General features: G+C 41.6%; 1 protein-coding gene across 1 annotated transcript; it reads right to left on the reverse strand.

The window, feature by feature from the left end:
- Positions 1–7,604: 7,604 nt before the first annotated feature.
- ZNF365 (zinc finger protein 365) lies at positions 7,605–32,209 on the reverse strand. The gene is made up of 5 exons (XM_040624765.1): positions 32,122–32,209; positions 29,650–30,405; positions 17,667–17,847; positions 11,277–11,314; positions 7,605–10,527 (listed from the first exon to the last, which is right to left on the reverse strand). The coding sequence occupies exons 2-5, from the start codon at positions 30,390–30,392 to the stop codon at positions 10,266–10,268; spliced, it is 1,224 nt and encodes a 407-aa protein (XP_040480699.1). The 5' UTR covers positions 30,393–30,405; positions 32,122–32,209; the 3' UTR covers positions 7,605–10,265.
- Between the last annotated feature and the right edge of the window lie 39,880 nt (positions 32,210–72,089).

Below are 72,089 nucleotides of genomic sequence, written 5' to 3' on the forward strand. Positions count from 1 at the left end.
TTCTGGTAATATTCCATTTGATCAGGTGGAAGCCTAAGCCACTTGACCTGTGTTGGGAACCTGTGCTAGAGGGATGAAATATTTGCACTGCTCGGACCTCAGAGTAATCCAAGAAAGAATCTGGAGTGAAACCAAAACAAAAAACCAGAGAAATCATGTGATCAAAATGTCAATTCAAAAGGCAACAAAAGAACATCCTGTCCTGAGGAGAATGGAGTAGTATGAGGCTGACCAATGTTTCCTTCAAGAACAACTACAAATACCGTATAACATATAGATTCACTCATTTAAAGAGATCAGACAGTTGCTGAATTGAAGAAGACAAGAATGACTAAATTTCTCAAGAGGAGAGAACTTCAGATCTCTGGCAACCTGCAGCCACTTTTTCCTTTGGGACATATGCAGATTCCAAGAGATTGGCAATCTGGGGTTTTTCCCGGACAGCTGCGGGAAAGAAAAGCCAGCAGAGATTTTAAAGGTCTTGTGGGGCTGTAGAGATGCAATGAAAGGCTTGAGGGACCTCAAACACACAGTCTCTCAAGACATGTGCTATTTTCTGAGGCTATGAGGGCAGGTTATTAAAAAGCTCATCATAAAACCTCTGAAACACAAAGTAACATTTTTTCCCATGGGCTTTTGGTGCTGGGGAAACAGAGTAGACTCTAGGACTTGGAAGCTAAGCCCAAACCTCTGAAAATCAGAGGGAAGTTCTCCACTGTTCCATAATGCTGAAGAGACAAAGATCAGATCCTGCTAGGAGTAGGGAGGCCAGTGAACACACCACCGTGCATTCAACTGAAAACCCTGAAGGACAGCACCTCAGTAACAAATCAGAGCCATACTGAATCTTACCAAAACTAAAAGTCAGTCTCGACTCAGTTCAATGTCTGATTGGCTTAAGATAATCAGTCCCAATTTCATCCGCCTAGCAGAGGAAAAGATGAACCCACTGTGAGGGAAGAAAAAGTCATTTGGAAGTGCATAATTTTTTACACACAATGATCAGCATTCAGTAAAAAATTTCTAGACACGCTGTGAGTCAGGACCATATTATGAAAACCACAGGGAAAAGCATTCAATAGAAATAGAACCACAGGTGACATAGATATTAAAGTTAGTAGAAAAAGACTTCAAAATAACTAGGATTTATACATTGAAGAATATAGAGAAAATAAACTTTAAAATGGAGAATTTTTCAGAGAATTATAATCTGTAAAAAAGGATCAAAGGAAAATTTTAGAATTTTAAAATACATGTGATATTATGTGTTTAGTAGAGATTAGACACAGAAGACAGGATTAGTGAACTGGAAGAATAAACAATAGAAAATATCCAAACTGAAGCACAGAGAAAATAGGAATGGAAAGTAAGAGAAAAAGCACAAGAGATATGTGGGATACAGTGAAAAGGTATTAATATATATAATATGGAACCCAAGAAGGACAGGAGAAAATAAGGCAGAAATGATATTTGAAGATATAATGACCAAGAAGTTTCCCAATTTGAAAAATGATATCAACACACGAATTCAAGAAATTCTGGCACAGATTCAAGAATAAACCATAAGCAACATAAATGTAAAGAAAGCCATATTGAGGCACAGCATGACGAAACTGCTTTAAATCAGAAGTCAAGGCAAGGGAAGAATCTAGCTACACAGGGAAGGCCAGAGACTAGGGAAAGCTGTCTGAACAAAAAAATAAATAAAAAAGAGGATGATTACCTGGATGATCCACTGGGTGGTACACTTGGCAGACTATTTCAGAGATGGAGGTGAAAGCTCTTGAGAATAGGACAGGATAACCTTGAGCTTCACTCTTAGTTTGCTTAAACAACGATAAAGTCCCGAGCAATTTTTGCACTAACTAATTTGAATCACAACCAATTTTCTCTCTCTCCCTCTCATATCCAATAAATTAATTTACATAATTTATTGCTTGAGAAACACTTTAAGTTTCAGTAAGTGTTTGCTTTTTGCTGGGTATTCTTAAAGATAGAGGACTACTATCCCTGACTCTCTCAGCTAGCAGTCCCGCCTGGGAAAATCTGAGCCGAAAAAGGGAACATCTACAGTATATGAGTATTGCCTAGGGGCACTTTCTCCCCTTCTCTCTCTTTACAAGAGTCAACCAGAAATTCGAATAAGGGATGGTGAGAAGTGGGCCAGTAATTGCATATTAAATTGCTCTCCACATATTTCTGTACCCCTGATTAAGAACAATTTCTCTATATGGGTGCAAATGAATCGTCCTGAAATCCTATTAAATGCAGATTCCAGTTCAATAGCTCTGGGGAAGGACCTGGGATTCTGCATTTCTAACAAACGCCTAAGTGATGCTGGAAACTGCTGGTCCACAGATGATTTTAAGAAACAAGGTTTTAGGTAAATTCAAAAATAACCAAAAAATCGGCCTCTCCAGCTGTTAATTGTGAGTTACTTTAAGATAGAGTGTGTGAAGTTCTCCTGAGGAGAGGGGTGCCCAGTGGTTGTACTTTTGAAGTGTTTACTGAAGTATATTCTGAACGCTAACTACTCTTATAGTCACAAAAGGCGTTAATGCATGCTCCCTAGACCCAAACAGTTCCATGGTCAGATAAGTTTGGGAAGCATTTGTATACCTTTTTCCCCTCTAGGAGAGTCACAATGTCCATTTGCATTGTAATGATTCTAAACCATCTGCTGTAGGGAAACATGTTTAACCTGATCATTCGTTTATTTAACTATTAACATTCTGAGAAACTGGCGTTCCATGGAACTAACTTTGAGAAATACAGCCATACACAGCAGTTTTCCAACTCTGGTGTGTATCAGAATTAGCCGGAGAGCTGATAGAGAACACAGATGCAAGGGCTTGCTGAAGTAGGATAGATCCTAGGCCTTTGTATTTTTACCAAATTCCCCAGGCAATCATGATTCCCACCAACGTTTGCGAATCACTACTTTAGGGTAATCTCAGAAGAGTTTGTTACCATCTGGGGACGCAGGGCTACCTATGAACCCAGTTGCCATCTTGCAGCACCTATGCTATCTGGGGGAGGACGAGCATCGGCTATGAAGAACCATCATCGAAAAAAGAACATTCAGACCACATGGTGCACCCTAAAGATTCTTTTCTCTGTTCTACATACTGGAGGGATTCCTCCAAGTCTTATTTTCGTCAGTCAACAGAGAGGGAGCTATTCCTTAGCCCTGCTCTAAATCAGATCTCCTGAGAAGGGTTCCCACCAGAACCAATTCATTTGTTCATTGAACAAATCTTCACCAATCAGCGTTTTGGCAGTATTCAGTGAAAAAGACAGGCAAGGCACTCCCATGAGGCAGGGGTAGGGGACAGACAATAAACAAGTAAACAACAAATAATTTCAGATAGTAATCCATGTCATGAAGAAGATAAACAGTGTCACAGGACAGAGAATGACTGTGTCAGGATTCTGTTTACATACCGTGGTCCCAGAAGACTACAAAAGCCATAAGGCCAGTCAGGGTACTGTGGACACCATTCCAGAAGCCAACAGTGACTGAGACTGGCCTTGATGGTTCAGAAAACTTCACCAGCCCCCTCAAATATGTGTACTCAGGAGGCAGCCTATATCCCTTGTACCTACTACAGTGACTGGCTTATACAGAGTCCCCAGTGAACACTGGTGAATGGCTGGTTGGATAGATGGATTGTCGGATATGTCTTTAATTCTAGTGATTTCGACAGACAGACAAACATGGCTTATATTTCACATAGGTGAAATAACCTTATTCCCCAGGTCTCACTGGCCCTGTGCCTTCTCCCTCTCTGGCTCTGCTCAGACTTCCTAAAATGCTCTCCTTCCTTCTGCCACCTCCAATCCTACTCAGCCTGCAAATGCCACTTCCTCTTTGATCCTCCCCAGCTGGAAGAAAATGTACTTTCTCACTGTTCTTTCCTTTTTTTTTTTTTTTTTTAAATATATCTAAGGGTACCGATGCTCACAGACTCTGCAAACACTCCCTTACTGAAGATCCAACCCTGTATACCAGGTTCTACACTTGGCACTGGGCACATACTGGGGATAAAAGATGTAGGCATGGCCTCTAGTTCATGGAATTACGGGCTAGTGGGGGAGGCAGGTGTGAGTCAAGGAATCACACCATTAGGTCTATAGGGGCACCTGCAATTCGTCTTATGGGGGAAAGGTACATGGTGTTCCAGGTGTTACAAGGCGGCCTTGGGGAAGGGACAATTGACCTGGAATCTGAAGGCTGAGTAGGAATTAACCAGGTGGAGAAGAAAAACAAGGACATTCCGGGCAGAGGGCATAACCTGCCAAGTGCTGTGTAGGGGGAGAGCAGGGTATTGGAAAGGCTCTGGGGGGAAGCCAGTGGCTGGTGAGGGGCAAGTCAACACGGAGACACTAGAGGAAATAGGAAAGGCAGGCCAGAGCCAGAGCACAAAGGCAAGTTCTGGGCTTTGTTCTGCGTCCCACTAACTGCATCCCCACTGATTTCCCTGACCCATCGCCCCACCTCAAACCTCTTTATGTTTCCGCTTGGGTGTCCCTCACCTCATAAGAATCTGGTTCCCTTCACCAGCCCCATGTTTTGGATTATATAAGAAATTTCAGCTATGCTGTCAAGTTAGAGGTAGACTTAAATAGGGATAAAATCAAAAGGGTGCATTCTTGAGAGTGAGGGAAACGGACACCGTGCCTTGAACAAAGACAAGAGATTGAGACCAAGAAATCAGCTGTTTCTCTATGACACACCCAGTGAGGCGAATGCGGACTACCAATCTGAAGTGTCCAAAAATGTGTGCCCTAAACTCTGACAGATCTGAAACTCTGGAATTCCTTGCCAAGCTGGGGTGGCTCTATTATAAGGAAGGTATCTAGAGGTTACAAAGTGGTGATATTTATATCCCCCCACAGCAGCTTGCATTAAAGGGGTGCAATCATTGATAATAAATATAAAACTGAATTTTAGGACATTAGGAACCGTTGTGTGATCAGCAAATGTGCAGCCTTAGGGCCATTTTCTGGGATTCTTGTCATGGCACAATGTGGTGAAAAAGAGCACAGGCTGAGATTCGGGAAGATGGGATTCTGGATCTCACTCTGGCTCTGAAGGAGCTCTTGGGCCCTGGACAACATTTCCCAACAATTATAAACCCCACCTTCAGTAAAATATGGTGAAGTCAGGTTCTTAAGTATCGTCAGGAAGCAAAAATCAAGTATCATCAAAACCACCTGAAAAATGCTTGAGGAGGGCACAATATTGGAGCCTGACGCACCACACTTCTTCTCTTACTAAGTCCAGTGTTGCCAATCCTACCCCTCCCCCCCACTATGCCCCAGCGTTGGACAGCATTGCTGTTGACTCAACTGAACACCGGATGAAGTGGTTGGCTTGCATTCAGGAGCCACGTTGTAACCAAAACAGCGTACTTTCTCTTTAAACACCGAAACCACGTTCAGTGAGGTGAGGTGCTTCCCAAGAAGCACGTGGTCCCGACTGAGGCAACAGTGCCAGGGGTCTAGCTCCCATTTCCCCTGATACTGTTTCTGCACATGCTACCAGAAGAAAATACCTCCTCATCCCTACCCACCTCAAAAGCGTTTTGAGGTTAGCTGTGGAAACACATCACAGGAAACTTCGCGAAGTCCAAGTCAGTGAAGTAAAATTTCCAAAACCAATTTGTCGCATCCACATTGTTTGACGCAGCCAACATTTACAATAATGTAGCAACAGTACTTATGATAGAATCCCAGGACTCGACGCTCTTTGAAGAATCCAGTCCAATTCCCTACCCAAAGCAGAGTCCCATCAACCACAAAGGAGGGAACGGCACAGAGACAGGGAGCTCACTTTTCAACGAGGTGACCTCCTCTGTGTTGCTCTTAGACAGGTTTCATTCAATGACTTAATGTCTGCTTTTGTAGAACTTTCATTGACTTGTTTTTTTTTTAACATTTTATTTATTTATTTGTGTGTGAGAGAGAGAGCACACAAGCAGGGGGAACGCCAGAGGGAGAGAGAGAAGCAGACTCCCCGCTGAGCAAGGAGTCCGATGTGAGACTCGATCCCAGGACCCTGGGATCATGACCTGAGCCGAAGGCAGACCTTAACCGACTGAGCCACCCAGGCAGTCCAACTGACTGATTTTCGTAGTGCCTTGCGTAGCTACACCAAATAAGTATTCCTGCATGCGACAGCACGTCAGATATTCGGGGACAGCAATCATATCTCCTCTTCCCACAGGACATGGGTACCAAAGCTCTCATTTACCATCCCCGACACCTGCCTCCACATATGCAAAATTTACCAGTGTCCCCACTACAGCGTGGGCAGGAGAGCCAGGCCTGCCTTTATGTGAGGTTCCTCTAAGAGAAAAACTCATTTCCTGGAACAGCTTAGAATGTCTTATAATAACGGCTACAAATGCAGAGTAAACACATCATAGTGCTACAGATTAAAGATCCTTTTCTCTCTTTCTTTTTTTGTTTTTTAAGATTTATTTATTTGAGAGAGAGAGAGAGAGAGTGTCCAGGGGAGGGGCAGCAAGAGAGGGAGAGAGAGAATCTCAGGCAGACCCCACTACTGACGGCAGAGCCTGACGCAGGGCTCGATCTCACAACCTTGAGATCACGACCTGAGCCAAAATCAAGAGTTGGACCCTCGACCAACTGCGCCACCCAGGCATCCTGATCTTTTTCTTAAATGAAAATTTCAGATGTGTCTATTTTATTAATACAGAACATGGACAGAAAAGAATGAAAAAAAAAAAAGAAAAATTTACCACCTTAATTTCACGCGCACACACAAAATCCAGTTTCTAAAGCTCCCTGTTATTTAAATTTTCAAACGGTTCCAGGGTTTGTGTTTGGGCCTGCATGTATGCCATCTCCGGAATTCAGTTTTTAAGGATCCAGCCTAAACAGAATCAAGATTCTGGGATTTATTTATGTTCTCTAATGCCCAGAGATAATTGAGACTGTCACAGTTATTTTTCAAGAACATTATGACCTGGTGAATCCATCAACTTCAACACAGTGTAAGTACTGTGTTCAACACAAGTAAGTATAAGAACAGACTAAGGTTATCTCTCTAAAGGCTCTAACAGCTCCTAAACAAATGGCATCCCCTAAATTTTCCTAATTCCATGGTTCTTAAAGGACCAATGGCTGAGTAATCTACCAGTGATATACAGAGTTCTGTTATCTATTGTAATCACTCTCTGTGTCTTGCAATGACTGAGATGTATGGCCTATATAAGCTGGGATATACACTGTGAAATCTGTCCATGGTTTTTGCTAAGAGTTGCCAAGTTTAAAAATAGAGCGTAGGAAAATTACTCATCGTGTGGAGGAAGATGGGAGAAAAGCACCAAATGGGCTTTTAATGAGGACTTCTCAGTGTGAACATATGTAAAAAGAACTTTTAGATATAGGCATTGTGAGAAATAAAAACGATCCAGCTAAGTTCTCAAGAAAGCTTACAGGTACAAGATCATGGTGATTATATGTACAGTGAACAGCTTATTCACGAAAAACCATTTTGTTCACTGTTCAGTGGACGAGCACACTTGGCTCCCCAGAAACATTTCAACTAGACAAAACATACCAACACATTAGTCATAAATATAGCTTTATTATTATAATATTTATTTCATAATCTAAAAACTTCTTCAATTCTGGGAAAAGAACATTCCAACTTCCATACAACTGATCTACCCTGCAGAATGCTGGAAAACAGTGTCTAAGCAACCTGAACTGTGCAGCTGAAAATCTATAACTTGGTTTGGGAATAAAAGAATGAAAGACCAGTTCAAAGAAAAATTTCTTCCTTATAAAACAAATTATAAAATTAGATCCATTCTTCAGTTCAGCCTTGAACATGTTTTCCCAGAAACTTTGGTAATTTCTCCAAAAATCAACTCGCAGGTTGACTGCCCATGTGGACAAAAAATATATATATATATTTAAAAATAAGACCCAAGTGGGACATGGTACATGGCCCAGGCCATGGCATGTAAGTGAAATATCCCTTAGAGTGAGCCAGCTCCCATGTTTCAACAGCAAATTTATGTCTCTAAGGAAGTACAACATATATAATGCATTTCCTTGTATGAAGGTCAGAATTTAGTTGGAATTAAAAAGAATTTTTAATACACTAAATCTTAAAATCGTTTGTCTTGTGTAATGTACATAGAGTAGATATGATATTATGGTGCTTTCTGAAGATCACGGGGTACCACTGTCAAAGAGGGCTGTCATGCCCTCTAGGCATACTAAATAAAAACTGAAAATGTAGGTTATGTTAAATAAAATGAAAAAATCTGGCTCTACCACCTTTAAAACAAGTTGTTGTCAGTGCACACATGTGTTACGGGACAAAGGGCATGCAATAGAACTAACAAGCCAATTTTTTAGTATGTAAAAGGCTGGAGTGCAATCATGGTATAAACATCAATAATAAATAAGTTTGGAGGAGATTAACTCTCCAAATAAACCAATAATGATAACGCTACAATTTTTATAATGTTAGCCTAAACAGTGATATTCACTTCACAGCAATGTTTTTTCCCACTTGATAGATGCCTATATACCAGATGAATGGCCCACCCCTGTGAACCAGATGTCGAAGTGAAGGTTCAAAAATCAACATTTTCACTATGATAGGTTTCAAAATGTTCGTATAATGATAAGTTACACTTTTCAACTTACTGGCATTTTAAGTAACTGCATTATACCTATTTTTAATGCATTGCTAATCTGGTGCTTATTGCAACAATCATTCTACTAATGTTAACTAGGTTACAGTTTTAATTTTCAAAATAAGAGAATTCAACTTACATGAACTAACATACATAGTTTAAAAACCACCCACCACAAACACACACCTTTTGCATGAGTATTTAAAAATAAATTATTAATATACCTGACATATACATTTTGTTATATATATATGTACACATTTGTGGACATAACTACTCTTTTTTCCAGAAGGATGTCAGCACTTGTAAACTCTGAAGACCTGATGATATTGTTAACATTAAAAAAAAAAAAAAGTAACATGGAAATTCATTCTCGAAGAGAACCATAAAGCAGGAGGCTCTTAACAGATGGTTCTTTGTGGAAACAAAGGCTATTTTAGGGAGGGAGAGGAGGACAGTCTCAGACTGTGGATCCCCCATGCACTGTTTCAGAAACTACTTTGGAAAGCAGTGTCCAGTGAACGCTTCAAACACCTGGTTGAAAGGTAAGGACGTATATTTAGTCATCAAAGGGCACAGAAGCAGCGGGAGGTGGAAAAGTGAGGCCAGCAAGGGGACAGTCATGGCCACAGCCCACAGCAGCTGCTGCTAGTACCAGGGAAGCAGGGAAGGGCTAAGTAACGTCTACAGTGTTGCCAGGCCCCGGCTCACGATGCACTAGATGTGCCATCCGCTGCTGTTCCGGCCCTTCGGACCCCAAACCGGTGATGGGCCCCGATCAAAGGGTTTTATGGTTGTAAGGTTCTGATGGGGTTTTCCGCCCCAACCACAGGCAACACTAACGGCTTTGAAGACAGAGGCTACAGCTCGGTCTTTGGGTGCAGAACACTCAGCCCAAGGGGAGAGCAGAGGCGCCCCCAAATCAGAATAAACATGCATCCAGACAAACAAACCTGAATCGAACAAACTAGAAATGAGAACTGAAGCCTAACGAGATGAGTCCCAGAAGCAACCCAAACACTGAAATCTCGATTAACCAGAATAGTTGGGGAAACAGGAATCCTTATTCTGGAAGCTTTCAAATTAATTGAGGGCAAAGTTAAAAACAAACAAAAATATTACTATTTCACTGCTATTAAGAGAACTTTGCATTCCCATTCTTTGCCCCACAATTTGGAGAGCAGGAGACCCAGAGACTTTTTTCCTAGTGCCTGACATTTTGTGTGGCCTCAGCTGAATCACCCCGGCACAGAGCCCCAGATACAGAAACTACTGGAGAGTAGTTTTACAAGGTGGAACTTTAAAATTTTGGAATAAGACAGTTTTCATTTTTTTTTCCAGTTCTTTCTGTAATCTGCCTCTTGCTTCTAAAAGGGACCTGTCATAAATTTCTGGTTCCCCAAGATCCCCATTTGTTAAATTCTGGTTAATCCAGGCGCCTGTATGGGCATGAAATAAACGGGTTATGCCCTTCTTTTTTCCAATGTGTCGTAACTGTGGGATGTATCCCAAAGGGAATTATTGTTGGCCCCAGAACAACATTCTACAAAGCCGGCAATGGTAGTCCAGGGCCACCACCCTTTAGATGATGTTCACAATCGCTGTTGGCTTTTTTTTGGCCATTTTGGGCCTGATGTTGCCTTTCCGGCTAAACCCCAGAGGCTCCCCTTTCTTCGATGGTCTGCAGAGTTCTCTCGGGGACTCAGCCTGTTCGTGAATGGATTTCGCGGGCTGCATGCTGGCTCTGTCCTCCTTGGCTTTTCTCAGGTAGCTCCTTCCTTTTGGATGAAAATGGTTCTTGAGATCCGCGTGGTTACACACAGGATGTGGGTGCCCTCTACTTCTACAGATGGTCGAGCAGAGGGACATGAGCAGAAAGAAAGATTTTGTTTAGAACCTTAAAAGAAAAAAAAAAAAAAAAAAACCACCACCATCCATGGCACAATTACCCCTACACACCGGAGTGGCAGAAATTCTGCCAGTAAGTCAAATATAAATTGGTATCTTTCTCTCAAAAAGTCCTGTGGCCTTCATGAAATGATCTCATGATGCCAAATTCCCAGGGAGATGTTACTCGTTCTATTACCAGTGACAAAACTGAGGCACAGAAAATGTAAGGGACGATCCAGGGTAATACATACAGTTGGTCTATGGAAAATAGGAGACGAGAATCCAAACCCCTGACTCTTTAAGTGACTATATATAGTGGTATTAGTAATGTAGCAATTGTAAAGTATGTGATTCCTAGCATAAAATTATACATATATTATATATCTAACATAGTACACATACTATGTTAATACTACCATATACTACTCCAGAGCTATCATGCTTACACTATACCTCAATAAGGGACAGTTGCACTATAGAATACTGTAAAAATACTACTGGACTACGAACATATGGCCATACACTAATGGGCTAGTAGCATAGTTTAAAGTTGTAGCCACAATTTAGGTACCCAGGCAGGTACATTTTCATGGCAGACTCTCAAATCCATTTAGAATACAGATATTATATATAGAAAATGTAACAGGAAAATACATTATGCACACATTATCAAATGGCCCAAGTATAAAAAGATATACATACAGGCATTTGGGTTTCCTATTTGAGGAGATATCTGTAAGCTGAAGGAAAACAAATAAGAAAAAACATTACTTCGCTTGAAGGTTGGAATTGGCTTTAAAGATCTTTCTTGCTTTTATCTTTAAGAAATTGTTCCCATTAAGAGGGTCAGGAACTGTCATCAGTAGCACGGCCCATGGCACCTTCCACCACGGCAGGGAACAAGAACGTCTCGTGCTCGGCCTCTGCTTCCTCAGGGAGCCTCCTGTGGCTCCCTGCTCTGAGATTTCCAAGAAGCCATTATCAGTAGATCTAAAAAATTTCAAAATGTCAAAGAGCCCTCTAATGGAGCAACATTTGAAGAAACATGTTTTTTAAAACTAGAATGATGCGCCATTATTTCTTGATTAATTCAGGCTGCATGTGCAGCTAATTTACTACAGCTGTGCTTGGTCACAGTGTATCAACTAAAAGGAAAATTGGCATAAAATGTTTATTGCCTAAAATACATCATTTCTAAAGTGAGAGCATATGAAGACCAACTCCACAACGGTCCGTGAGGCCATCTATCATTGAGATTATTTTCCACTCCCAATGAAGTATCTGCATGCCCTTTGTGGCTGGGCTCAAATATCATTTGCAGAACAAATTGAGAACTATCATTTTGTGAGCCAGATGTCACCATTCACTTTAGAGGCAAACCCAGTGCATTCCCAACCTTCATTCCTGACCTCCCTCATGTAGCCTTCGCTAAAAGAAGGGCTGTCATAGCAGCAGGCAGGCCCACAGAAGAGGATGATAAAGAAAATGTGCAGAAAGGGCCACCTTGGTATTGGGGCCCAATGTGGCCAAGACGCGAGTCCTACCATATTCAAATAACCAGAGAAACCAAGTTCAGCATAACAGGGTCACTCCCCCGGGTCTCCAGTCTGCAGCTTGAGCTGTAGTCAGAAGCAATCAGAAAGAAGCATTCCTAAACAAACTTTGGAGGGTCATGCCCCCACCAAGGCAAGACGAGATTCCTGGCTTCTGCCTTCTGACTCAATCAAAAGGAAGCTTTACTGCTGACCCTGTTCACACTAGGCTGGATTCAACAGGAGATTAATAAAGGTGGACAGGAAGAGGCACCGTCCTTGCAGGAGGGTCTTGAGATTATGCAATATACAAGGAAGGTCAGACAGATGGCTCAGGCAAGCATCAGGCTGGCAGCTTCTGGGAAACCCAAAGGTTTCAGCATTCCCATCTCTCTGCCAAGGCCCCACTACCATGGAAGGGTTTTTCGGCTGGGCTCCTGGAATGGACTTTAGTATATGTATAAACTGTTTAAAAAAAAAAAAAAAGGAAAATAAAAGCTTACAGAGTTTTTCTTCCTTTCAATTGCTTCTTTCTCTTTATTCTTAAAGCGTAACAATTTTTTTCACTTTATATATGTATGTAAGCAAATAGTTTGATGATTTGTTGCATATGTATATATAATACTCTTTGAAATTTTATGTAAAGTTAAATGTGTGTGTGTGTGTTTACATGCATGTGTATACTTTCCTTCCTGAGGAAAACGTCAACAATATTATCTCCTATTCAAAGAGGTCCCTGACTTCCAGAATGTTTTAAGAACCAAAACCTTTAGTGCCTATGAATGTCACTGATGGACCTGCCAGGGTAACACTGTAATACTAGTGTATTACATAAAGGGAAATGCACAAATAAATACGGGTAGAGATGAGTCCTAACCTCACCTCTACACAGATATCTAAGTACCATAACTTGTGCAGGTCTATATGTCACACACCGATTAAAGTGCTCACTCTAGAACCACCACAATTAACCCTCAGAACACTCTGTGAGGTAAGCATTGTCATCCCCATTCTACAGATGGGGAAAGTAAGGCCGAAAAGTTCAGTAGCTGGTTTGAAGCCTGAACGCTTTACCAGTTTTGGAGCTGGGCTTCAAACACAAGTTAGCACGTTCCATGTCCGAGCAAGTCTTCACGCCGCCCTGCCCCCTTACGGAGCACGTGTTTGTGGAAGAGCCAGCAAGTACACAAAAAGCTCAATGGAATCCGTGGCTGGATCCGAATCTCTCCAGTGACCCTACAGATCATGAGGCTTGGGTGGAGGCGGGGCCTGCTACCGCCGTCCCCACCTAACCTCACATGCTCTCCTCCCTGTGAACACAAGAGGGCGCTGTTCCTTCTGGCCCCACAGCCTCAGGCAGATGGAAACCCTCTTCCCCCTTGGCTCCCCTCATTGTCTCTACTTTCTCCTAGTCCAACTACTTTGTGGGAGGATGGGGATCAACAGAGTTTTTAAGGAAGGTTCCAGGTCGGAAAAATATAAATAACTGCACGGAGAGACGGAGAACAAACATGGTGTCTCAGGGTGTTCTGCGTTGGAGAAACTGGGCACCCGGCCCTCCTCCCACCTCCCCTCTGTGTAAATAGCAGCGCTGTATACTCAACTATTCAGGCCAAAACCTTAGATTCAGTCTTGATTCCTCCCTTTCCTTCACCTGCTAAAACCTAATCCTTCAACAAGTCCAACTGGTTCAGTCAACACTGTCCCCAGGATATATCCTATCCCCGCCATTTCTCTCCGCCTCTGCTCTCCCCAAGCTGCCATCCCCTTCCCTGCCACACCATAATAGCCTTCTACCCTTCTTTCAGTCCTGCACCCCTCTAGTCTATTCCGCACCAAGCAGCCAGGGGGATTTTGCTAGAACATAAATCATCTCCTGCTTACAACCTTCCAACGGCTTCCCTCAGTGCTCTGGAACCGATCCAAACTCCTTATGTGACCCAGAAGCCCCGGAATGATCTGGGTCCTTCTTGCATCTCTGACTTCAGCTCATCACTCGAATGTGCCAAGCTTGTTCCCTCCTAAGCCACTTCCCAATTCTCACAGAGCTGCCCTGGTCCTGCTATTCAGGTCACCGTCCAAATGCAGCCTGCTCTTCAGGGCCTCTCCCGACCACGGAGGGATGGTGGGCCACTCACGCATGTGCTCTTACTTTTTCCTTTACAAGGGTACTCACCCATCATCCTAGTTATGTGTGGACTTGTTTCTGGGGTCATCGCCCTCCTCACTGAGGGCAGGGGCCTCACCCACCTCATTCACCCTGTTCCTGCAGCGCCCAGTAAGGGCTGTGTTCCCAACAAATACATATTAAGTGTATGGCTGCTAGCCCTGATTTAGCAACCTGCAGGAAATAAATGCAACACTTAAAATGAGATTATCCGAGCTGCTTCATGACCTTCCCTTCGAGCAGGTCTGTGCGTGATGTTGGCAGATGGGATATTAGGTCACTTTATGTCTAATTCGACAGCATTTTTCAGAGCACAAAGACAAAATGCCTGAGTACGCATGTTACGTTTTTAGAAATCAGCCAGGTGAAAAAGAACACAAATGCTCAAGGGAATTAAGGGGAAAATACAGATGCCGAAACATCATTTCAGAAAAGGCACTAAGTGTGGGGGGGAATTTTCTAGGGCATAAAAGAATCTTAGAGCAGAACACACCTTGGAAAGAAGCACCTCATACATCAATCTAGAAATTTCACTGCTGTCTGGAGGTGGGAATGAGAAAATGAGGGAAGAGGGCAGACAGTGCTTCTGCAATGCAGCCTTTGTGGTGATGAAGAGCCGTGTCGGCTGGGGACAGCATTGCAGGCTGTCCCGAGCTACAGCGTGGCGGGCCTGGGTCAGAATGTTCTGCTCCATCTCAGAGCGCACAGGGGCAAGGAGCTCTCCTGGGAGGGGCAGAGGCTCCAGAAGCCAGGGCTCCTCACTGCTCTGTGTCTTCACTAAGCTGGGCCAAGTCAGTCAAGAAAGCGATGATTCGAAGCTTTTCCTGCTCAAAGCATCCAAGTTCTTGTGTGTGTGGACAGCCACAGGAACCCGGGGGGGGCCAGACTGAGCGCTTGGATTACATCAAAGACACTGTGCCTCATTTCATCGGTGCGTGCATACTGTTAAGATTAAACAGATGAAGCAAAAGGGAGAAATGGTCCGAGGGTCTGCAGACTGCATCGTAATGTGCGACGCTATGGTCCAAAGCGGAGTCTGGAGGACTTCCATGAACACAGGGAAAGTGTGTCTCTGCTCAATCCTTTCAGAAACAAAGCGTCTCATTCTTGGTCTTCTCGGGGCGATGCGTCCTCCCTACGACAGTCACAGTCTGCCTCACTGTAGCCCGACTGTGTCCTGCTCACAGACAGCCCTCACTTCTACCTTCCCCACTACCATCTTAACTGCGTCTTACTCTATTTCGATCTGTCAATTCCTCCTCAGGTGGATCCAGTCTGACGAAGGCACATCATGTCATGTTTGAGACACAGGAGGCATAAATATGGGTTAATCTCCTGCTATATGTGTATGTACAGATGTATGTATACACGTGTGCCTGTAAATCAACGTGTTTAAGTGTATACACATGCGTGGGCTGTGTGGGCGCAGACACACACACACACTTAACTAGTATATACACAGCTGACTAGAAGAGGTGAGGCCCGCCCGACTTCTGATGGCATGTACCATCGTGGTGAAAATAATCACTGGCAATGTCTCTTAAAGGATGTTTGATTTTCAAGCTGGAAAAATAGACTAAGCAGAGGAAAGTGAGCACAGAAATATAAATAAGAGAGAGAACGAATAGGCTTCCTCTCTTCCTCCTTGCCTCCCAATGCTTTCTCTCTTTAAGATCCTCTTGGCTTAGTACAGTAGAATTTTACCCATTTCTTCGTTCTGGGTTACTTGTAAGCCTAAATACTAAAACTATTCATGCTACATTTTTATTTTAGAATTCTTAACCACTGAAGTCAGGTGATGAACAGAGAATTTAAGAGGCCAGAGACCTAGTCCAACTGCTTCATTTTACAGAATAATTATAGGTCCAGGAAGACAAGGAGCAGGGTGGGAATGATCTGGAAGCCAGGCCTTTTCACCTCACATCTGGGCCCTGTGACCCCAGGCCATACTCTTTCCTCATAGAGAGCAGAATGGGAAGAAGGCAGGGAAGGGTTCAGAGTGTGTCTCCAGCCACATCGAGTTATGACTGCACTGTTTCCCAAGGAGATGAGAGAAGAACTGAGGAGGGAAGTGTAAGCTCCCTCTCAGGAGACCACAGACACCAACAGGAAAATAATAAACATGTCAGGTGGCTGAAACTGCTTTGATTACAGTTACTGGAACCTCACAGAAGTAACAAACTCACTTCTTTCCAGTCCACTTTTGCTCCTGACTGGAAAGTTCTAGAGCTCCGGTTGCTGCCCTGCTCTAAGCTGAGTGTAAATTACAGTTAAGATTGCATAACATTTCTTCACTTCTTCCTTCCTCCCTCCCGCTCTCCTTTTTTTCCTGACTGTCCCTCCCAGTGTTCCTTCTTTTATCCACCTGCTTGTCATCTCATTCCTTCTTGTGTTATTTAATCATGTTTCCCTTTAATCTTCGCTTCCAGAATGCTCAAACTAAACTTTTTAATCAACCAGTAGCAACTTTACCAACATTTTGGTTAGCATAAATGTTCCCTATTTTTCCTTCCCTTATACGTACAGTCCACTCGGGGGTGGGGGAGGGGAGTAAAATAATCATTTTAAAATATTTTGGGAAGGGGCTAAGCATAAATAAAGTTCAATACATCATGAAAATGTTATAAATAAACCACTCTGGGGTTTCAAAAATTCTTTCTTTGGCTTTGTTGTTGATATCAAAAAACCTGTTCGGAGGGCAAATAGGACCATCTCCCTCATCTAGAGTGTGGTTATTTGTATCTCCCCCCACCCCAAAGAGACCAGGGAATCTCGATAAAGCCACTTAGCAGAATCTGGACCTTCAGCCATATCCACGGTTCTTGTCTGAGCTCTGGGGGTTTCTTAAGTCCCTGAAACAATATATAAACTTGTATGCAAATATTTATTATCGAACTGCCACCTGTGAAATTTCCTAAGACTTTCTGAAAATCTACTTAAAGAATATTTCACCTATAGAGATTATCGGATGGTGTTGTCCTTCCTCTTAAGGAAAAAAAAAAAAGATGTGGTTACAAAGAAAGGCCAAAGCTTACTTAAGATTCTCTTGAAGACCTCCAAAACAGGATAATACTTTCCAATCTCCGTGAGCACCAAGGCTGAGACCGATGATTTCTTTGGCCTCTTCCAACTCCGTTATTCTCTAATATAAAAATATCTCTACCTATTTATCTTGGTGCGGAGTGGCAGGGTGAAGACAACCGTGCATCTGGAGTTTCGCTCACTTCCAGGTGTCCTGGATTCACCTGTATCACTTCATAACACAGGCATAGCTGGTGTTGATGTCTAGACGATTCCTGCAAGTCATTCCCCAGCTCCCCTTTCCTCTGTCCTTGACCCAATCTCACCATACCCAAGGACTGCACGCATGGTGGCTGGACCTGTGTGACTTACCACGTGCTCGTTGATGTCTCGGCAGAGGCCAGCGGCCTGCTGGCTTTGATAGTACTCTAACTGCTTTTCCGCCAGTTCTACCCGTTGCAACAGATTCTCAATAAAGTCCTGGAGCCGCGCTTTGCCTTGGACCTCCTTCTCAGCAGCTGCTTCCAGGAAATGGTTGAATGTAACAACTTCTCTGCAGGCAAAAATGTCAGAACACAAAGCGGAGAAATGAGACAGGAATGCATTCATTCAACACGTATTTATTGAGTGCTTACTATGTGTCGGGCACTGCCCTGGGCAGTGTGCTTGCAGCAATGACAAGAGATAAAATGACATTTTAGTGATTACACTTAGAGATTACATTGCAGTAGAAAGAGAGTGTCATTATCCAATATCCAAATAAGTACCTAGGTCAGGGGTGGTAAGGGCGAAGGAGAAAACTGAAATTGGGTGCAAGGGCACAGAAAGTAACAGAAGAAGGGGAGTGTGAGTGGTATTTTAGAAAGGCACCAGGGACAACTTTCAGGATGGGGAAACAGGGGAGCAGATACCTGAACGAAGCAAGGCATAAGCCAGGCAGGTTCGCGGGGAGGGTGAGCCCGGCCTTAGGCGGGAACACGCAGGTGGGTCTGATATACAGCAAGGAGGGCGGCCTGGCTGCACCGCGGTGGGGACTGGGGAGCACAGAAGGAGTGGGGGCCACTGTGACGACTCCAGATTTTCTCATAAATGAGACAGAAAACCAATGGATGCTTGTGAGAAAAGTTCTGACTTACATTTTAAAAGTCTAGCTGCTGGGGGAGAAGAGAGCGCAGCGAGGGAAGGTATGGAAATGAAAGGTCATGCTGAGCACTGAAGGGTGTGCAATGAGTCACCTTGTCCAATGGTGCATTTTTGAGCTAAAAGTGAAACAGTCCAAGAAATGCCATCCTGAGGTAGACCCAAGGTCTGCTGGGAAAGCTGCGTTAGCTGACAGAGGAGAATCCACGTTCCCCTAAAACGTTGAGCAAAATACTTCAAATAATATTCCTTTATCCATATAATTCCTTGTCATTTACAGATCCAGAAAAATTTTAATAACTTTATTACTATTTGATATCTTTTTATTTCGAATGCATGGATGAAAACACTTTCCTGATTTATAATGAAATTAGTTCTTTATAAAGATTCAAATACACGAGGAATATAAAGATGAAAATACCATCTGAACCCCATTATCCTGAGACCACCTGTAACAATTTGGTAGCCATTCTCATGAGCAACTCTACAAATACACACATACACACACACACAAGTGCTTGGGCTTTTTCTCAGGCCAAGCACCAGGTAATCATTATGACCAACACGACTCTTTTCATCCAGTTCTCAATAAGAAATTATGAAGATCCTTTCAACCTTCCAACCAGGAGCAATGAATTCCATCATTTGACTACCTGTGGATATAGTACTTCTTGCATGTGTCTTCAGAATCTCTCTGGACTCTCAAGGAGTACCTCCTCCTTTTTCTGGCCACGTTCAACTTCTGCAGAACCAAGATTCTAAAGACTGCTCATTCTCCTCCCAGCCTCTTTCATTTCGGATCAAGAAATCCCATTTAAAAAAACCTAACCTCGTGCAGTTGTTCTAGATGGTGGATGAAATCCACTGCCTCCTCTGCACCTTCCACTTAAGTCCATAATTTCTTGAGAGCAGAACTTCAGGTAAGTCTGACACAGGAACTTTTGCAGAAGGTTTTTGCAAAATCGCTGGTAGTGCTTTCTTGCTCCTTTATTCTGTATAACTAGTAAGTGACTCATTTTTTCAATTAGTTGTGATTTTTTTTTCTCTCACAAATATGTCACGCTTGGCTATATTGAAACTTTTCTGACACTTCCTTCAGAGTCAAACATCTCTGCAAAACCTTGGAAATGATATATTTATAAAAATAGAAAAGAGTCTGGTTCTGACATGATTCATCACAGAACTGCTTATTAGACTAGCCCCCCCCTTTTTAGTTTCCTATCCAGGATCAAACATAAACCCCAATTCCATAATAATTCTATTATCTTTCAGTAGCTAAGAAATATTCACATAAAAGAAATGAATCCCTTTGGAAAGGAGTTTTCTCCCATCATCAAGTCTCAAGTTTATTTCCAGATGTTTCCGCATGAGCCCTGAATGGAAGACGTGCACTTTCCAAGCTGTGCGGGCCACAGACGCCAGACAATTTTCAAGCTCTGCCATCATTCAGCTTTGATCTGCCTACTAAGTGACCTTAACTAGCAGCAAAATAATGGAGGGTCCTTCTGGATGCTAACATCCAGCATGCCACATCCGTTCATGGCTCCAAGGAATAGTTGAGATCCTTTAGACGGAGCTCCAAAGTACCAGTAGAACACAGAGCCCAGGAAATGGCTATTCCTTCCTCTTTCCGATATTAAGGCTTCCATTAGTTCAGAGTCAAATCCATTGTAGAGACTTTGTAGGTAATATTTAGGATACCCGAATCATGACACGAGTCTCCAAACTGGACTTACAGGGAAAACAACCCAAACCCACAACCCTCTCCCCTACTCAAAAGAAAAACATAGAAAAAGAGCCAGTGTATTTTTTTTTAATTCATTTTGGTTTGTAATAGTTACCTCATTATGGAAATATTTTACATTTATTTTGGGAAACATAAAATTTGACCTATTAAAAGATCTAAAACTGAGCAAGGGACAAGCCAGCTTTTTTGTTCTCTGCTCTAAGCCCATCATTTGATCTAATACATGGTACATAATATTCAATATATATTCGTTGTAATGAATATTTTAAAAGGACAAGGAAGAAACAAAAAATGACCCATAATCCCAACACCCAGAGGTAACTACTATCAACATCCTAGTATATTTTTCCAGTCTTTCTTTTTCTATGCATATTTACTATTTGGGGGCTCTCAGGCTGTAAAGCTTAGAATATAAAACAGCAATATTTGACAGCTTAATCCCACAGGATGAACATCTCAAAAGCAAGAAAACAAATCTGTGTGCAGTACAGTTTATGACTGTGGCTGTATTTTTAAATCATGGAATGTTTTGCTACTGGTTCTACATAAAACTTTTGCAAATTAACATGAATGCCCCTAGCTGATCCTGGAGTGTTATGTCATGTTGTAGAAGACAAGCGTCTTTTTCTAACCGCTCCCTCATCCAATTACCTTGTGCCTTGAAGCTGAGAAGTTAACACCCTTTGCATTTTTCAACCAACCTGGCGTCAATACTAACTTAATTTCCGTTTATGAGTGGTTCACATCAACGACGAAAGAAAGAAAGAAAGAAAGAAAGAAAGAAAGAAAGAAAGAAAGAAAGAAAGAGAAAAGAGTTAAAACAAGCCTGATGATTTAATTTTAAAAAGGATGTTATATAAGACGCTGGCTGGAGAAGTGCCTCATGCTGAGAAAATGTTTGGGTGTCTGTATTAGATAAAGACGGTAACCAAACCCAGTGACTAATTATGGACCAGCCTGTGTGTACAACTTCAGAATCCCCTTTCACATCCTGTTCAATCTGGATTAACAATATCCAGAAACACCTCATATTTCCCCAAGGAATCTCGGGAATTTCCTGAATGAAAAAGAATGAGGTTTAACCACATTGCCTTTATAACTGCTTTAATAATTAGACCAAACAGTCAAATATCCACTCAAAGTGGAAGACACGAAGGAAGAACAAGATATTCCCTGATATGATTTCAGAACCCATATCTTGATGAATCGTAAAGAAACATCAAATTGTCAACTTTTGGCATAGCAGCAAATCAGAATATCCTCTGTTCTCCGAAAAAGCTGTTAAAGTACCCCTCCCTTTTCTTACTACATATATATGTGAGGTTGGATTTCCTTCATGCACTTCAACCAAAACAACAGATTTGTAACAGACTAAATGCAAAAGTAACAAGGTCCAGCTGCCTTCTATTTAAGTCGGATATTAAAAATACTTGCAAAACTTATAAAACCATGCGACTCTTTTTGCTACGCTGTTTTTGGGAAAATAGTTATTTTTCATAGAAACATGTAATTTATGCTAACAAGCCATAGATTTCTTACTGTTATTTTTAAATAAATAAATAAATAGTTGCTTTTTAAATTTCTAAGATTTCTTTCAAAATTTTATTTATTTATTTGAGAGAGAGAGAGAGAACACGACCGGAGGGGAGGGGTAGAGGGAGAGGGAGAAACAGACTCCCCGCAGAGCAGGGAGCCCGATGTGGGGCTAGATCCCAGGACCCCAAGATCGTGACCGGAGCTGAAGGCAGATGCCTAACCAACTGAGCCACCCAGGTGCCCCTAATGCAGTAAATATTGATAGATAAAACTCACGCAAACAAAACTTCTGGGGGTCCTCAGATATTTTTTGGCAATATAAGGAGAAGCGGGGCCAACAAGTTTGAGAAGTGCTGCCGGGCTGCGTACAAGTGATTCTGAGGCTCAGAACGCGGGTGAGGAGTGGGCAATGAGGGCTGGAACCCCAGGAAGATGTGGTCACATCCATACGTTTATTTGTTCTGCTATCCGGTAGCTCAACAAATATTTATTGAATGTTAGCAGGTACTGGGCTTAGTGCGGGGGCATTCATGAACCCATGGCTATCCTCATGAAGCTTATTGCCCAACCCAAGGTCAGCCCACTTTTTCTGTGAAGGAGTGGGGAGTATGTATTTTAGGTTCTGCAGGCCATATGGTCTCTGCCACATTTCCTCAACTCTGCCTAGCACAAAAGAACCACAGAGGCTGTGTAACAATAAAACTTTATTTATGGACACTGAAAATTGAATTTCATATAATATCCATATGTCGTGAATTCTTATTTTTCTTTCTTTTTTTTTCAAATTAAAAATTCTTAGCTCACAAGCTCCTCAAAAACAGGTAGCAGGCTGGATCAGGCTGGCGGTGTGCTAACGTTGGACACAGTGGGAGAAGCAAACATTAGAAGAAACAACACTGAAATAAATATGTAATTACAAAGCTGAGCTGAATGACTGTCACAACCCTGTGGCCTAGAATACAGGGGGAAGACTGGAGGGCCAGACGGGAGAGAAGACAGAGGGGGCCTGAGTGAAATCCCGTCAGGCTGTGGAGCAAACCAGCTTTGGGGAAGCTAACTAACTCTACGCCACTTCCAGCCCCATCTTTGACTTCTCATATACATATTTTTTAAAAAGGTTAAATATGACAGAATGCAAGCTTGGTGGAAAACATGCTTATTTAAATCAATTTTTGATACTAAAGGAAAAAGTACCAGTATAGGATAAGAAACTGGCCTGAAGATCACTGTTAAGCAGAATGATTTGCACAACTAGAAATCTGTCCGTGTCCTGAGATTCAGAAACTAAGGGGCACCGAGTGAAAAAGCCCTTTCAGTGCCATCAAAGCTTTAGTATTTGTTCCTTCATGCACTCTTCCGCTTTACAGGAGGGCCGTAAGGTCTGCAACATTGATAATATTTGATTTTTGACAGACTGAACCCCTCTATTACTTCTTCTGAGGTGGGTTAAAGACAGGGTAATTCAGAAAAATTAAAGATACACTATCATGTGACGAACCCACTCTAGAAGCAGGTGTAGAGATCGTGGTTCATTAATGCACATTTTCCCTCTGTGTTCACTACAATCGAACCATGCATTGTTAATAGGAGACAACACACTGATCATAACATGTACTGTAATTTACAGTTATTTCTCTACGTTTCCAGCTTTCATGGCCATCCTGTAGCCTGATGTTCCCCTTGGGCCTCATTAATGCACATCACCTGCCTCTCTGCTCCAGCACCAGGGAACTCCCTTCATTCAGCCTGTGAGCCAGATTCTTACTTCTGCACATGCTGTTTTTCCACTGGGGTCCCTCCCCCTGCCTTCCCCAAGCCCCCATTCTTAATGAGTCTCCTAACCTCAGGGCTCTCCTGTTAGGAAGCTTTCCCACGCATGCCCAGGTGTGGGTTAGGTGACCTGCTGTGTTCTCCAACAAAACTTTGCACCCTATCAACGCACACTGCAGAGAGGACTAGTCAAGCCATGTACCCCATTCCATTATGAAATCTGTGTGGTCAGGGACCTTGCCTGCTCTTTCACTGCGGTTAGCCCCAGCACCAAACACAAGCCCAGCACACAACAGGGGCACAACAAATTTCTGCTGAATGCATGAAATGTATGACCCATCTCTAGTTGAAAATCTTTAAGTGACAAAAAGAGCCTGAGGTCTCTTTTTATCTTTTTCCAGACAAGTACTGGGGCACAAAACCAAAAAGTAATCCATAATACAGGTACCTCCCACAGGACTGAGGGTGGGAACTAAAATTGATGCTTCTCTTCTATTCTTAAACAACACTTTAAAATCAGCTTCTCCTCCCAAAGGCAAAGCTCTACCAAGTTATTTAAATTTCATTTTACATTACTGATTTATGAACCTCTTTGGAGGTATGTGAAATGGTAAAAATACCTCTGGCTAAAAATAGGCTAGCTATTGATCACAGAGCACCTCAGACAGACCGTAATGTCAGCCACGAGGCAAATCCTGAAGCTCAAGTCAACAGCCTGCCAGTGCGGGGAGCTGGGCTGCAAACCTGGAGCTCAGGGTTGGCTCCTGTGCACCCCATGGGGCCCCACAGGGTAGAATGGGTACCTGTGGCCCATCCGAAGCCATGCCTTCTCTACTTCTGTTGGCCCTTTGCCTCATCTTTCTCTTTCCGCTTCTCTGACTAAACCAAAAGGTATATAGTTCTCATTAAGAGCTTAAAAAATAACTCTAATGAGAAAGTCAGATGACTCTTACTGGTAATAAGCAGATCAACAGTACATCTAAACCCCTCAGTCCACAGAGAGAAAGAAGGTGCACTGACATTAGACAGAGAAAAGCAGAATATTTTCCTTGGTCTCCAACTTTTAACCATCCGTAAGAGGGCATGTTTGACGTCCAGTTTTTCCTACACTACTTTGTAAGTCTGCAGGGAAAGCAGCCTGGAAAGAGAGAACCTCATTTACATAAACACACTCAAATGTGGAGCAAACAGACCCCTCCCTGTCCCACTGAACCGTACATGTAACACGATTTTTCCTGGCCTGTTTCCTAGCTATGGATCCATCTGGAGACCAAGTTGTCTACTCACTACTTTAGCTGATCAAAAATAGGAATGCTGTAATTAAGTGGCAAGAGGGTTTAGCTATGCGAAGCCAGGTACCAAGTCAAACTTGCCTTTAAAAGGTCAGTATCCCACAGCCAGCCTAGGATAGAAACCTAAATGCACGTTACCTGGCTCAGGCCATCCCTTTATGCCTCTTTCATCATACACCTAATGATCTGTTTAATGTTGAATTTTACCTTCTGGCCTTTTCCTTCCTGCCATGAAAGCAGAAACGGGACTCATCTGGTCTACCACTGTATGACCTAGAACAGTAAGCGGCAGTCAGCAGGCACTCAGTGCAAAATTTGTCTCCTGGGCTGAGAACAGGGCAAATACTGAAGGAAGAAGGGAAGGATTATATCTATGGTAGCTTGCAAGGGAGTAGGATGGAATTAGACAGAATTACAAGGGGGCCCCTCACCACAACAAGGCCTGGTTGTGGCACATGCTCCATTTTGACTGGCCACAGACATCCACAGAGGCAAGTTAAAAGCCCTGGGCTGGTATTCCAGAAGCTGACTATCATAACCACACTTATGACGCCAGCATTTCCCTATTTCCCAACACCTTTGATGCCAGCTGACATTTCCTTTAATCTCATCAGAAAAATAAATGATGTCACCCTTACAGCTCTCTCAAAACAGCAAAGAAGCCAGCCCATTCCAAAATGGGCCAGATTCAGTATTACATAAGTCTTGACGCTTTGGGCAAATACCACATTTTCAAAAGTCTGGCTGAGACACAGTGAATTAATGAAAAAAGTACTCAGCAGAGAGACAGGGAATATGGGTTTCAATTTCAGCTCTGCTACCAAGTTTTTGTCCTTGGGCGAGTCATTCCACTACTCTGGGCCTTATTTTCCACCTCTATAAAATGTGAGTGCTATCCTGAAGGAGACGAGGAGAACCTTCTAGTTCCAAAATCACACGATCTCCTCAGGGGCCACCTCTAAGTCTTTCTTCTCCCTGCTGTCCCTTCAGTGTTGCTCTCCTCTGGCCACCGATGCAAATATTGCCCTTCCTCCTCACTTCCTCAGTGTGGCCTCTCAACATTAAAAAAAAACATCTAGGGGCGCCTGGGTGGCACAGCGGTTAAGCGTCTGCCTTCGGCTCAGGGCGTGATCCCGGCGTTATGGGATCGAGCCCCACATCAGGCTCTTCTGCTATGAGCCTGCTTCTTTCTCCCCCACTCCCTCTGCTTGTGTTCCCTCTCTCGCTGGCTGTCTCTCTCTGTGTCAAATAAATAAATAAAATCTTTAAAAAAAAAAAAAAATCTGTTCTCTAATGGTTTCTCAACTTGAAACCATGTCTTGTATTTAAGCACTTCTTCCAACTTTGGGTCTGAACATGCACAGGGTCCCAGGGATGTTTTATTCATCCTATGTAGGATGTTAGCTCCTTAGAGGAAAACAGCATGAATTTTATGTTCCCCATATACACCTAGCACAGTGCCGGGCACATCACAGGTGCTCAGTTAGGGCTTTCCAGTCTCACCAGAAGGAGGTACAGAAAAACTCGGGATTACTGGTATTACATGGATGTGCTCCAAACCTTGGATGACCGACTCAGCCTCAGATCAGCTACCATCCGAGCCCGTCCTTGTTAAGGGATATCTTACTGCAAGGTTGGCTGGGATTGATTTACCTGATTACGGGCCGTGCTACCCTATAGCTCTGAATACTCCTGAATAAGTAAATGTCTGCTTCAATAGGACTTTGAAAGTTGCAGAGACCTCATAAAGATGATGGACAACATCTCCCTTGGATTTGCACCCCAGAAACATATAGACACCTCTCTCCAGAGGTACCGTGAGACTCACCAGCACAAAAGTACAAGCTACCGCCTATTCGAACTCCTGTTACAGAGCTTACATGGGCCTTCTACAATGCAAGGTGATTCAGCCTATAGACGGCTTCGGGCCAGAAGCGGCCCTGGAATCTTTCATTTCAGTTTGAAAGGAAGGATTTTAAAGTTGAGAGAACAAATCTGTAAGCAGAATAGCCTCCTAAGCCTCACTTGAAAGGATTTTAAAGTTGAGGGGGAAAAAAATCCAGACTCGAGAGAGCCTCATGTAGGTGTCTGGGGTTTTTTTTAAAGGGAATCTCCCATCTGTGTCTCAAAGGGTCCCCACAGTTGAAGTCCATTTCGAATAGGATTGTAACTGCCCACTTTCTCTCACAAATGAGTCTTGAGAGCTCATTTGGACAGGTTTAGCAGGGCAGCACAACCTCTGGTTTGTTCTCTGGCCAAGTAGGGTCTTCCCTTATCTGAGTATCTGAGAGGTCACCTCTTGGGTTGAAGACAGCTCTGTGAGGGCTGGTGAGGAGGGAAGGGGCTCATCCCGGGAAGACAAATCTAGTCGAATGAACGCGGTTTCGATGGTGAGGCAGCTGGGCAGCTGGTTTGCTCTCCCCATTTTGGGGGCAGGGGCGGGTGTCAGGGAGGCTGAACACCACAGACCCTGAGGGAGCTGGCCACAGTCACACTCTCACACCAAGAGCTCCAGTGTCCTTCCTGGGAACAAAACTCTTTCAGTGCAATTTTATGTACAGAAAGACTGATTATTTGAGGCTTGAATACAGAAACTGACAGGCCAGGCCAAATGAAGGCTTAAAAAAAAAATGAAGACTTTGTTAATTTCATGTTTAAAAGTTTAAGGCACTTTCACTGTATTTTTATCGAAAGTGGTTTTTTTCCAATATTATTGCCTCCCCCCCAGCTGTCCAAAATGACATACTAAAAACCAATTCATAATTTATCTTCAGATATACTCACAAAAACGTGAACAAAGATGTATGTACAAGGATGTTAACTGAGGCACTATTTTTAATACTAGGAAAACGGAACAAAACCGTGTATTCATTAATAGCAAACTGATGAAATCAGCCATGAATGCATCCACAACACAGAATACCATGCAACAGCCAAAAGGAGTGACATAATCCTGTATTTAGTGCATGAACGATGCCTACCACATACTACATTAAAACAAAAACAAATTCCACACAAATTCCACATGTGTCACGATTCCATCTGGGATAATATAGTATCTCTCTCTGTGTATAAAGTACATATGATTATATGTACATAGGAAAGGTCTGGAAGGATATTTGCTGAGCTAAACCTTGGCTGCCTCTGGAGGATAGAGCAGGGTATCCTTGGAGGAAGGGACACTTAACACATACAGTTCTACTGTGTTAAATTTTTTTTTTTACAAGTATGTATTACTTTCTCAATTGGTCCTCAGGTGACAGCACTGGGTTAACATTATCATGGCCCACTTCTCCTAAGTTAACCAGATATTCTTCATAATAAAGCACTCTTGAACCCACAACCCCAAATACAAGTTAGATCCTTGACATAACCTAGATCTAATTATATGATCCTCCCTGCCATCATACTGGCTTCCCTCCAGGCAACCACCAGCCCAAATCCCACATTGATTATTACTTGTGTAATTAATATGACAAATCAATATGTGCAAACAATCAGTTTGTTTTTCTTTTAAATTCACTGCTCTTCAATCAAACAGAAATACCACAAATTTAATTCTAAGCTTTTCTTTGCACAGAGGGGAACCCCATCTGCCATTTTTCCAGTGATGCAAAGTTAACCACCTTGGTGGCCGCAGTGGGTCATCATGGCCCTAACTTCCCAAGGGGAAACTCCAGAAGCCAAGAGAGAAACATTTTTCATCACAGATCATTTCCCTAAAAGCAAAGTAAATCCGTGGCTGATTCGAATCTGTCGTCACTAGGTAATTAAAAAAATTTCTAGTTGATCAGAGCAGGCTTTCCCTCTAGGTAGAATGTAGGCATTTAGTGATTCTAGGTAACGATCTCTTTAATATATAGGGTTTCTCAGCCTCTTGGCAAATGGAGAAGCTTTAATTACTACATTTTAAGAGACAATATATGGTAGAAGAGTACCAGTGGACACGGAAAGTATGAAATTAAGTCAACCTCTATAATATAATCCAAATTATTTGAAACCTTCCTTCTAGGTTATCCTAGGGTATCCATTTTCACGCCCTTTGATTCTACGAATTCTGAGCCTCCATTTAAAATTAAATCCAACATTCTGCATTTGGGAAGTACACTGCATTATTAGGTATGCTTTTTTAGTTTGAGTTGAAGCCATACTCACTGATACGGAAATGCTTTTCCAAGTACGATGTCTTTCACCTCCATCTTGTGAAAACCACTCGTCAACTCTGTGTGAGCAGGCCTGACTTACTCTACTATCACATACCATTCTACAAAAAGAAAATTCTCAAACTTAAATCACAGAAGCCAGCAGGATCAGAAAGTCTCCTCCGGGTTTACTAATGTCTGCTTCTTCCAAATAAAAACTATAATTAAATGGGTTCTCAGCTACCAACGTTTAATTAACATGAGCAGATAATCCAAAATGGCAAAGAAGCCAGCATTACTGGTATTTAGAGCATATTTTTATACTTGAACAAGACGGCATCTCATGTTCTTGACTATGCTACGCGGAGGCTACCATGATGGAATGGGTGGACTAGAGCCCCCTCTCTGCCTTCCCATTCACCTCCCCTGCTCACCAGCTGGCGCTGGGAACCGATCCCACCATGGACAGGCTGGGCTACTCCTCTCTCTCAAAACGTTCTGTAGTTTCCAAGGCGAGAAGGGACTGAATACTTTGACTCTAGTGCTGCCGGGCTGCAGACTATACACAAAGAGGGTGAATAATACCAAAAGCCTCGTGCATCCCACGTTCAACCATATCAACGGGAAAGGCAGCCAAAGGACCTGCAAGTAATAAAAACCAACGCCGGCTTTACGCGTGCTTGTAAGGTGGGGCGAGGCGCCTAAGGCGGGGGCACAGCAGCACTTACTCTTCCTTCCGGAGCAGCTCCTCCTCGGACTCGGTCAGCCGCTGCCTGAGCGCCGCGATCATCTCCACGGCCACGTCCACCTGGCGGTTCAGGGCCCGCTCTCGCCTCTGCACCTCCTGCTTCTTCTGCGTCAGCTGCACGAAGGCCGCCCGAACTTCCAACAGTTCGGCGGTTTTCTGGGCCAACTCTTTGGTGAGTTTATCGATTCTCTTCTCGATGGTCCTGTCCACGGCCTCGACCATCCGGTTGAACTTCTCCCGGACATGGGCCTCGAAAGCAGCTTTGGTGTCCGAGGTGGGCAGTCCGGGGCTGGCGCGCGGCCCCTCCGGCGAGTCTGCGCGCAGGTCCACCGCCGCGTAGGTCTGCACGTAGGACACGGGCCGCTCGGCCACCACCTCGAACGGCTTCCTGTCCTTGCAGTGTTCGTGCGAAATGCTGTATAAGTTCACGTAGCTGGGTTTCTGCTTCACCACGTGGCCGGCGCCCGGCAGCTTTCCCTGCTTCAGGGCTTCCGAGGAACCGACCAGGTCTGTGTCTTTGAGGGACGGAAAGAGGCTGCATTTGGTCAAAAGGGTTCTTTCCTGGTAGCTGTGACTGAATTCCAGATGGGCCCTCAGCGAGGACAGACTTCTGAATCTGGTATGGTCTCCACACCTCGGGCAGCGGAATGGCAGGCACACAGCAACATTCTCGAAGGACTCCTGCCAGGGGTATCTGCTTTCCTCAAAAGCCTTCTGTTGCATTACTCTTCACGTCCTGGGCAGGGCAACATAAAACATGTAGTTTACATGACTGTTGAAAAAATGCTCCTGAAGCGCTTGGGGCCGCTCAGCTCCACCAGGGCAGAGGCTTTTGGCTTCAAATGCCTTTGGCATATTATATCTTACATTAAAATTAAAAATGCGATCCGCGGGCCAAAGCCAGCCACATTCACTCCTTTCTGTGTTGCCTACTGCTGCTTTTGCACTAAAGGCAAAGGTGAGTGGTTGAGACTGAGCCTCTAGGGCCTGCAAAGCCAAAATGACTTCCTCCTTGGCCTTTAGGAAAAAGCTTGCCGACGCCCCTCCCCCCAGGATAAAGAAGGTGGGTAGCGTTCTCTTTTTGCAGATGAGAAAACTGGAGCTAGGAGGTAAAGTAATGAATTCAAAGCCGGGCGGAAAGTGGCAGACCCAGAAGTGGAATTCAAGTTTCCTGCCCCCCTGAATTAAGTACACTAGCTGCAAACTTGTGTCCTATTTTACTGATACAATCCTGATAAGCATGAAATCCAGAAATGAGGAAAACGCACATGAATTGTCAAAATTTGTCCCGAGAGAGCGAGTTCAGCGATCTTTCTTCAAACATGGGAATGACATTACTCAAGCTAGGCGCAGTGGCATTAAACACAAAACCAGCTAGAAATTTTTCAACCTGAGATTTTCCCTTTAGTTATTGTTGTGATGGCATAAATCAAAATGTTATTGTAACAGTGATAGCCTCCCATATTCCAGATTTACTGACATTTGGGAACTCGAGATATCAAATATGTTTTGACCCAAGAGAGGCCACGGCCATGGCCAAGACTTTTTAAAAATACAGTGTTCTGAATGGATTTATCTCATCTCTGCTCCTGTTTTAATATGATAACCTTTAGAGATGGCCATTATTTGAACCGGGCAGGTATCAGCATAACTCTTTTAATAACAGGAAGTTCTTACTTCCTCGTAGGAATTTATTATCTTAGCCCTAGCAACAGATGACTGCTAGCACCCCTATTCTGCAAGCGGGGCATACCTATTCCCTCCAGGAATGGTTTCTACTTAAATGTAACAAGCCCTGGGCCCCCAAAACAGGAAGCTCAACTAAGGGTCTGGACTGGAAAGTGTTGCTATAGGGCCCTCAACCTCTTCAAAAAGCAGAGGCGCAAACGGTCCCCAGTCAGCTAAGCAAAGCCTCCAGGTTAATAAGCCTCTGGGCCCCTAGAGAGGGGAACCTCTTCCTGTGCTACACCGGGCTGTTTAACGACGGGTTTTGTGGAGATAGGATGCAAACCCCGGCCGAAAAGGCAGCAGAGAGGTAAGGCAGGGGAAGTCAGGATTCCAGGGGGCAATGGGAAAGGGTTGGCATCCTGAATGGGAAAATGGGTAATCACACACTCTGGGAGTACTCATGCTTTCAAGGGCCCAGCGGAAACCCCAGTCCACAGGGTTCGCGGAAAAGCCCTAATTTCCTTTGCCCGCGCCGGGCAGGCCGGCAAAGACGCTGCCCGGAGGGTCCCGGCTCTCCCCGCCCCCGCTCCGCTGCGGGCCAGCCCTCGGGTGCCAGAGTGGATTCGTGCGCACACGAGTTCCCCCAAGTGGGGGCCGACAGCCCAACTCCCCGCCGCGCGGAGAGGACGGGACCCCTCCCCATCCCGGGACCGCTCCGCCGTCCCCCTCTGCCGCGCCCCCCGGGCCGGGCCGCGGGCGCAGAAGCCCAGCTGCCGCCACTTACCCGACTTGTTGCTGCAGCTGCAGCCGCTGCTGCTGCCGCCGCGGCCGGTGCTAGTGCTGCGGGAGCGAAGCGGTTTTCAGCAGAGCCGTAAATCAGGCTGAGCCGGGCCCGCTCGCACCCCCCCGCACACCCTGGCGCGGGGACCGGCGGCGTCCAGGGCGGAGCGTGGCGCGGGCCGGCGGGGGCGGTGCGCGCGCGGCTGCCGGGGACCCCGGGGCCCGAGAGCGAACGCCCCGGGGCGGGGGAGGCCTGGGGCGCCGCGGCCCCGCGAGCGACAGCCCGCTCTGCCCAGCGTGGGGGAGCACCCGTCTGCCCGCCCCCAGCCGTGAAGCGGGATGAGGCTCAGGAGCCCACTGACATCACGCGGGGAGACGCTGGGATCGTTCCCCGGGGGAGGGAAGGGGAAAAGCGTGCCAGGCTCGGAGGCGCTGCGCTTTCTGCAGGCCCTGGCCAGCTGTTTTGCACTTTACAGTTACTGGGGAGCGGGAGAGTGTGGACAAGGATGAGGTGCAACTGGGTATCTTCGCTCATCTGCCGGCAGGAAGGTCCGGTGTTCATTTTAGGACCTCTTCATCTTAAGCAACCGGGCCGAGAATGTCCCAAAATAACCTGGAGTCTACTCTAGCCTTACCGGCGAGCATCCTGGTGCTAAGTTAACCGGCGGAGCTAAATCTAGTAAAGTATGTGGGTTGTGAATAAATAAAGCGAGAAGACCCCCCCACGCCCTCACCCGGATCTGTAAGGGACACGCCTCCGCCCTCCCCTAGTCCTCAGGCATCCAGTCCCTGCCCCTCCCCGCAGGAGCGAAGATATCTCACCCTACAGAGGTTTCTTTCCTTCTGAAAGACCCTGATGACTCAGCTTTTTATTTTAACCTGTTTGGGGGTATTCCTGGTCTAACTCTTGAAATATGAAACCAGGATAAAAGTTCCTGTTGGATTTTCTTGTTAGAGAGATTCTGTTCATCTGTATAGTTATTTCAATGCATCTTCTTGACTCCTACGGGTGTCTCTGTTTTGAGTTTATTATTCCTTTCAACACTGATTTTATTTCAATTATGAATATCTCAATAATTATCTTAGATTTTATTTATTTATTTATTTTGGGCAAACGAGTCATCACATCCATGTAATTAAGAGCCCAAGCTCTGGAGTCACACACGATTCAAATCCCAATTCTGGGATTCAAATCCTGACTTCTAGGACCTGCTTCAAGTTAGACTTTTCTGTGCCGTGGATTTCTCATCTGTGACATGGAGGTAATCGGGACCCACCTCTTAATGTGGTGATGAGGATCAAATGAGGTTGTGAGGGTAAAGCACATTCTCTGACCCAGAACTACAGTGATAAAATCAGCTCTGGTTATTTCGGTTACAAGAGAGGAGCCTACACGTCTATAAAAAACCGAAGAGAAGGGCAACTAGTATGTACTCACTTCCACAAAAAGGGTGATATAGGCTGTTGTGCTGGGGTGCATTCTCTTTGGAAAGGTTATGTTTCATTGAATTTATCTGATGACTCAAAAATATGTTTATTCCAAAAATCAATTCACTTAGTAAAATATTTTTAAGTGTGAAATGTACACGTAACGAAGGGCAACGTCATCTTGGTCATCTAGGGGATGGGGGGAACATCCAGGGTAAGCCTGTCTCAGGGGCTGCCTGGCACCTGCCTTAGAACAAAATGCACCAAAAGTAGCTCTGGAGAAAAAAAGCTCTTGGGTTCAGGCCCCTCCCATTTCTTAGGCAGCTTCCTGCCTCTGGTCCTTGAGTTCCTCCCTGGCAAAAATAAAAGGATGGGGATTTTCAAGGTCCTTTTTTCACCTTAAAAGTATCAAGGGTAGTACCAATTACGGAGAGTTTGTGCTATGCAGGGTCTAGGGTTGAGCACTGTGGGAGATTCAACTTTGATAGAAGGCATTCAGGACCTTTCAGTTTACACCAGTTGCTCTCAAGGGGTATCCTCCCACTTCCAACCAGTGGCATGAGCAGTAGCTAGTTACTAGTTAGAAATGCAAATTATGTGCCTCACACCAAACCTACCGAATCAGAAACTCTGAAGTGGGAGCAAGCAATTTGTGGTTTAGCAAGTTCTACAGGTAATTCTGATGAATACTAGTTTTGAGAACCTCTCATTTACACAGTACTTCTTCATTTACTGTCTACAACAAACCGAAAGGTGTGTTATCTCCATGATCATTGTGTTTATGCTGGGCACTATGCTAAGCATTTTATTATCTCATTTCATCTTTCCAGCACCTGTGAGGGAGAGGGGACCTTGTGCACTCGGTTTCAGCCACGCTGGTATTCCTTTCCTTCTCCAAGAGTCCAGTTTTTCCATTTCAGGTCCTTCTTTTCTGGATAATGCCTACTTATCCTTCAGGGCTCAGCTTCTGTGTCCCTTTCCCAGGAGGTCCGCCCTGATCCTGCCCAGCTAGGTCAGCTCCTGCTAGTAAAATTTATCACACAGAGTTTATCACAATGGAATTATTCGTATACTTACCTATTTAATATTCATGTCCACTATTAAAGTATAAGCTACATGTGTCAGGGACCCTGTCTTATTCCCCAGCGTATTCTCCTTACCTATCATGGTGTTGGTCACATACAAAGTGCTCAGCAAATATTTTCTGAAGGATTATAAATGTTGAAAATGAATTCCCTTTCTACTTAAGGGGAAGCTGAGGCTCAAAAAAATTAAATAGCTTTCCCAAGCTCACACACGTAGAAAGTATTAGAGCCAGGACTCCAAACTCCAGATTTTTTCTTTTTTTAAGATTTTATTTATTTGACAGAGAGAGAGCACAAGCAGGGGGAGCAAGAGAGGGAGACGCAGACTCCCCGCTGAGCAGGGAGCCCAGTGCTCCATGCAGGGCTCGATCCCAGGACCCTGGGATCATGACCTGAGCCAAAGGCAGGTGCTTAACCAACTGAGCCACCCAGCTGCCCAAACTCCAGATTTTAACCACTATTCTCATAGCCTTTCCAATTTCTGACAAAGAAAATCAAGTTCTGAGAGAGAAAATGAATTGCTTGAATTTATATAGCTAGTAAATAATAGAATCAGGATTAGAATTCATGTCTTCTAGTACGTATGTTCTTTTATACTACAATATGCTGCTTTATCCTGCCCTTCAAGAATTTACAACTAGTGGGAAGGACAAGACATATGTATGGGACAAATTAAATTCATAGTAAAAGAAGTTAAGTGGGACATATCTACAGGGCCTGGTATTGTGCCTGATACATAGTAGATGTTCAATAAGTGTCTACTGAATGAATAATGATCATAGCTTCTACGTTTGGAATATTTACAACCTGTCTCCTGCTACTAAGTGTTTATGAGCATATCTAATGTTTCTTGAAGTAGGGCCCTTGAAGTCTGGGAAGCTTATTAAAATGCAGATTGGGATGTCTGGGATTTAGACCTAATTGCTTGGAATCTATGGGTGTGGGTCTTGAGAATCTGCATTTTCCCCTATCTCCAGGTGACTGTCACATCTCCATTGAAGTCTGAGAAACAATTCATTGTTAAAATCACCGTTCAAGGCAGGCATGAGCAGCACAAGGGGAAACGCTGCTTGAGATGTCCTGAAAGTTGCTGAAGGTCACACCACTAACAAGCATCAGAGATGGTAAGGATTTGAATCATTTTGACTCCAAAAGCCTGTGCTGTTTCCACTACCACTGCGAAGAGATAGGGAGGGATGGGGAGAGGAAAAGACAATGGACAGGACGGAAGAATCGGCAAGGAGGATGGAGGGAAGGAAGGCCAAATGATTACTAGGGAAAACAGATTTCACTGAAGGGGGAGAGAGACTATCCGGCGTGATTGTCAGACTATCCTTGCTGAAAGCCCTGGGAACTGAAGATGGAGATTTGGGGGCTGCCTTGCCTCTCTCCTTATCTAATAACATCTACTCATTGTGACCAGAAGCCTTTCAAACACAGGCTTCTTGAACCACAGAGGCTTTTTAAGTGACAAATGCATTTTATTAAATACGGTGATTACATTTGCCAAAAAGTGACTTTAGAAGGACCAAACGCAGGCCCTCTCCAGTGTGAATAAGCTACCCCCCCAGAACAAAGAGGACCCCAGATCAGCATCTGTGTGCAGGTGGGCCCCCTGAGCTGCAGAGCTAGTGACTTGAAGATCAGAGGCTGTCCTCCACAGTCAGTCAGTCGTCACACACAGAATGTCAGGTGATTGTGAAAATCCAGGGAAGATATGAGTAAACTTGCTCCGGACTGACTCTAAGTATTGACTTTAAGTAGCAGATGGGTTCTCTGCTGCTACCCCTTCACTCTCCCTAATGCACCTAATTGCGTTTATGCATTCTGTTTTTCCAGCAAGTAATAACGGCATGCCTACTATGTTCCATTACTAATTGCTTGCATCGTTTCAGCTTCAGAGTCAGAGCTCTAATCTGGCTTTAAAGCCTCCACCAGAATAATCTACTAGAAAACTCTATTTCTGTGAAATTTTGTTGGCATGGCAACCACCAAGCAACACCATGGAGAGTGCCTTAAATCCCACAGCAGTCTGTTAGGCTGAGTGAGTCTGCAGGGAGGAGGCCATATAGAGAGGCTAAAAATAGACAACTTACGGCAAGGTGCCCCTGCACCCCTACCACCCAGAAGGATTATCGCTTACTTGTTCCCCTTGCTGGGGTCAAACGTGAGCCACAGGAGAGAATGGGCCAGGCTTCCTGTTAGCAGATTTTTCCATCCCAGTGCCTGGACTGGGAATGTGGAGACCCAAGGTCTAACGCCAGCTTCACCCCCTAATGAGCTGTGTGAGGTTCTGTTCGGGCGGGGCAACATCTCTGGGATTTAGTGTCCTCATTTGTAAAGGGCAGGAGCTGGTATGGATTAAGGACTTCCCAGTGCCACAGGCCTAGTTACTAGTCCGACGTGTTTGTCATTGCCTTGCTAACACGGACTGGGGGGCTAGGGGAGAAGACATGGCAGGTGGTCATGATGGTGGCGAAGTTTGTCAACAGGCAATTTGGCAAAAATCGTTAGTTGTCCCCTCTTCTGGTAATAACAGCTAATGAGTATCAAGTGCTTACCTTGTGCTGAGGGATGGTTCTAGGTGATTTTCACAGCATATGCCATTTTACCTTCCCAACAAGGCTAGGGAAGGGCATTACTGGTATCCCTGTGTTATAAATGAGTAAACTGAGTCACAGAGAGGTAAATAGATCATTTTCACAGAAGTAGCCAATTATATAGCTAGGATTTGAACTTGGAACCACCTAAATTCAGAACCAATATGCTTGACCTTGATTCCATTGTATCTCTAGTGCCTCGATCGTTGCCTGGCACCCTAAGGGCTCTCAAAAACTAATTGTCCAACGAACAGTAAATGACTGTTATGCTAGAAGGTTCTCAGTGCCTATTATTCAAAAATCTTCAAGCCTTTTTTCTTTCTTGGTAGTTTATTATGTGAAGAAAAACCTCTGAGCCATCTCTTCTAAGTGAAATGGTTGTGGGAGAGCTAGAAAGCATGTTGCTATGGAATAAAATATACAGAAAAAGATACAGTTAAAATTAGGGGGATTGTTAGATAATGAGTCTGAATTATGTAATTATGTGAGGAATGAATTATGAAACTGATGTTCTGTCAAAATAAGGCCTGTTTTCTAGGACCTAGAATACATAGGCAATTTTATTCCACTATTTTAGGTGAAATTTTGTTTTTAGAATCAGAGGGGGAAAAGAGAGCACTTATAACTATAGGCAAGAGAGAACTGAACTTGAAAATAAAGCACAGGCTATAGAAATAATTCTTCTTATTAGGAAGAAGGATTGCCCCTCGACCCCCAGCAGTGCAAGACTGATTTTCTAGGTTATGTTAAGAGATGTTTTGTACTAAGTGGCTCACGGCTAAGATCAGAAGGTAATTTAAAAAGACAGCTTCTTCGGAACATGACTGTTACAAGGTGAAAATAAGTAGCGTTTTTCAGTTTCTACCATCTAGTCTAATTCCTCCTTAAAAATGAGTTGTTAGATTAAACTTTTTATTGGAGACAAATATACAGATAATAATTTTTCATATCTTAAGTGTAAATGATAATGAATTTTCACAACTAGATAAGCTCATGTGACCAGAATCCAGATCAAGAAACAGAGCTTCTGCTTCCCAGAACACTCCTTTGTATTCCTATCAAGTACTCACCCTTTCCTCCCCTGCGGTAACCATCATCCTGACTGCTAACAGCATGGGTTAGGCCAGCCTCTGTGTGCTTCACGTAAATGAAATTGTATTGCGTGTACCCTTTTTGGTTTGGGTAGATACTGCCTAAAAGTATTCAAGAGTGTTATCCCAATTAATAAACCTACCAGCAATGTGGAAGGTTCGCAAACACTGCACTTCCTCTCCAACTCTGATGGTAACTGAGCCATTCTGGTAGATGTGTGCTGATAATCTCATCGTGGTTTAATTCACAAGTCCCTGACGGCTAACGAGGTTGAAGCGCTATTTCACACATTTTTTTTTGATATTTGATATTGTCTTGTGAAGTATCTGTTCAAATCTTTTCTTCATTTTTCTCTTGGATTGTCTGCCTTATTCTTATTGATTGGTGGAAGTTCGTGTGTATTCTAGATATGAGTCCCTTGTTCTATATACATGCGGGGATTTTTTCTTTATGGTTAGCACATTTTATGTGTTATTTAAGAAATCTCCACTTCCTTCAAGGTCATGAGGATGTGTTCCTATGCTGTCCTCTAAAAGCTTTATTGTTTAATTTTCACATTTAAATGCAATCCATCTGAAATTATTATTTGAGTAATAGGAGAGAAAGGGGTCAACATATATATATATTTTTCACATATCCAATTCACCCAGGGACATTTATTGAAAATATTATTCTTCACCCATTGCATTATTGCTTTGGTCATGAGCCCAGGTGTGGGCTCTCTAATCTAGTTAACTGGTTAGTGTGTGTAACTTTGGGTCAATTCCATGAGATCTTCATTACTGGAGCTTTATGATGGGGTTTGTTCTCAGGTACAGTGAATCTTCCAGCTTTACTCTTCCTCTTCAGTTGCCTTAGATATCCTTGGCCCTTTGCATTTCCGTACGAAGTTTCGAATCAGCTTGTCAACTTCTCTAAAAAGAAAAAAAAGTCCTGCTGGGATTTTGATTGGGATAGTGTTAATTTATAGATTAATTTGGGAAGAATGGACATGTTGAGCTTTCTAAATATTAAAAGTGTATTTCTAAATGTATTTAGATATTTAGTCTCTCTCAAGAATGTTTATTGGGCATTGCAAGTCTTTTGTTGAAATTATTACTATATAGTTTATATTTCTGTAAATATCGTAAATATTTTTGTAAATGTTGTAAATAGTACATTTTAAAATATGATTTTGTATTTCTGAATGATATATAGAAATACAAATGATTTTTAAATAACCTTGTATCCAACAACATGGCAGATTTCAATTATTAGTTCAAATGGTTTATGGACTCTTTTGAATTTTTGTGGAATATAATTATGCAGTCTACAAATACTGACAGCTCTTTTTCTTTTCTTTCAAATCTGAATATCTTTTAAAAAATATTGCAATGGTTAGGACCTCCAGTAAAATATTGAACATAAGTAGTAATAGCTGGCATCCTTGTCTCATTCCCGATCACAGAAGGAAAGTTTTCAATATTTCACCATTGGGTATGATGTTTGCTGTTGATTTTTTGTAATATTCTTTTATTCTCAGTTTGTGAAGAGTATTTTTTAATATATAATAAATGAGGGAGAGCTAAGTTTTGTCAAATTATTTCTCTGTATCTATCGAGATGTTCATTTAAACTTTCTCTTTTTCTTTTTAGTTAATATGGTTGGATTAATTTTTAAATGTTAAGCCAATCTTATATTCCCAGAATGGGTTCAATTTATATCACTAGATTCAATTGTCTAAAATTTTGTTAAAGATTTTTACATCTGTGTTCATGAGAGATTGGTCTGTACTTCTTTCTCTTTTACAATGTCCTTGTCAGGTTTCGAATTGTGGTATATTGGTCTCATAAAAGTTGCATTTGAAAAACAGTCTGTTTTCTGAAAGAGGTTGGCAAGATTTGTGTTATTTTTCTTTTCCTTAAATTTTGCAAGTGAAACCAAGTGAGCCCAGAATTTTCTTTGGGGGAGATTTTAAAATAATGAATGAACTATCTTTAATAGATATTGAACTTAGTAGATTTTTCCACTTCTGACAGTTTGGGTAAGTTGTATTTTTCTAGGGTTTTATCCATTTCACCTAAATTGTCAAATTCATTGTTGTTAAAATATTTAATTACCAGGTAGCTACATTATTCTAGTTATAGTTTTGTTATTGATTTGTACTTTGGTTTTATTGTGGAAAAATAGCGTACTATGAGTGACTTTAATTTTTTTCAAATTTGTTGAGAATTTCTTTATGATTTCAGTAAAAGATCCATTTGCACTTGAAAAGAAGGTGAATTCTTTGGTGCAGTATTCTATATAAGTCAGATCAAGTTGGTCAATTGTGTTGTTTTTACAGATTTTTTGTTAGACTATTTTATAAGCTATTAAATGAAATATGATTAAATTTTGCATTAAGAGTATGGAATTTTAAAAAGATATTATTTATTTTCGAGATTGAGAGAGAGGGAGGGAGAGGAAGAGAGAGAGGAGAGAGAGAGAACGCATGGGGGTAGGAGGGGAGAGGGGGTGGGAGAGGGAGAAGCAGATTCCCAGCTGAGCAGGGAGCCAGATTCAGAATGGATCCCAGTATCCTGGGATCCTGACCTGAGCCAAAGCAGACGCTTTACCAACTGAACCCCGGCGCCCAAGCGTACGGATTTGTTCGTTGCTTCTTTTAATCCTGCGCATTTCTGCTTCAATATTTGAAACTCTATTACGGAGTACATACAAATTTAGGATTGTATAATCGCATCCTGCTGGATTCCCCCTTTTATAATTATGAAACCTCTGTCTTTGTCTGTGATAATTCTTTTTTGCATTAAATCTACTGTGTCTGATTTTAGTATAGATATACCACTGTTGCTTAGTGTTTTTGTGGCTTTGTTGTTTTTCTTTTACTGTCTGCTTTTCTGTTTTTATCTTTCAAGTGTGAGTCTTTAGGCACAATGTAGTTGTTTAATGCAATCTGACAGCCATAAATCTTGATGTATTTAGTTCATCTATGCTTAATGTAATTACTTGCATCGTTGAGTTTATATATACAGTGTTGCCATTCATTTTCTTTTTCTTTTTTTTTAGATCTTATTTATTTATTTATTTGAGAGAGAGTGGGGGGGGGTAGGAGCAGAGGGAGAGGGACAAGCGGACTGAGCACAGAGCCCGACACAGGGATCAATCCCACGACCCTGAAATCATGATCTGAGCCGAAATCAAGAGTCGGACGCTTAACTGACTGAGCCACCCAGGTGCTCCCCCATTCATTTTCTATTCAAGCTCTCTGTTTTACCTTGCTTTTTTCCATTTTTCTTTCCTTCTTTAGGACCAATCACACTTTCAAAAAATTATTATTCCATTTATCCCTTCTATTACCTTGTAATTTTTGTCATTAACTACTCATGTAGTGGTTCCCCTAGATATACAACACGTTCTTGTCTTACGATAGACGAAGACAAATTGCAACTTTTACTATTACCTACCTCTCACTTTTTCTTATTGTTCTACATATAATGTTAAACCTCATGTGACATTATGATTATTGTTTTGTATAATTCATATTTCTGTTTACCAATTTAGTTTCCCTTTCTGGTGTTCTTCGTTTCCTTCTGCATTTTCATGTTTTTATTTGGGATCATTTCCCCTCTGCCTGAAGATATTTCTTAAGTTACCTTTAGAGAAGACCTTCTATCAACAAATTCCTTTAATTTTGTTTGCCTGAAAAATGTACTTATTTCACCATCATTGTTAAAAGATATTTTCACCGAATATAGAATTATAGGTTAGGAATCATTTTATTTTAGCTTTCTAAAGATTTCATCACGAATANNCTTTCCCTATATGGGGGAAGATGCTGTGTACTACCAACATTCTTCTTCTAAGGTGGAGGTACTGATCCCCCTCTAGCAAGGAGTATTGCATGCTGACAGAACCTAGTTTGGTCCCTCCCTAAGAATCACCCTTGGATGAAGACAGTGCCTTGTTCAAGGTTACAGCAAATACCTATGATGTGGGAACCAGCTATGTGCTTGAGACAGGACCCCTTCCCCAGTGTGTGGAACTGCAGGGGATTTCACCTGGCTTTGTAGAAGCCTAACTCCCCCAGAGTCGACAGAGCTCCAGAATCCCCTGTGTTGTGAGGCTCCAATTTGTTGCTCCAGCCCCCACGATCCTGAAGGCTTAATGGTTTCCTCTACCTGAGCAGAGGCTCTCCTTTTGGCTAAGCTAGACTTTATCCTGAACCCAGGATCAGCAATGCCTCCAGGGAAGGAAGAGCTGGTGGCTGACAGCTCCTCTGGGAAAGTTCTTTACTCCCCATGAATGCATGATATTCACCTCGGCCTTGTTAGCAACCAAATGTTTGCATCCCCACAAAATCCGTATGTTGAAGCCTGAAGCCCCAATGTGGTAGTATCTGGATACGGGGCTTTGGGCGATAATTAGTGTTAGATGATGTCCTGAGGGTGGACCCTCATTGTGAGATTCGTTTGCCCTTAGAAGAGCTACCAGGGAGCTTGCCCTCTCTGTCTCCATGAGCGAGCACCACGGAAAGGCCATGTGAGCACACGACAAGAAGGCGTCTCTCTGCAAGACGGAGAGGTCTCACCAGAACCTTGGCCATACTGGCACCTTGATCTTGGACTTCCAGCTTCTAGACCTGAGAGATAATTTCTGTTGTTTAAGCTCCCGGTCTAAGGAAAGTATCTTATGGCAGTCTGAGCAGACTAATATAGCCTTCATTGCTTCCATAGTTCACTGAGGTTTTTAAAGTATGATTTTCAGAATTTATTTGGCCTTTTCTAGTTTTTGCAATAGAGCATTACCCTGACATGACCTATTATGTCCTACTGGGAAATGGTTGAATTTTTAAACCAGATTTTTCTATTGCCTTCAGTGTATAAATTACTTCATTGGTTTTACTGCATACTTACTGTTGTACCCCAATATCCATTCTCCCCTTTTTACATCGTGAACAAACCCTCAACCAATATCTGGGTACATGGCTGCCCAGAGGAAAGACTACATTCTCCACCTTCCATTGCAGTTAGGTGTGGATCTTTTTTTCCCTTAGAACGTGGGCAGACATTATGTGGACAACTTCCTGGTGATACCTACAAAGGAAAGGAATCTGCTCTCACTTCCTTTTTCTCCTTTCCCGCAGGTGGGAGTACACATGTGGTAATGTGCCATTTTGTACTGCACCTTGTACTTGGGACAAAGGCAACTCCTTCAGAAAAGAAGAGAAAAAGGGGAGCTGGTCCCCACGTTTTCAGTGAGCAGAGCCACCGTACCAGCTCAGAATTTTACTTGAGAGAGAAATCTCATTTTTATGGTTTGTACCATTAATGCTTCCCCTCCATTTATACTCTTGCCCTTAGCTTATCTCCTCTTGAGGTGTAATCGATATACAATAAGCTGTACAGATTCTACGCGTACGATTTTATATCCCAACTAATCTACTTACAGTATCCTCATTATCTGGAGTTAGAATGTGGGTATTTGTGAATACAGGAATTCATTCAACAAAGTATTTACTGTATGTTGTGCCAGGCCTTGGTTATGCAGACTTGAAAGACTGTGGCTCAGAGACCAAATTTGAAGCCCAGATAGAATTTATCTGGCCCAATTTTGGCAGCCCACGTGGCAATAACTGCCAGGGTCCGAGTAGAAGTTGTCCTTGTTAGATGACACTTCGACTTTTTCACCCAGGCTATTTCACTCCTTTAATCTGCCTTCCTGGTCACTATTAGAATTAAAGTTTGAGACTCTTCAGTTAGACAGTCTAAGATAAAAGACCTGCTCCCTGTCTTCAATATGCTTATATTCTAGAGGAGTGACCATCTCCGTATTATAATGTGGGTTGTCAAGCTACAGCCTGTGGCTCAAATCTGTCCTACCATCCCTCTTTGTAAAAGTCTTTGTTAGAACACAGTCCTGCCCGTGCGTGACACACCGTCCACGGCTGCCCTCACAGGACATGGCAGAAGTGCAGAGCTGTGCCTGAGACTGGGTAGCTCCTGACATAGGTGTCTGTGGCAGCTCTAACAAGCTGGGTGGCTAAAAGAGCAAACATTAAACCTTCCACAGTTGTGAAGGTCAGAAGGGCAAAGTCTCAAGGTGTTGGCAGGGCCACACCCCATAGGGGGGCCCTAGAGAACAATCCATCTTTGGCCTCATCCAGCTTCTGTTGGCATTGCTTCATTCATGGCTTCATCACTCTGATCCCTGTCTCTGTGGTCACACTTCCTCCTCTTCTACCCATCTTCTCTTTTGTGTGTCTTTTATCAGTCATTTGTCCTTGAATTTAGGCCCCACCTGGGTAGTTCCAGATGCTTTCCTCATCTCAAGATCCATTACATCTGCAAGGATCGTTTTTTTCAAATCAGGTGACATTCTCAGATTCCGGGCCTTAAGACACGGATCTTTTTATTTTTTTATTTTTTTTTTTAAGATTTTATTTATTTATTCGACAGAGATAGAGACAGCCAGCGAGAGAGGGAACACAAGCAGGGGGAGTGGGAGAGGAAGAAGCAGGCTCATAGCGGAAGAGCCTGATGTGGGGCTCGATCCCATAACGCCGGGATCACGCCCTGAGCCGAAGGCAGATGCTTAACCACTGTGCCACCCAGGCGCCCCAAGACACGGATCTTTTTAAGGTCCACCATTCAGCCTACTACACTCTCAAAACGGAAAATACTAATTACTTAGCCCTTCACAGAAAACAATCCCCGATCTTCACTATAGGGTAGTGCAAAGAAGAGGGCCACTTAACTCAGACCACTGGAGGTGGGAGATCAAGAACACTTTATTCCTAGAGGAAGTGATGTTTGAGCTGAATTTTGGTGGTCGGATACAATTTCACCAGGTTTGAGAAGTGTTGAAGAGACATGAGAAGAATAAGAGAAAGAGGGAAGGTGCTTCAAGCTGGGGAAACAGCGGCATATAAAAAGCCAGGAGGCATAAAACAGTGTGGTATGTAGGTCAATACAAGTAGCTCAGCATGGCTATTGTCTCAGGTACAAACGGGAGGGAGGCAATGGTCAGTTCATTAGAAACCAAACTAAAAATTTAATATATGATCTAAAATACCATAGAGAACAATGATGAATTTAACATCAGGGAGAAAGACAATGAGATTTCCTAAGGATCAGTTGCGACTGATACATACCAATAAATTGGAGAAGAGTAAGAGTTAAGTCTGGAGACAATTACGAGGCTATTACAGGAATCTGAAAGTTGTCATGAGCACCTGAACTGAACTGAAGTGGTGGCAGTAGAGGTGGAGAAAATAGGGGACTTAAATGGAATTTAGGAGGTAGAATCAACAGGACAGAGGTTTTTTTTTTTTTTTTTTAAATGGATGTGGCGAGAGTTGAAGATATAAGATGATTCCGAGATTTCTGGATTGGGAACGTGGGCAGATGTTTCTGCTGAATGTGGAGATAGAAAATACGGAAGAGTAGATTTAAGAGGGAAAGATGGAGAGTCCGTGGTGACCTGTTGAGCTGGGGGAAGACGATGTCTCACGTTGCGAACATGTTTGAGTTGCGTACATCTAGCTGAATCCACTGAGGAAGTCCTTCTATATGTGGGTCTGACAACTAGGCAGATACTAGGAGTGGAAGGATAGGTTTCATTATTATTTTTATCCCTTTTGAAGACCACATTTTAATTATCCTTATCTGTTCCAAATCTTCCCATGCAGAATGAGGTAAAGACATTTTCTTTAAATTGGTAAGATTAAAGGATGGTAGGATGTTACTCTTTACAATAATATTGTGATATGTTCATTACTATCAGGTAATGAAAATCAACCACCACTCCACTTATATTTCTCCTCCTACTTTACAAACACTAATTAGTATTCAAATCATTAATGCATGGTGAGTAAGAGCTTCACAGAGATTATTCATATGCTTCCTGGTTGCTGGGGATCCAACTTATCCACACAGTGGATTGGACACACAGGAAGTGACTAACACGGGGGTTAAGCTGCATGATGAAATAAGCGAAGCAAGTAGAATTTCCCTGATTTGGGAACTTACGAGGAAGAAAGAAAACAATTTCCTGTTTGGGATCAGTTTTCAGATATTTTCCAGGGCTTGATTATTCAGTTTGTATCTACATATAATATTTTAATCAAAAATATCTTAATGATAAAATGTATTTCCTATTTTTCCTTCTTGTTGCCAACTGGTGGCTACCTGCAAACAAAGGTTCTGTGACATCATTCATTCGCTCAGGCATTGTGCTACCCCATGTGATCCTGGTTTACGAGTCCTAGACACGGAAACTGAGTTCAGCACACCATGCTCTTTCTGATCTCACCAGGAGTCTAGAAATCTTTCCATCGCCACTAATGTCCAAGACCTAGACTGAATCCTTAGATTAGGAAAATTTTCCCCACCGTGCTGTCGTCATTAGTTTACCTGAGTTATTTGTTTCCTTGTTAGAATTGAGCACAATCTTTATTATCTACACTATTTTTTCTCAATCAGACTCAAGAAGAATTTAATGTTATTGATCTTTTCTATTTTGAAAGCCTTATTTGTCTTTTGAAAAAATTTTAGCTTTATATTTATTGTTTCTTTTCTACTTTAAAACATCATCTTTCTAGTGATTTTTATTTTGTTGACCTTTTCAGTGTTCTTAAGATGTAGACTAAGAATCCACTCCTTTTTTGTTTCTTCTTTTTTTTAATTTTTTTTTTAAAGATTTTATTTATTTATTCGACAGAGATAGAGACAGCCAGCGAGAGAGGGAACACAAGCAGGGGGAGTGGGAGAGGAAGAAGCAGGCTCATAGCGGAAGAGCCTGATGTGGGGCTCGATCCCATAATGCCGGGATCACGCCCTGAGCCGAAGGCAGACGCTTAACCGCTGTGCCACCCAGGCGCCCCTCTTCTTCTTTTTTTTAAAGATTTTATTTATTTATTTAAGAGAGTGAGAGAGCATGAGCAGGGGTGGGGGGCAGAGGGAGAGGGTGAAGCGGATTCTCCGCTGAGCAGGGATGGAGTGGGACTCCGTCCCAGGGCCCTGGGGTCATGACCTGGGCCAAAGGCAGACACTTAACGAACTGAGCCACCTGGGCACCCTGTTAATTCTTCTTTAATAACGAAAGTATTTAAGGCTGATACTTTCACTCCTTACTATGGCTTTTGCAGCAGTGTCTCATAGATTTTGATGTGAAGTGATCTCCTTGTATTGCTTTCTAAACAGTTCATAACTTGTTTTGAAATCATCCTTAATCCAATGGTTATTTAGAAGTGTTTTTCTCAGTGTCTGAGTAGTTAGAATGTAAACACATTTCATTATGTAATATCTGATACATTCAAAAGACTGTATGTAAGAGTGGGTACCCATCAACAAAACTAAAACACAGAATATTAACAATGTCACTGAAGCCCACCTTTGTGCTTTCTTTTCTTTTCTCCTGATCGATTTGACTAACCCTAAAATAAAACCACATTATCTCATTACTCTGGTTTTATAATTACTTTTTATAACTTATGGGAAGCCCCCACGTTATTTTATTTCTTAAAGAGTGTTTGAGGGATATCAGGAATAATGGCGCACAGTCAGGAAGTCCAAGGTCCTGTCCCTCAACAGAACACTGAAAACTGACAAAAACTGTCAGAACCAACTCTTTTAGAACTCTGTAAAATAGTCAATGGCTTCCTGCAACCAAGCAAACTGTTAATCAAGAAGAAGCAACCAAAACCTGGTAGGAAATCCTTGTGGCAATTCTAACCTACCCTTGCCCCGGGGTGAAAATACCCCACTTGTGCTGCTCGGTGGTGCTCTGGAAGACCACAGCCCATGGAGGGAGCAGAGCTGACCTTGTTCTCAAAAAGCTGTGGTTGTGCTTTGACCTGACCCTGGAGGATGAGACAAGAGCTTGCCTTTACTTTGCCGAACCTGGAACTCTCTCAGGAGAAAGAAGCTGCAGCATGTTTCAAAATCATTTGAAGGAGGGATGTTTCAAAATCATTTATAAGCAAAAATATTACTTTCTGGGACTAAGGCTATCAGTTGAGGCAAACAGCTGACACTCCAGAAAGTCTGGGAGAAAGGCTGCAAAGTGAGATCCTTTGAGAAAGAAGAGTTTTGAAAATTTCCTGTATCAACCTGGGAATCGAGAAGTCCACATGGGTGCCCAGGACGGAGCTCTCACACACTGCCAGTGAGAATGGAGAATGGGATAGCCACTGTGGAAACAGTTTGGGAATTCTTTAATAAGTTAGACCTGAAGACTGTACTTTCAGGGATCATTTCTATAGTTTGTTAATAAGTTAGACCTGAATTCACCGTATGACAGCCTGTACCATCTGACTCCACTCCTAGGTACATACCCATTACCAATAAGAACTGAAAACAGGCGTTCAAACAAATTTGTGCAAAGGTGTTCATAGTAGTACCATCGAGATAGCCAAAAGGTAGAAGCAACCCAGAAACTAACAGTGTCTAACTGAACATAATAAAAATAAAATAAAATAAAATAAAATAAAGTAAAATAAAATAAAATAAAATAAAATAAAAAAGAAACTAACAAAGAAATGTAGCATAGTCTATACAGTGGAGTATTAGGTAGTCACAGGAGTCATAAAGTCCTGAAACATGCTACAACATGGATGAAACATGAAAAAGCCACATACCCTATATTTCTGTTTATATTAAATACCCAGTATAGGCCAATTCATAAACAGAAAGCATAGCATTTGCCAGGAGTTGTGGGGAAAGGTGAATGGAGACTAACTACCTGATAGGTTTGGGATTTCCTTTTGGGGTGAGGAAAATGTTCTGGAATAGATGATGATGGCTGCTCAGACACACGAATGCACTAAATATCTTTAACTGTATACTTCAAAATGCTTACGATGGTAAATTTTATGTCATGTGTATTTATCTGTAATTAAAGAAATAAGTGAAGGGGTGCCTGGGTGGCTCAGTCGGTTCCATGTCCAACTCTTGATCTCAGCTCAGGTCTCAATCTCAGGGTTGTGAGTTCAAGCCCTGCTGGGCATGGACCCTACTTAAAAAAAAAATAAAAATGAAAACAAAAAAATTAAAATTAAAATTTTTTTAAAAAAGTGAAAAAATTGTGTCTGGGTTCACTTTAGGTCATTGTTTCTCCATATACAATTTTTAAATAGGCCTGTCATTATCCTGACCTCTTCATATTAGTGAGTCTTTCAATTTATTAACATAGTATTGGTCTCTAAGTTGTCTTTACACCTTTTATTTAATTTTAGTTTTAATTTTTTTCTCTTTAAAGAAGTTGCTTTCTCTGTTAGATTTAGTCCTAGGCACCTTACATTTTACAATAAAGTTTTTGTAAAATTTCGTATACATGACTGTATGAGTATAATTCATAATGTATGGCTTGATGAAATAATACAAAGTATACTCATGTGAATACTAACCAACTCAAGAAATAGAACATTACCAGCACACCTCCGACAGGCGTTTCCTTTGTATTTCTTCCCAGTCCCTAGCTCTGCTCTCTGCCCAAAAGGAGCTACACTTTTCACTTCTAACTGAACTCAATTTCTCAATGCTTGCATTGTAATGGGGGCTTTTTGTTTCCTGTGTAAGAAATCCACCCCCCAGGTTTATTAAAATATTCTCTCATGTTATTACATTTCAGATACTTCCATTGTGACTTCTTTTTTGACTCATAATTTATGTGAATGTATTTGCTTGATCTTCAAAAATTGGGAGTATGTTCTAGTTTTCTTTATTATTGATTTCTGGCTTAATCTCACCAGGATCAAAGAGCATATTCTCTGTTTTCAGTCCTGTCACATTTGTAGAGACCTGCTTTATGGCCCAGCATGTGGTCAACAAAGGTTTATTCCACATACACCCCGAAAAACGTGAATTATATCACTGTTGGGTTGAGTGTTCTATATATATCATTTAGTTCAAATCTGTTAATCTTATTTTTTAAATCTTCTTTATATTTAATGAGGTGGTTGTTTTGTTTTTTTTTTTTTTTCTTTCTTTCTTTCTTTCTTTCTTTCTTTCTTTCTTTCTTTCTTTCTTTCTCTCTTCTTTGGTAAGAATACTTGAGATCTACTCACTCAACAAATTTCAAGTATACAATAAAATATTCCTAACAATAGTCACTATGCTGTATATTAGATCCTCAGAACTTATTCATCTTATAACTGAAAGTTTGTACCCTTTGACCTAACATCTCCCCATTTTCCCCACTGTGAGCCCCTGGCAAGCACCATTCTACTCTGTCTCTCTGAGTTTGATTTTTTTTTAGATTCCACGTGTGAGTGATACCATGTAGTATTTGGCTTTCTCTGGCTTATTTCCCTTAGCAAAATGCCCTCCAGTTTCATCCATGTTGTTGCAAATGGTAGAATTTCGTTCTTTTTCATGGCTGAATAAGATTCCATTGTATATACATGCCACATCTCTATGCATTCATCTATCCATGAGCCTTTGGTTGTTTTCATATCTTGGCTATTGCAAGTTATCCTGCAGTAAACATGGGAGTAACAGATATCTCTTGAGATACTGATTTCATTTCCTTTGAATATATACCCAGGAGAAGGATTGTTGGATCATATGGTAGCTCTATTTTTAATTTGGGGGGGAACTGTTTTCCATAATGGCCGTACAATTTACATTTCCACCAACATTGTACAGGAATGAATTTTTGACTGCTTGTTTTATCGCTTACTGAAAGAAGTATGTAAATTTTCTCATCATTCTTGTGGACTTGGATGTTCCTTTTTTAGGTCTGTAAGTATTGTTCTATATACTTAAAAGATACATCCAAATGCAGTATACAGATCTTGTATCTACTCTGATTGAAAAATATATGTTAAGGCACCAGGGACATTGGAATACAGGCTATACATTGGATGATATTAAGGAATCATTGTTAAATTTATTGGATGTGATGGTACCTACTAGAGACACAGACTAAAGGGTTTATGGGTTGAATTTTATTTTTTTTTAATTTTTATTTTTTAATTTTTTTTTTTAGATTTTATTTATTTATTCATTCGACAGAGATAGAGACAGCCAGTGAGAGAGGGAACACAAGCAGGGGGAGTGAGAGAGGAAGAAGCAGGCTCATAGCGGAAGAGCCTGATGTGGGGCTCGATCCCATAACGCCGGGATCACGCCCTGAGCCGAAGGCAGACACTTAATCGCTGTGCCACCCAGGCGCCCCTATGGGTTGAATTTTAGACCACAGAATTTGCTCACGGAGCAAATTGAGAAGACTGAGAAATATATTTAATATTTTTATACCAAAGACGACTTCTTACAAAGATATGATAAAGACATGATCAACTTATCACATGATAAATAAATCAAGCTGCTTGAAATGGAAAGCTAGCCTGATATTTTGTCATAGGTCTTAGACATAGGCCAAAAAAATACATTTTTAAAACCACTAATCTATGATTTTTCTTTCTATTTCTATATGAGCTAACAAACATTTTTGGAAAAAATAATCCAATATATACAGTTATAGATGGATGGGAACATTTTCAGAATAAAACTAAAAATTCATGTGATGGTAAATTTTATGTGTCAACTTAACTGGCCTAAGGGGTACCCAGATAGCTGGTCAAACGTTATTTCTGAGTGCATCTGTGAGGGGGCTTCTGGAAGAGAATTTGATCTGTAGCATTTGCTTCAGTAGACTGACTAGAGATCCACCCTCGCCAATGTGGGCAGGCATCATCCAACCCACTGAAGGCCCAAATGCAACACAAAGGAGCAAAGATGAATTCCCTCTTTCCCTTCTAGAGCTTGGACATCCATATTTCCTGCCTTCACACATCAGAGCTCCTGGTCCTTGGGCCTTCTGATTCTAGAACTCACACCAGCGGCCCTCTGGTTTTTAGGCCTTTGGCTTTGGACTGGGACTTAACACTAGTGGTTCCCCTCATTCTCAGGCCTTCTGACTCAGACTGAATTACACCGGTGGCTTTCCTGGTCTCCAGCTTGCGGACAGCGGACTGTGGGACTTCTTGGCCTCTGTAATTGTATGATCCAATTCTCCAATAAATCTCTTGTTTATATCCGTATATATCCTAGTGGTCCTGTTTCTCTAGAGAACACTGACTAATAAAATCCATAAGAAAAATTTTGTTTATTTATTAAAAATAACAAAAACAAAAACATGGTCTAAGGTGAGATTTCTGACTAAAAGAAGTTTGCTAAGATGTAAGACTGTGCCAGCAGTCTTCAACAAGAATCAACTAACGAGGCTGTGAGCCACACGCTATAAGAAGAGAATGCCATTGCGAGGACATTCAACTCAATGTGGCTTTTGTAGGCTCAGCATGTGGTGGGTGAAATGGAAACTAATATTTTCCCTCTATTCCATGAGTTTGAAACCACCCCCAAGCAGCATTTAAGGCATTTGTGCAGAAGTACTAAAAATAGTATTTGCCAATTGCCTGAGCTCACCTCTTTATAGCCCATAGAATAAGTACTAACTTTTCCTGTTTTAGTTTCCACTAAAGTTGAGACTTTCTTAAGACATTACAGCTTATATGTAGTATAATGACAGCATCAACCCTTTACTGAGGGAATACTGTGGGACAAGCAGGATGCCAAGTATTTTATCAACATAACTGTAAGGAATGAGCTCACAAGGAAGGTATGATTATATCCATTTGACAGATGGGAAAACTGAGATTCTGAAAGCTTAAGTGACCTGCCCAAAGCTCTACTCTAAGTGCTGGGTAGCTGGGATTTAATCCTGGATCCGTTTGGCTCCAAACCCTACATTCTTTCTTGTGTATAATAAAGCCATCAATTGCATGTGCTTCAAATTAACATGATCACTTAACTACGTACGTATGGGATTGCTTTAGAACACATGATCTTTAAAAGGTTCTTTTTCATTTTCCTTGCTGGTTTTCTTTCTTTGCCATTTAATTAGTTTTGAGAAATTAAAAAAGTAATGCTTGCTTGTGTTGTTCTAAAAAAGAGATCAAATACTATGAAAGATATAGGTAAAAGTCCCTCATACTCTTTCTAGAGATGACCGCTGTTAAATTTCTTTTTTTTTTTTTTAAGATTTTATTTATTTATTCGACAGAGATAGAGACAGCCAGTGAGAGAGGGAACACAAGCAGGGGGAGTGGGAGAGGAAGAAGCAGGCTCACAGCAGAGGAGCCTGATGTGGGGCTCGATCCCATAACGCTGGGATCACACCCTGAGCTGAAGGCAGACACTTAACCGCTGTGCCACCCAGGCGCCCCCCGCTGTTAAATTTCTTACATAGTGCTTTTCAGAAATTTTCTGCCTATATTCAAACACACACATAGATTTTTTTTTTTACTTAGATGAACACATATTTTGCATACTGTTCTGTACCTTTCTTTCTTAATATATCTTGCACATCTTTCAATACAAGTATATTTAGTCTACATTTTCATTTTAATGGCTACCTACATTGGTGTTCCATTTATGAATGTACACCATCCACGTGACCAATCCCTGTTAGAGTTGTTTCCCCCTTTTTATTGCCAACAGTACTGCAATGATCAGTCCTGAACTGATATCTTTGAATACTTATGTGAGTTGATCTGTCAAATTGACGGGGATGCTTGAAAATCAAGGATTACCCTATAAGCAAGTCATAATTTGGGTTATAATAAGTAATGGGACATAAATTTCAGGGACTCAAGAGACTCAGCAGTCGATTAAAAGAGTTACGATACAGCATCTTTATTTTCTACTCAAAGCAACATTATTCGGTATTCAGGTATTTCCACATTGGCTTCAGTCTGCCGCTGGTGAGCAGAATTCTTTCACATACCTGAGCTGTCTGGACTCACCATGTTTTACTGAGATGATTATGAAAGTTCGCTCTACAGGTGAATGATACCTTCAAAGGGAAAGTAGGTTTTCATTCTTTTAATTACCTTCCTTAAGGTAGAAATCATTGGGGTGCCCCAAGTCCCTCATGCTAATTTGTTAAAGTAATATTAAACAGCATGCTAGATCAGTTGTTTGTTGTTGTTGTTGTTGTTGTTGTTGTTGTTAAGATTTATTTATTTGAGAGAGAGAGAGAGAGTAAAGGGAGGGGCAGAGGGAGAGAATCTCAAGCCAACACCCACTGAGCGTGGAGCCAGACATGGAGATCAATGTCATGACCCATGAGATCATAACCTGAGCAGAAACCAAGAGGCAGAAGCTCAACCCACTGAGCACCCCCAGGTGCTGCTGGATCAGTTTTTTGAAGAGATGTCTCATAAACTCTACAATCATTAGATGTTCAATTTGTGATGTGAAGTTCTAAGAAAGGAGCATACCTATCCTGATGTGACTTACTCGCAAACAGTTGTTACCTCACAACTTGATATTTCTCTTTTTCCTCAAGAGACAAAAAGATCATTAAATATAGGGAGTGTGTTCAAATGGGAATTTACTAACATGGATGGACCTAGAGGGTATAATGCTAAGCAAAATAAGTCAGAGAAAGACAAATACCATATGATTTCACTCACATGTGAAGTTTAAGAAACAAAACAAACAAACAAAGAGACAAAGAAAAACACGGACTCTTAAATACAGAGAACAAACTGGTGGTTGCCAGAGGGGAAGGTGGGTGGGGGGATGGGTAAAGGGGATTAAGAGTATGTTCATTTGATGAGCACTGACAAATGTATACAATTGCCAAATCATTAGATGTAGACCTGAAACTAATATAACACTGTGTGCTAATTATACTTAAATAAAAACAATTAAAACTACATATATAGTGTGCTGAAAGGAGGATTTGACTAAGGACTTATTGGAATGGGGGTAAAATTCCTCTAAGTGGAAGTGCTGACCTAAATAATATGCCTTTTAAATTTTGATAAATATGGTCAAAATGCTCTTTAAAAAGTTCTTTAAATGTATATCCCTCTCCACACACAAATTTGCATCCTGAAATTTACGAATGTTCTAACTATGGAAAATGTAATTTGTAAAATAAGATATCTTGTTTTTCAATTACATCCTGAAATTATGAATGGACTTTAGCATTGCAAATTTCTTTTACTTATGAATTGCCCATCTAAGAATTTCTTTTAAGCACCTCAAAGCAAAGTGGGGAACTCATCTCATGGTGTGTAAATTTGAAGGGAGTAAATATGAAGGGAGATAAGTCCAAATTGTCTTTGAAAAACAGCTTCTTTTCTGCAGGACTGCTCAGATTTTTTAGCACACTCTTGCACACTGTGACTCTCTCAGAGGCAGGGTGGAAGACGGGTTTGAAGGAAAATCTTCATTTCATACCCCTACCTTTCATACCCACCTTTCCTACCACAACAGTTTATAATGCTTCCACCTCTGGGTCCTGGATGCTGTGGGAATATTATTTGTGAACTGTAAAGTAAAAGTTTATTTGCTGTTATTCACTGTACAGTTGTGTTATATATTGGTCCTCAGGAACTGTCTTATGTGATGAGCAGAAAGGGGGTTAGATAGTGAAATAGATTGTCTGCAAAGGTAACCGCCCCTCCCATCAAGCAGTGAAGACTATTTTACTTCCCCTTGTCTCCAGCTCATCTTGGGACTTGCTGTAAACTACAGAATGCAATGGAATCATTTGGCAGGAATCTAGGCATGAGCCGCAGGAGGATGAATCTTAGAGGTCCTGTTGGAGAGCCCCAACCGAGGACCCCAGGGAGACCACCCCATTCCACCCATCAGGCAGTCGATCTTTCCCAGCCGAAGAGTTAAGTTTCTCGTGCTTGTTGCACTTATACAGAAGGCAGCCTCCCGTCCTTATTCGACCTGTGTCTCTAGAATAGAAATAATGTCGCCTTTTCCTACCCCTGCAGGCATTTCGAATGCATCTTGGGAAAGGACATGCGTCGTTGGCTAATTGTTGTATAATCCAGTCCTGTCACTCAAATGTGGCAACCTAGGACCCATCCAAAAGAAAAAAATTGGTAAAAGCCCACACCCTGAGTTTCTGAGGCCTTTGTCTCTCTGGACTGGCCCGCTCCTCCCTCCGAGTGTACTTTAATAAAACTTTGCTCTGCTTTACTTTCATTTCGCTGTCCTGTGATTCTTTACTCCGGCAGCGAAAAGAACTGAGGCTTCTTTCCTTTCCCAGCTCACTCTCGGTAACAGAAGCGATGTCGGGCAGGTTCTAGCCCCAGCCCTTAAGAAGTCTGGCGGCTTCTGCTTGCACTTGTTTGTGGTGTGTAATAAGAGTCGAACTATAATGAGAGAGAGAGACAGACAGACAGACAGACAGACCCAGTTAGCTCCCAGCCATGCCAGTCGCCCAGCTGACGTGCCCGGCAGGTGGCTGACGCCATCTTGGTCGCTCGCGGTCACGTACAGCTTCCAGCCGATGGCGGGCACACGAGGGATACTGGTCAATCCCATGACAAGAGAAGAACCACCAGTGGCGTTCAGCCAACTCTCAGAATCATTAAAATAAAAGAGAACTGAAACTACAGTAGAGACTAAGAGAGCACCTGGAGAGAGAAAACCATGTGAAATATAAAATGAAAACCAGTTACCAAGACAAGGGTGCTCAGAACAGGTAGATGGGGAAGGTCCCAGACCAAGAACAGAGTACAAAGGTCTGAGCCTGAGTTAGGGTTCAATTGCTAGGACCCGTATTCCAGGCCTGTGTTTCCAAAGAAATTTTGTGTGATGATGGGAGTGTTTATCTGTGGCTGTTGGACACTTGAAATGTGGCTAGTGCATCTGTGGAGCTGAATTTTAAATTTTATGTGATTTTAATGAATTACATTCAGATTTAAATAGCCCCATGTGGGTAGCGACTACCATACTGGGCAGTGTAGCTGCTACATCACACGTCAGACTTCACCGTGGTGAACAGATAAAAATCAGCAACTCGTCCCCAAATTGTGCCCTTTCATCTGCTTGCTTCTCTGAATTCAGACAGGAACCTTATTACTTAGACCTTGATCTGCTCACGTCCCAGACAACTGCTTAGAATGACCATATAATCTGTCAACATTTCCATTTGGAGAACCAATAATCAGAAGAAGGTTCCCCCTTTGTTAGGGTTTCTGGGTAAGCAGAGGTGAGGCTGGGAATAACAACTTTTACAAATCTGTCTTTGCCTTTTAGTCTATGTCTATAAATAATCTTGAGGTGAAAGCACGTATTATTAATGACATTTCTAAGAACTTTAATTAAGGTGTCAAAATTCAAACCCAAACTTCTATAGATGAGTGCTGTGTTTCCCAAACTTCTTTCTATATAGAAATATTTTGTGTGTGTGACTTCTATTAACCTCTTGCAGCAGCAAGAGGACACATTTTGGGAATGCTTTTTTAGAAAACTGCAGAAGTTTTATTAAACTGGGCTAAATGTCATTATGAAATATTGAACACTTCAACCATGAATACTACATGATAACTTTCCAAAATCAATTCCATTTCCTTAATTAGAAAAGTAATCATTTGAGATTATTAAACAAATATGAGGCAAGATTAAAATGATGATTTTCATTTCCTTATGGGTTAATTTTTAAATATTTAACAAAAATCGGATAATAATCCTTTCAGAAAAGGCAAGATTTTAGCTGAGACTTAATTTAATTATATGGTAACTAGGCTCCAAAATTTTAAAACACTGTTTTTAACATTCCTACCTCCTGAAGGCAATATTGACATTCACATGAACAAAATCATCCTTCTTTTATACCCACCACCTGGCAATCAGCCATGATTTTCCAAGGAGCCAAGGACAAACAATTATTTCAAGGACATTTTTTTGCTAGAGAGAAATTCTTGCTTTCTTAAAGAGAGAATAGATTTTGTTCTGCTTCACTGTCTGATTTAAGACCACTGAAACCGAAAACTGTTATTTCTACTTCTGTGAGTCCTCAAAGACTCTCCTACCCTCCAGAGTTCGTTCCAACTGGATCGTCAAATTAAGGTACTCCTCCCCAAATTCCGATTCATGTGAACTTTATGGTTGGTAGCAATCTTCAAAGATTATCTTCCTCAATGGTTCTCATGTTGGCTGTATATTAGAATGGGGTAGGGGTGGGGCTTTTAAAAATACAGATGTCTGGGCCCCACTTCAGACTCATCTCAGCGGGGGGCGAGGGGAGGAGCAAGTATAGATATCCGTAAAGCCACTTGGGAGATTTAATAACGATTACACTATTGAGCTAATTCCTGCTCACTTAAAAGACGTGGGGACCAGCCAGCTAAGTGGGATGTCACCATTTCGCTTCTTACTTATGAGGCCATTAGGACCGAAGCCGCCTGAACAAGTGATGGCTTTCCAGCTTGTGCATGAGTCACTAGGGTTATAAAGTGGTGTCTCCAGGGCCAGCTCAGGGGGTGAAAAGGGACAGTGAGGGAAGGGGAGACTCTGATTTTCTACCAGAACACCGCTCCTAGCTGTTTGCATATTGAGGTCCTTCCTATTTTGTTTGAAGAGAGGGTTCCACTGCTAAAGTCTGCCAAGTCTGAAAAATCGCCCCTCAAAAAATGTGAACATCGTGTCCATTTCTGAGATGTTTATCAAAATATCTTAGACGCCAGACACCAGTTCAACTATTAATGAAATGTAAAAACACTTAAAAGAACAGAGGACTGTTTATTCTTAACTAACATTTTCCCCCAAGTGTTTGATGAGCTCTAAGGGGCTATCTAAGCTCAAATATTTGCACCCATGAAAAATCTGTATACCGGGTAATAGTGTCAGGACACAAGTGCACATTTTTAAAATGTATTTCATTTTTCTGCAACTAACTTAGTTTCTATTTTTATGTCCTATTACCCCTGATATCTAATGCACCCTGCCTCTGCCCATGGTTGTGTCTAAGCCAAGGGATGTAGGGGTACCTTTCTACACACGCATAAAGGGGACATGTGGATCCGATTTTGATCGATTTCTTGACCTCCCTTCAACGCTCATCACTGTTTCATCCTTTTCCCCTGGCTACGTATATTCTCTAGTGTCTAGCAATAGGTATTCATAATATAAATTACAGAAATGCCATATGATAGACAACTATGCAGTCATTTATAATAATATTAAATTGATATTAAAGGACATGAATACAACGTTTTGATTCCAGACATTGGAAATGTTAACGTGCCCTCGTGACACACTGGGGTGTAAGAGAAACAGCCCCACCAGTTCCTCTCGCCGCAGGGGGCGGGGGCTGAGGCTTGTTTGACCACGTGGTCCTCCCTCCACGGTCGCTAATTGGCTCAGGAGTGAGTAACAGATCGAAGAGTAACCAAACAGTAGACTTACCAACAACCGATTCATTATCTGTATGGGCTTGATGGAAAAATGAGCAGAGCAAAATTTGAAATTTGTATGAAAAATCCAGAAATCATGAGACGAGTAAGGTCACAGCTCAGTTAAAAGGTCACAAGGTAAAATTGACACTGGAGGAGCCCCTGTGAGAAGTAGGAAGCTGAAAGTATGGGGCCACAGAAGTTAAGAACAAGTCGAGAGAGCAGTCGAAGGCAGAGCGAAAAGACAGATGGAGGGCAGCCAGTGGAGGGTTGGCAGCTGCCCCGGGGGGCAGACCCACACTCCAGCCAGGTGCACAAGGGGCTTGTCCTAACCCGACCCGGCTCTTAGATTTCCAAGCCAATTTCCTTGCCATTCTTTGTAAATCCTGTCGGTAAGCCCTTTGCAGGGTCTGGCCTCAAGTGGCTCCCTATCTTGCAACTGTTACGAGAGTATATAGACTTGAGCCCAATTTTATATTTTTAACGTGTGCTTGCATGTATGCACGCCTATGAAGTAGAGTTTGTGACTACTAACAATACTCAAGATTATGTGGCTTCTTTATTTCTTCGTTAACTGATCTGATCACCTAAAAGTTACTAATCACTGGGTGCCTGGCACCATTAAACTTGGCAATGTTCCAGTATGTTGTGGCATAATCCAGTTTACATATTCATTTAAAGTTCAACCCTTTAGGTTTTTGTTAAAGATTATATCTCATGTAGATAAAAATAACACATTTATAAAGTCATTTATTGTACTACTGTTTGTAATAGCAAAATGTTATCTATGTCTATCAATAAGGAAAGAGTTGAATAAATCATGAAGCATCCTGACAATGAAATACTCTCCCCAAAAACCGTGATTACCTTATATACTATACAGATATGGAAATCCCAATAATGTATTTTAAATGAGAAAAAAATAGTGATGCCACCTTTGGTTTAAGAAAATGAAAAAAAAGATTAAGATTATATATTCACATTTGCTAGTAATAGCATAAACTCTGGAAAGATACATCAGAAGCCAACTAAAATAATGTCCTTTTTGGGAAGTGCTCTTGGGGGAGTAGGAATGGAATGGAAGGGGGCAGGACTTTTTTCTGTAAATTTCTGTACATTGTTTCAGTTTATGGATCATGTGAATATATTGTTATAAAAATGAAGCATATTTTAAGAAGCACTTAGCATTCCAACCTATGAAAATGATTTAAATAGTATCTTTTGTGTGACTCTGAGTGAAAAGACTGGTCTCTCGGACTTACCCTAATTCTCTGGTTAGGGATAGATGGAGTCATCCCATGGTGGTGGAGTGAGGGGAACTGGGATCCCTGCTGGGGATCTCTCTTTTCTTCAGGGTCATACTATCCCTGCTGGCATCTGCAGCTGAAGTTGACAACTGTCTGTATTTCTCAGTGGGTCGGGCTGAGTGGTGCTACCAGGCTGACTTGGTCTCATCTTAGTGCTTGCTGCTGTTCAAGGCCTTCTGGGTCTCTCCCATATTTTTTATCTGGCTCTACGCTGAGTCTGATCCCACAGCTTCTGCTATAAGACCATCCTGCTCAGGCCTGCTGATTTCTACCGAGCAATCTTCATATTGGACCCTTACCCTCTACCTCATTTCCCCCCTGGACTTTCAAGAAACCCTGTGACCAATGGGTGACACAGAGGAATTAGAAGAGTTCTGGAAAGCTATACATCTGTTCTCCCTATATCTACCATGGAGAGAACTTCACAGTTCACATTGATGTGGCCAGTTCCTGGGTTGGTACGTGGAAAACTTGCAAAGCTATCTCCCCCAGAGACCCAAATTTGAATCTGAGCAAACACTCCCGCCCTTAGCATTTTTTGCACCTTCTTAAGCATTTGGCTTTGGCCCGGAGAGGGAAATTTTGTTTTATAATTTTTATTTTTTTAAAAAGCAAATGTTTTTTGTTTTTAGGATTTTATTTATTTATTTGATAGAAAGAGAGAGAGAATACAAGCAGGGGGAGCAACAGAGGCAGAGGGAGATGAGCCCTGGGGTCATGACCTGAGCAGAAGGCAGATGCTTAACCTACTGAGCCACCCAGGCACCCTGAGCAAATGTTTTTTAAATGTTAATTTTGTTATGACTGGAGAGAACATGGGAGTTTGATATATTATCCTTTGTACTCTCCTGATTTTGTTTCTTCTTGGTCTTTTTTTTTTAATTTGAAGAAAAAAATTCATTTTTTTCCTAGATTTGATGATGTTTTGGGTCCATTTTTAAAGCTTTTTTGGAGGACAAACTTGGATTTGATTCAGCATCATCACTGGTTTGTGAACTGCACAGGTGAGATGAGGAGGGATTTATAAAATTAGAAATGGAAGATAACCCCCAACACACACACACACACACACACACACACACACACACACCCATCAGTCATTTATTGTTGTTGTTGGTTTTTTCTTCCACTATCCAGATAATTGTTTCAAATCCCTAGTCTATTTGGCTAGTTCAAATCCAGCGTAGGAGACAGATAAGGCAAAATAGTTTACATGGTTCTTCCATAACTATCTTTTCTCAAGTGTCAAAATTTGGATTTTGAAGTCCATCCATTTGATCAAGAGAATGCTGACTTTCTTCCTTAGTAATGGATTTTATTTAAGGTAAAAATGTACTCAGAAAAATACTACCTCTTTGGAAATCTTGGCAAGTCTGCCTTCAGATTTCTTTTATGTAGAAAATAACTCTTGTGTTTTCAAACCGCTGTAGTTGGGTTTCTTCTAATACCAACCTGACTTAATTCCTACCTGAAACAATCATGAGTGGGAATTTGTGCATTCATTTATTCATTTAATTAACAAATTATTACTGGGCTTCCAGATTCCAGGTGCTGCACTAAATACTAAGTATTCTGGGACCAGATATTGGAATAATGAAAATTTTAGAATAATAATAACAGTTAACAATATTATGCTGAGCCCCTTTTCCGCTCGCACCTCTGAATCCACTCTTCATGCATCTTGCTTTGTGCCCCCGGGGACTGACCCATGTGGATGTTATCAGTGAACTCCCCAACTCTTTGGCTCTAGTTGGATTATTTTTCCCCTAGCTCCCTCCCTGTGGGATTTTCATAAACTGATTCATCTCTCTACTGAAAGTCACAAATCCTGTCAGGCAGCGTTCTCCAACTATTCTGTCTTCAGGCTCTGACAACTGTCCCCTTTTCTTATTAGTTCAGACCTCCCCTGGTCATATTGCCCAGTTGTACCAAGCTTGGGATTTCACTACATTCTTCCCAGACCTTTACAAAGAGTTCCTTTCTAAAACTCTTCTCAAATTAATTCAACTGGAATGTGCCACCTGTTTCTTTTTGGGAACCTAATGACACCGCTCTCATTTATCAAGAACTTCTTTTGTGCTATACACTGCTAGGTATGCCATTTCGTTGATTCTTGTCCACACTTTACCAAGTTAGGCTGATGAATAGAAGTTAATTATAACCAAGTTGTTAACTAGATTCTTTCATTTTCCTAACCAGGAATCTTCCAGAGAGAGGCTTGCTCTTATACAAAACAGTATAATCAGCATTTAGCAGGGGTGTACCCCTCCATCATGGTCCCCATCCCAGCTTTTCTTTCTGTGTGTCTTACTCACAGTACCATGTGCTTCCTCTTGGGGTTCCAGGCTCCCTTTTGTAGTGTCTCTCTCTGGCCTGCCATACCAGCAGTGCTCCTTGCCCCAGCCACAGTTACCTTTCCTGTGGAAGGAAGGGCAAGGTATCAAGATAATCATACCATAGCGCTTGCTGCTAAGTATTAATTATTACCCCTCTGGGGGGTAGCAAGAACTCTAGTTGACCCGTTACCTTAATTCAAACAAAGGGTTTAACCGGTACTGGTAGTTTTAGATACTGCTGTGATGATTTAAAGACACATTTTGGTGATTATGTTCTTATTGACTGCAGATCCAGTGGTACAAAGTGGTCTTATGCAAGGCACTCGAAAAACTCTCATATTTGGTGTTATGAAAAAATTCTGTGGCAGTTCTCCACCAAAGTAATTTTATTCCTGAAATCATTTTCTCTTATGTGTCTTTACAAATTCTGAGTTATATATTCCACACGAGGAGAGGAATTCTCCAGGCAACATGTGGAAGTAACAGAGGTAAAAAAGAAAATCAATTCTGCTGGTGGAACAATGCTCCCTGTTACCTTTCATTTGAGTAGAAAAAGCCGAGCCAAGTCCATTTATCATTATCAAGGACAATAAGTAATTTTGCTTCCTAAACACTTTCACATTCCCTTCCCACATTATAATAACAATTTTTAAAAAGACCTGTGTCCAAAAGTGCATTCAGCATGTATCCCCAGACAACACACATTCTATAGTTTCAACTTATTTGTTTCTAGTATTACTGGGAAGCAGGGGGAAAGAATCCAAGTGGTTTGAATTGTATAACAAAACCTACATGCCGGGAACTTTTTGAGTCACAATTCCAAAAGCGGTCCTCCAAATATGCATGTCCTGTTTCCATTATCCAAACAATTTTGGAGTGGCTTAGTGTATCCTAACTACCGAAGGCTTGTTTATACAGAATGATAGTGATGGCAAAGAATTCTGCCAAATACATTCTGTAGCACAGGTATGAGGCTTGCCTGAAGCATAGACCTCAAGAAACCCGGTCGTCTGGTTTAGCTTGGTACATTTAATCCCAATATAAACTTTTCAAGAAAAAGTGGGATGCCTTGCAATATTCTATTCCTATGATGTTGGAGAGAAGTATATAAATTTTCCTTGACTATTGCAATAATAAGACAGATACTGAAGACTAGAGTAACTCTGGCAGTTTTAAAACATGGCTGCAAATTCTTTGACACTCCTCCCATTAAGAGATAGGGGCTCAGCCCTTCTCTTCGAATTTGAAAAGCTAGTGAAAATTTTGACAAAGAGAGTACGGCAGAAGGAATGCTGTGTGATTTAGAAGTCTGGGTCATAAAAGGTCATGCAGGTAAGCCTGTTTGCTGGAACATTCTTCTTAGAGTCTTGAGCCACCATGTAAGATCCTGACTGTCTTGCATCTGCCATGCTGGGAAGGCCTGGAATAGGCATCCCAGTTGACAGTCCCAGCTGAGTCCAGGCTCCCAGCCATCTATCCCTACTAAGGACACATGAATGAAGATGACTTTGACCCTCCAGACCAGTCCAGATTTTCCAGTTGAATACCATTAAGCAAACAGAAAATCCTCTAGGCAACCACTGCCTGAAATACAAACCACAAAATTGTGAGATGTTATTTTAACCACCAAAATTTGGAGAAGTTTGTTTCATAGCAACAGATAGCCAGAACCATTACCTCCTAAGTTATCTAGTCGCTGATGGGCATGCCACTGTTCAGCAACATAGTTCTATCTGATAGACAAGAATCTGAAACACGAAGTCACACAGTAATGCAGGGCTGGAGCTTGATTTCAGTGATTACTGAGAACTGTGTGTTCTTTCTTCACTGTGCCATCTTTTCACATTGTTCATAAAATTTTCAAACTAGAATATTAAAAACAACTAAGTCCATCGGCTCTCAAATTGTGTTCTCTGGAGCCTTAGGCTTCCAAAAAAAAAAAAAAAAAGGTGACTCAAGGATAGAATCGCCAAGCAAGAGAGGTTCTGGCTCTGTTTCAAACCATATTTATTCTGCTTTTAGTAGCTGCATTAAACATATTAATATTCCACTTAAGAGATCTTTTAAAAATGTTTCATTACTAAAACAAAACTGTCAAACACGGAAGTTTTCAAAGGAGTGATCTCATCTGAAATTCTCATTTTATAATTAAAAGCCAAGTCTTGTGACTACACTTATCGTGGTGAGCACTGAGTAATGTATGAAATTGTTGAATCAATATGTCGTACACCTGAAACTAATATAACATTATATGTTAATTATACTTGAATTAAAAAAAGGCCACATCCTGAGAAACAAAGCATCTTGTTCAGTATTATATCTAGTTATGGGCCAGTCAAATTCTGATTCCCATCACAGTGATTTTACCATGATTATATAATTAGCCTGTGTCATGAATATTAGCAAGACCAAAGACCAAGATGAGTTAACTTATCCAATCAGTATTTACTGAACACTTGTCAGGTACCAGTTCCCATACCAGGTGGAGATATGGTGTTGACCATGAGATGCGTGGTCATTGTTCCCACTGTTGTTACCACTTGACAGGAAACACTTATCAACCAGTAATCCACGAGCTTCCTTCCTGAAAATGGCTTCCTGAAGATGGTGTCTGTCTCCATCTTATTCACAACAAGTGCTATCCAAAGGGAAATGTTTAAAGTCATATCGTTTAGTCTCTTGCTGAGGACAAATGTCGTGTTGTAAGAGAAAGAAAAGGAAGGATGTGGGAACTATAATAATCTATAAACAGTAATGATTAGGTCCCCGTTAAGCAGAGAGGGCCATGGGCATAAGAGTACAAGGCAATCTGGAATTTTTAAGTTGTTATAAAATTACCAAAATGAACTTTCGAGAAGTTTTACCCACTTTGAGTTGTTTATTCAGTTTTGTTTGAGAACATCTCCTTAATTGTTCCAAGAATTTTTCTAAGTACTCCATGATTCAGGTAACATTTATATAACATGCTTTGTAAAGATTAAACTAAACTCAAGTAGGAATGTGAGACAGTTTTGAAAAAGAAATAGGCCACTTGAGAGGGTATAGGGACGTGGGTAATTTCTGAGCATCTACAGGCATAGAGATAACATATCAAAATATCTCATCAATTGAGTCATAAAAATTCCATCTCTTCAGCAAACCAGTTATAGAACTTATGAACCAAGTAACTCTTTATGACCAAGTTAACACCATGGACTCTTCACTTTTAAAGGTGCAAAGACATATTTTAAACTTTTTATTTTAATTTAAATTTAAATAGGCAAAGGCTCTGCTTGAATTCTTGACATAGTCTAGCTGTAAGAACAATCTTTCCAACACATTCTGTTCTTTAAAAGACTCCAGTTTTGGCAAAATCATCTTCGGTTCATCAACAAATCCTTTGCTTTGCATAGTCCACAATTTAAACTGAAGGTATTTTACTTTTTTAATAGAAAAAGCTCATTTATCTGGCATTGTCATCGTGGGATATCATGCAACTGCGAACTAAAATTCCAGAAAGTGATCATATTTAGTTTGTATAAATTATTGGTTTTCGCATCTATGAAATAGAAACAAAACTCTCTTACACAAATTTATTTTTTTAATTGCTCTTTTATTTATTTTTGTTGAGGTATAATTGACATATAACATTACATTAGTTTCAGGTGTGCAACATAATGATTCGAAATTTGTATACATTATGAAATGATCACCACAAGAGCTTTAGTTAACATCTGTCTGTCACCATACCTTGTTACAAAAATTTTGTCTTTTTTTTCTTATGACAAGGACTTTGAAGATCTACTCTCTTGGCAGCTTTCATATATGCAATACAGTATTATTAACTATAGTCACTATATAGTACATTACATCGCCACAAACTCATTTATTTTATAGCTAGAAGTTTGTGTCTCTTGACCACCTTCACCCATTTTGCCCCTCCCCTCCCTCACCCTGGCAACCACCAATCTGTTCTCTGTATCTATGAGCTTGGTTTTTTTTTTATTTGTTTGTTTTGTTTTTTAGATTCCACATATAAGTGAGATAATACCGTAACTATTTTTCTTTGTCTGTCTTATTTTACTTAGCACAATGCCCTCAAGTTCTATCGTTGTTAAAAATGGCAACATTTCATTCTTTTTTTATGGCTGAATAGTATTGTGTTATATATATGTAAAATAGTATTCCTATATATATAAATACCACAACTTCTTTTTCCACTTATCCATTTATAGACACTTAGGTTGTTTTCATATCTTAGCTATTGTAGATAATGCCTCAATGAACACAGGTGTCCATATATCTTTTTGAGTTACTACTTTCTTTTTCTTTGAATAAATATCCAAAAGTGAAATTGCTGGATATGGTAGTTCTATTTTTAATTTTTTAAGGAACTTCCATAGTGTTTTGCATAGTGGCTACATCAATTTACAAACCCAACCAACAGTACACAAGGGTTCACTTTCCTCCATATCCTTGTCAACACTTGCTATCTCTTCTCTTTTTTAATAACAGTCATTGTAACGTGTGTAAAGTGATAACTTACTGTGGTTTCGATTTGCATTTCCCTGATTAGGGATGTTGAGCATCTCTTCATCTGTCTGTCTGTTGGCCACCTGTATGTTCTCTTTGGAAAAATGTCTATTCAGATACTCTGCCCATTTTTAAATTGAATTGTTTGGGGTTTTTTGTTATTGAGTTGTGTAAGTTCTTTATGTGTTTTGAATATTAACTTTTTATTAGATATATGATTTGCAAATATTTTCTTCTGTTCAGTAGATTGTCTTTTTATTTTGTTGGTGGCTTCCTTTGCTGTGAAGAAGCCTTTTAGTTTGATATAGTCCCACTTGTTTAATTTTGCTTTTTGAGTCAGATCCAAAAAATCATCAGCAAGGCTAATGTCAAGGACCTTACGTCTATGTTTTCTTCTAGGAGTTTTATGGCTTCAGGTCTTACGTCCAAGCCTTTAATCCAGTTTGAGTTAATTTTTGTGTACAGTAAAATAATAGTCTAGTTAGATTCTTTGCATGTGCTGTTCAGCTTTCCCAGCACCATTTATTGAAGAAGCTGTCCTTTCCCCATTGCACGTTCTTGACTTCTTGTAAATAAATTGACCATATATGCATGGGTTTCTCACACAAATTTATGCTGATGATTATTTAATTTTTGGTGATTCAAATGGCTCAACAAAGATGGAGTCTCAGCCTCACATTGTAAACACTTATTCTCATTGTTTAGGGCAGTGTAAATGATGACAAATACCGGGTTGGGTCTCTAGTAATGCAGGAGCAAAACTTTGAAAATGCTTTTAAAATCAATCTTCTATGTGAGAGTTTTACTTCCATTTGTTTAAAAAGCATCCTTAAAAATAAAAAAATAAACTTCATGCACACACACAAACACACACACATAGTTACATATATGTATCTATCTCCCTAACTCAGAGATTTTTGTGACGACAACCTTTTTTCTTGAAGCTTTATATACCCTGCTGTTAGTACAGAAGCCCATCCCAAAGACAGCACTCAATAAATGTTTGTTGGCAGAGCAGATAATAAATAGTACTTCATAGCATCTCACCTACGTTGATTAATTTCGTCTTGTTTTTCACAGCAACCTTATGACAAAAGAAGGTCAACTAAAAAAATGAGGCTTAGAATATTTATGACTTTTACAGGCATGGTATTATTCTGTGGTGGAACCAGAACTGGACTTTTTTGACAGAATCCTATCTCCTTTCCATCCCTGGACCTGGTTCCCCTCGTAGAAGGAGAAAATAAAAGCTTTCAGGGTTTTTTTTATTGTTATCATTGTTATTCCAGCAGAGTAAATCTGTGTTCTATTTATTCTCTAGCACTTTGTCATTTGTTTCACAATATTTACACAATCTGTAATCCCCTATATATGTGTGTATTTGCTTGTTTATTGTCTGTCTCTCCTACTAAACTCTAAGTTCTATAAGAGTAGGGAGCCGGTGGCTTTCATGACTCAGACCCCAGCCCAGTGCCTTTGGCTTAGTAGGCATTCAAAAAACACGTGTTGACTGTTGAAAGCTACAGAAATTGTTTCCATTCCGTCTTCAATCCCCAACTACAGTAAATAGTGATAGGAAGCCTGTGGACCGTGGGTGGCAGGGAACACGAGGAAATGAGGTGGCACAGGCAACACCAGCACCAGGCGCCTCAGATCCTATCTTTGTGATCTGACCACACTCTCAGAGCTGGGTAACTGACATTTATCCTCAAATATTAGCTTTCCGTCTCATTCAGATGTTGCTTCCAACAGAACCTGACATTTTTGTGTGCAATTGATTTCCTACATAGGAAAAACAGAACTTGAGAATCCTTATAACTTGGCAAGTATTTTCTTTCGTTGTTGTAAGCTTTTTTTTTATTTTTGAAAATAAAACATGCACCTGATACAATACTCAAACAAATAATGTATTAAAAATAACTCTTCCACAAATCTGCTCCCATTTCCAGAGAAAATCTCTTGTTTAGTTCCTTGCAAATCCTTTCCCAAAGGTTTGATTGATTTACTCCTCTATGTGGATACATGCATGGATGTATGTGTGTGATCTTATAATTTATTATCCTCATCCAGACACTTTTGAGGGTGAAAGAAGGTGCAATTAATAGTTATGTAGGGACAGCAAGCGTAAGCCAAGATTGTCCTTAGCAAACCTTGACACGCGGTCACCCAACCTTGAAGTGTTACCCAAACTCTTGTAGTGTGCATCAAGATCATGACCTTTAAGGGCCTGGTTTGCTGAACTGTCCAGCTGTTCTGTCCTTTTGCTTTAGAGCTTAGTTTGTGATGAAGATTTTACTGGTCCGTAGGGAAAAAAGAATTAAAATTCAATCATGAGATTATAACTCAGCTAAACCGACTGAATTCAAAAATTTATATCATATTCTGAGATTATGCTCTTCCAACTCTTTTTGGTACTTAAATGTCATTTCGAGTGTGTAATGGTTGTCATTTTCTTTCTCTCTCTCTCTTTTTTTTTTTTTTAAAGATTTTATTTATTTATGTGACAGAGAGACAGCCAGCGAGAGAGGGAACACAAGCAGGGGGAGTGGGAGAGGAAGAAGCAGGCTCATAGCGGAGGAGCCCAATGTGGGACTCGATCCCGGTACGTCGGGATCACGCCCTGAGCCGAAGGCAGACGCTTTAACGACTGCACTACCCAGGCGCCCCATCTTTTTTTTTTTTTTTTTTTTTTTTTTTTTTGGTCAGTTCCAGTTTGGATTTCAATTACAAGGAACAATAACCCATTAAAATAGGCCTAACAAAAGTTTGGAAGTAGGTAGTCATGAGCCGCTGTGAAGGTTCAGTGGTGTCAAAAAGACTCAGGCTCCTTCTGTATCTCTGCTCCACCATCCTATACATGAAACCTCCTCAATTCATGGTAGTAAGACCGTCACTGCGATTCTAGGCATCACATTCAAGTTCCAGGCAGAAAAAGTAAGGGGAAGGGCCTTCTATTCATAGTGCTTAGTTTATTAAAAATTTGGCAGTAGAAGCCCTCCCTAGTAGATGTCCTTTTATATTTCATTAGACAGAAGTGGGCCATGTCACAACCTTCAGACCACTCACTGCCCAGGGGACATCAGGACAGCTCGAGAGCTGTTTAAAAAAACAAATCCCAGATCATGTGATGCCTCTGCTCAGTCCTCCAATGGATTCCCCATTGTGCTCAGGGTAAAAGCCAAGGTCTACCTGATTCTATACCGTCTGACCTTCACCGCTGTAATCCCTGTCTGATCTTTCCCTTACTCATTTTCTCCCTCACTCATTCTGGTCCAAATGCCCTGGCCTCTGCTGTTCTTTGAACACACTCAGTATGCCTCCTCTTAAAGGCCCCCATGCTTGCGGTATCCTCTGCCTCCAGATGTCAGTATGACTCACTGCCCTTTCACTGAGGCTGTCTCCAACCACCCTATGTAAAGTAACCACCATCCTCCACCTCAGCCTATCACTTCCTACCTCATCTTGCTCAGTTTTTCTCCCTAGCTCACCACCCGGCACACTGTCTTTGCTTATGTAGATAGTAACTGTTTGTCTCCTCCCACTAGAATATAAGCTTCTTGAAGGCAGGGGTTTTGTCTGTTTTGTTCACTGCTCTATCCCTAACGCTTAGGGTGGTGCTGGCTCATAGTAGGTGTTTGATAACACATTGAATCAATGGAAGAATGACCACAGTGGTCTTGAGTCTCATGATTCACCCCTAGGCCTGAAGTAAAGGCCTACCTTTCCCAAGACCAAGAGATCTCCCCTCTCTAACTGAACAGGCCTGACCTGGCAAGGAGGAAAAGGCTGACACGTAGGTAAGAGGCAGCATCATCTACAAGGCTCTTACTCAGGAAACTGAAATATTGAAAACCAAATTTGGTTCCACCCAATTTAAAAACAAACAAACACCAAAACTATAGTATCTAGAAACCTCCCTGGGCCCTGAGACGACTGCCTCCCTACCTCCCCTTTGCCCTGCCCCATCTACGGTGCTGATGACCTTGATCCTCTGACCTGCTGAGTTGGATGTCGCTTCTGGGACCCTTCTTAGCTGTTTGCCTTCAATCCTGACAGTCTCCACTTCCCGGCGCTGCCCTGTGTGTAGCTCCTTCTCTGCCCTCTAATCCCTCCAGCTGTTGAAAATGGGACCCAAACAAATAAACCACTCTTCTTTTTTCTCTTAACCATAAATTCCTAAGAAGCAAACCAACAATAAACCCTAATAACTAAATCAGTCAAAATTGAAGAAAATCTATCAGATACCTCGAAACAAAATGTATTAGAAGGCACATGCAATAAAACATTACATAGTGAAATAATTTCAAAATTATTTAAGTTGCATTTCTGAAAGATAAATTCTCACCCTGTTACTAATTTGAATCAAGATTTTAGTCTTTGGTCATCCATCGCCATTGGAAATGTAATTAGATTCAGAATAAC

This window comes from Ursus maritimus, unplaced genomic scaffold (genome assembly GCF_017311325.1).
Source record: "Ursus maritimus isolate PB19 unplaced genomic scaffold, ASM1731132v1 scaffold_7, whole genome shotgun sequence".
Taxonomy (NCBI): Eukaryota; Metazoa; Chordata; class Mammalia; order Carnivora; family Ursidae; genus Ursus; species Ursus maritimus.

What these genes read in the sequence shown, in the direction of transcription:
- ZNF365 (XM_040624765.1), bottom strand. Translation starts at nt 30,392, where the DNA reads ATGCAACAGAAGGCTTTTGAGGAAAGCAGATACCCCTGGCAGGAGTCC. An exon ending in GAGCTGCTCCGGAAGGAAGA is followed by an intron (nt 17,848 to 29,649) that starts GTAAGTGCTGCT and finishes TTTTGCCTGCAG; the next exon opens with AGAAGTTGTTACATTCAACC. An exon ending in AATAGGAAACCCAAATGCCT is followed by an intron (nt 10,528 to 11,276) that starts GTATGTATATCT and finishes GACCATCTGTAG; the next exon opens with AAGTAGAGGGCACCCACATC.